A 54,404-nucleotide genomic window follows, 5' to 3' on the forward strand; every position below is an offset into this window, starting at 1 on the left:
AAACCAGATGGGATGGCGTATCGCTGTGGTAGCCATGCTGGTTAAGTGTGCCTTGAATACTAAATAAATCACTGACAGTGTCACCAGCAAAGCGCCATCACACCTCCATGCTTCACGGTGGGAATCACATATGCAGATATCATCCGTTCACCTACTCGGCGTCTCACAAAGACACGGCTTTGGGACCCAAAAATTATATTTTGGACTCATCAGACCAAAGGACAGATTTCCACTTGTCAATTGTCTATTGCTTGTTTCTTGGCCCAAGCAAGTCTCTTCTTATTTGTGTCCTTTAGTGGTGGGTTCTTTGCAGCAATTCGACCATGACGGCCTGATTCACGCAGTCTCCTCTAAACAGTTGATCAAATCAAATTATATTGGTCACATACACATGGTTAGCAGATGTTATTGCGAGTGTAGCGAAATGCTAAAGTTTGTTGAGATTTGTCTGTTTCTTGAACTCTGTGAAGCATTTATTTGGGCTGCAATCTGAGGGGCAGTTAACTCTAATGAACTTATCCTCTGCAGGAGAGGTAACTCTGTCTTCCTTTCCTGTGGCGGTCCTCATGAGAGCCAGTTTCCTCATAGCGCTTGATGGTTTTTGCAACTGCACTTGAAGAAACTTTCAAAGTTCTTGACATTTTCTGGATTGACTGACCTTCATGTCTTTTAAAGTAATGGTGGACTGTCATTTCTCTTAGCTTATTTGAGTTGTTCTTGCCAGAATATGGACTTGGTATTCTACCAAATAGGGCTATCTTCTGTATACCACCCCTACCTTATCACAACACAACTGATTGTCTCAAACGCATAATTAATAGGTGTGCCTTTTAACAAGGCACACCTATTAATTGAAATGTATTCCAGGTGACTACCTCATGAAGCTGGTTGAGAGAATGCCAGAGTGTGTAAAGCTGTCAAAGGAGTTGGCCCGTAAAGCTGTCATAAAGCAGAGTGTGTAAAGCTGTCATCAAGGCAAATTGCCAGTTGGCCTGGACCCCTTTAACTGCCGATACGGAGCCCCACCGATCATCACGACTGGACTACCGACGTAATTTGCCCGAGGGGGTTTTTCAACAGGCTCCTCCGTCACGACGTCCCCTGAATGCCCGCCTGCTAGCCGTGGCTCGCTAGCTGTCTAGAGCATATCGGACTGTTAGCTTAAGATGCCCATCAGCCAATTTCTTTGGCCACTATACCTATTTTGCCAATTGGCCTGGACCCCTTTTACTACACGGAGCCCTGCTGATCCATCACGACTGGTCTGCCGACATAACTGCACAAGGGGGCTACAACAGATTTCTTCCGTTGCGACGTCCCTCTAAGGCCCCTCTGCTAGCTTGCTTGCCCCGGCCCGCTAGCTGTCTGAATCGCCGTGTCTCCAGCCCGACTATCTACTAACTGGACCCCTATGATCACTCGGCTACGCATGCCTCTCCCTAATGTCAATATGCCTTGTCCATTGCTGTTTTGGTTAGTGATTATTGTCTTATTTCACTGTAGAGCCTCTAGCCCTGCTCATTATGCCTTAGCTAACCCTTCAGTTCCACCTCCCACACATGCGGTGACCTCACCTGGTTTAAATGATGTTTCTAGAGACAATATCTCTCTCATCGTCACTCAATGCTTAGGTTTACCTCCACTGTATTCACATCCTACCATACCTTTGTCTGTACATTATGCCTTGAATCTATTCTACCGTTCCCAGAAACCTGCTCCTTTTACTCTCTGTTCCGAACGTACTAGACGACCAGTTCTTATAGCCTTTAGCCGTACCCTTATCCTACTCCTCCTCTGTTCTTCTGGTGATGTAGAGGTTAATCCAGGTCCTGCAGTGCCTAGCTCCACTCCCATTCCCCAGGCGCTCTCATTTGTTGACTTCTGTAACCGTAAAAGCCTTGGTTTCATGCATGTTAACATTAGAAGCCTCCTCCCTAAGTTTGTCCAGGTCTGTGCTCAAACAATTTGAGCTTCTACTTTTAAAAATCCACCTTTCCAGAAACATGTCTCTCACCATTGCCGCTTGCTATAGACCACCTTCTGCCCCCAGCTGTGCCCTGGAAACTATATGTGAATTGATTGCCCCCCATCTATCTTCAGAGCTTGTGCTGTTAGGTGACCTAAACTGGGACATGCTTAACACCCCGCCCATCCTACAATCTAAGCTTGATGCCCTCAATCTCACACAAATGATCAATGAACCTACCAGGTACAACCCCAAATCCGTAAACACGGGCACCCTCATAGATATCATCCAAACCAACCTGCTCTCCAAATACACCTCTGCTGTCTGCAACCAGGATCTCAGCGATCACTGCCTCATTGCCTGCGTCCGTAATGGGTCTGCGGTCAAACGACCACCCCTCATCACTGTCAAACTCTCACTAAAACACTTCAGTGAGCAGGCCTTTCTAATTGACCTGGCCAAGGTATCCTGGAAGGATATTGACCTCATTCCATCAGCAGAGGATGCCTGGTTATTCTTTGAAAGTGCTTTCCTCACCCTCTTAAATAAGCATGCCACATTTAAAACATGTAGAACCAGGAACAGATATAGCTCTTGGTTCACTCCAGACCTGACTGCCCTTGACCAGCACAAAAACATCCTGTGGCGTACTGCATTAGCATCAAATACGCCCCGCGATATGTTTACATGTATTTTTCTGAGCAAACAGGGAACAAGGGAATAGTATAGGTTTCTTGTAACATAATTATTTAAATACATGTGTTTTAGTGGCCATCTAGTCAGAAGTTGGATCAATGATAACCTTGAAAGATGCTTATAAATTTTTCTTTTATCTACAATTATATTGAATTATAAATTGAACATACCAGTGTTAGAGGAGAGTGACTGCTATTTCTTCTCTCATGATGTTAACATCTTTGACCGTATTTGAAAAGGATCAGGGGAGAATCAATGTACCTTTAGCAAATCAAATATATTTGGAGTTATCAATTTGTACAGTATATGCTGAAACCATAAATACATGTTATGGTAGATGTCATATTACATTATGAAATCTACCATGTTCTAAAATGTAACATATACAGTAAATTATATGCAATATGTAGAAAACTGCTACCTAACCTGTTCACTGCTAGAGTAAAAGCACAACAAACATATGTTTTTATTATAAACATAGAGCAACAGGTAGAAGTGTATTCCAAGGTCAAAAGTAAATCAGAATCAAAGTGGTTAGGTGGTTATTGAATCAGCATTTACAAACAGCAAGGGACTTTGCAGTTATGATGCCTGCAGCTCAACTCATTCAACCAATTAGGCAACAGTACACAGTGAAGTCTTGGTGATTGTCCACTGAATCCTTAAAGAGAAGACAACTTCAAGAATGACACAATTGTAGATCACAGAAAAAGAAAAACAGTACATCACTTTATCCAGACCAAGAGGTATTAAGGAGCTGGTCATTTTCTGGCCCTGTAGGCTAGAATTAGAATCCTGAACATATTGTGAGCTGCAATAGGGAGGCCATCCAGGGTACAAATCAGTGGAGGGGAATCAGAGAATGCAGGGATTCCAGCAGGGTGTGAGTTGAAGTAGTGTTAGGAATTTTGTTAATAATAATTAAAAAAAATTCTAGATTTAGATAAAACTATAACTAATTGAACTCTGCACGCCTAGTGAAAAGAGATTTGTGCTGTGGGTTATAAAGTAAGCAGAAAGGGTCGTTAAACTATGGTTGAACTGACCCAACTTAGCCCTGAGATGTTTAGATAAGGTAGTGAGTAACTTTTTAGGTCTTCCATTATCTTGAGTTGTCTGCTAAAGTGGTAATAAATGATAGTGAGCCTTCAGGAGAATAGATTATATTGTGTGTCATGTGTGTGCGCTGGGAAGTTGGAATGAACTTTTGAAGCTGTTTTATATTGGTCAGGACGAGGAGATTTAGTCTGTAACCTATGACGTCATATCTTGTATATAAACTGTTGTTTATGGTCAAATGGTAGCGTGCTCCGAGAATAAATACTATTATCTAATTTTAATAAGACTGTATCCTGTCTATTTTATGTTAATAAGTATCTTACAAATTCTTATAAATAGACAGATTGATTTTAATTAATGAGTACATTAGAGGAATTATTTAATTCCCTCAACAAGTAGTCAAATCTGGAGCTGACAAGGCTCTGACTTAGCATCTTGGGGGCATCGCTGGATGGTGTGGAAGAAGAAGCAGAACGTTCATGTTAGGTCTGAAATGTAAATGACGTGATCATCTCGGATTATCTAACATCTGAGAATGGGCAGGCATTCCCTCGTATGAAGAGCATCTTGCTGATTATGTGATGTCATCCAGGTGGAAATGTCACCTGCATATCTGATGTAGGAAAAGAGATAAGTTGAGTGTCCTGTGGATATGTATATGTACTGTACATCTGTGTATGTGTATATATATCTTGGTATATGTTTTTTATTTTTTTATTTCAATTATTATTATCATTATTGTGTTTTGTGGTTGAGAGGTGGGGGAGGTTGATGGGGATAGTGGATGTGCTGGGGATGTCCTATTGAGGGCGAAGGGACCTATTGGGGAGGGGATTCTTCTTGGAGGCACATTCAGTCATAGTTTTGTTTATTATATTATTATATAATATAATATTTTTAATGTTCTATTATTATAACAGTTTACTGTGATTATGGATATGCGGTCATGTTGACTTATATATTTGAACTTTATTTTTTTGTCCAGAGTACAAATGTTTGATTTATTATTATTATTATTACTACTGTACCTACATTCTTAAAAACGAAAATAGAAAAAGTGTAAAAAAATGTAGGAAAAGCCTTTAGAGGGAAAATCATGATGGGATGGGGGATTGAGGAATGGGTAGAGAGAACAGTAGAGGGCTCTGAAAACTATTATTGCTGAAATAACCACTTCCTTTTGTGACTAGAGTCTAATACTTCCTGTGGCACACATCAGAGGGCATGATAGGTCACCAAATGATTATGAAGTGTGCCAGGCCTTGCAGTCCCAAGATAGAGGGGGGGGGGGGGGGGGGGGGGGTTCAGCAGACAAGAAAGCTGCCTTACCAAAATCCTCCTGCCCTTCTAATTTCCTTAATTTTGTGGCTAAAGTCAAATACTTCCTGTGGCACACACTACTGGTCAACATGAGCTACCAAAAGGATTCTGAAGTGTGCCAGGCCTTGCAGTCCCAAGATAGAAGGGGGGGGAGAATTTAGGCCGGCAAGAAAATGGCCTTGCCAAAATCCCCCCCTTCTAATTCCCTTAATTTTGTGGCTAGTCAAATACTTTCTGTGGCACACATCAGAGTAAAATACTTTCTATAGAATAAACTTCACAGTAGGGTAGTCAACTGAAATTAATAGTTGATGTATGTGTGTTATATTAAACATAGATGGAGTAAAATGTAGGCAAGCAATAAACATTTCAGAACAACTACTAGTCGAATAAGACATGTGAGAGATGACGAATTTTAGCAGATTTATTTAGACTAATACACTTGAAACATATAGCCAAACCGAAAACTGCGAGATAAATAGAGATAAATAATTACATGAAACGCAGCCTAACGTGTTCAGAAATCTCAACGAGCAACAAGTCGCAGCAATGAAGAATTAAGTGCGTGCGCATTCACGCGAAAGGGGGAGGTTCTGGCAGGGGGAGTTTATCGGCACAACCCGGCCATCGACAATTGCCAATATATCCTCCAAACACCTGCTTTTCCGGCATTATCGCTTAAATACATTTGAAGCTACTGGCTGGAAGTCATTTTACAACATTTATGAATCTATTAATCTTGTCATATTCGGTGGTACTGGTACATGATAGCGTGGCCGAGCGGTCTAAGGCGCTGGATTAAGGCTCCAGTCTCTTCGGGGGCGTGGGTTCGAATCCCACCGCTGTCAGGAAGATTTTTCGGATCGCGGGCTATCTACTTCGGCAGTCCAGTGAGTTGGAAATCGCGACATGGTCATAAATCCTTATGGATTATATAAAAACATTTTAACACAATCTCATGTTAAACGCCTTTGCGACATATGTAGGCTAAAAACGTAAACCTTTATCGCTTTGCATTGTGGGAATACAAATAGCAGCTCCTCCCCACGTGTCTCTGTGGAGCCAAGCAACGACATGGCAGCGCTCAGATAGCCACAGCTACTCACTTCTTTAAAGCTCGATCACATGAAGTATTTCAACATAGCAAACCCATTAACATACGTCAATGAAATAAACTGAGGGGAACGGTGAAGTTTGCAGGTGAGATCTAGCTCTTAACTATTATTGAAATACCGGGAAAGCTCACAAAATCGAGGCCTGGCAAATGACTTCCAATTATATTTGATAGCTTGCAAGCTAGAGTTTCGAGCAAACGTTAGCCAACACAACCGGGTAAATTGCTAGCCAGTACTTAAGTAAACAGCCATATCTAAAGATTTAGCTGGTTAGCCATAAGTACTTAACGTTATAGATTTTTTTACGTGTTACCCTGGTTATTTTACGGATTAGTTTTGTTTTTAGCGTTGGTTTGGCTCAAACGGTTTGATCGAATAAGTAGCTCACCAACACAGCCGCTATGCTAAGTAGTTACCTATTAGTCGCCTCTAGCAGATGACTTGTCATGTTGTCAATGTAAATTAGCTAACTAATGTACGGTAGTTAGTTAATTTAGCGACCTTAAACTTACAATGAACTGCGAGCACTACTCACGATGATAAAATGTATTACTTGGTGCTGGGCTGTTAGATGAATGGTAACGTTAAGACGATCGATCTGAGGGAGGTGTTGTTTTTATAATTTATTTATTAAACATTTTGTGCATATGTATTTCTTATAAACATATCCGTTTGTTGGCAATGTCAATTCATACACATTTTTTCAAAATACTTACTTTTATGTAAGCTAGCTGGACAGGCAAATGCCGCAGAGTACTAAACTGTAAAACCGAGCAACTCGTAATATCATGTACGTTACTATCACAGATAGACCAGAGACAGATTTCACCGGATGTATAATTGTGAAGCATCCGCTTGGCGTTTCCATTCGCTTCCAAATATGGGAGAAGATGGAACAACATGGGGTTTGACCGATGAAACATCTGATCTCTACAGTTTTCTGTTCCCAAAACTATAATATGTTACGAACAGAGTGGACTTTACCCTTTGCCAAAGTTTTTAAAATTGTTTAGGAGTACCAAGGTGAATTTAGTTATTGCACACGCTCACTTCAGAGTGGGCGTTCCTTAACATACATATGCAAATAGTGGTAGAACGCGCAAATAGGATCTTGCTAGCTCGTGCTTGGCTCTGCCCACCTTGCTTGGTCTGCCAACTATGACTCAAATGACCCATTTGAAACAACAGGCTGGGGTCTCTTGGCTTCGGTATAACAAATCTTTGGTAGTAGCTCTGCTGATCACATCTGCCAATCACGTTATACGTATTTAAGGCAGTAGACAGAGATCTGCTTCAGACTAACTGTTATCAGTTAGTCTTTTTCTTGTTGTAATCTAACTATTTAGTTATAGAAAGGTGATTATATATATAATTTTTTCCCACCTTTATTTAACCAGGTAGGCCAGTTGAGAGCAAGTTTTACATCTGCGACCTGGCCAAGATAAAGCAAAGAAGTGTGACAAAAACAAGAGTTACACATGGGATAAACAAACGTACAGTCAATAACACAATTGAAAAATCTGTATACAGTGTGTGCAAATGAGGTAAGGCAATAAATAGGCCAATAGTGGCGAAGTAATAACAATTTAGCAATTAACACTGGCGTGATAGATGTGCAGATTAGGATGTGCAAGTAGAAATACTGGTGTGCAAAAGAGCAGAAAAACGAATATGGGGATGGGGTAGGTAGTTGGTTGGATGGGCTATTTACAGATGGGCTGTGTACAGCTGCAGCGATCGGTAAACTGCTCAGATAGCTGATGCTTAAAGTTAGTGAGGGAGATATAAGTCTCCAACTTCAGTGTTTTTTGCAATTCGTTCCAGTTATTGGCAGCAGAGAACTGGAAGGAAAGGTGGCCAAAGGAAGTGTTGGCTTTGGGGATAACCAGTGAAATATACCTGCTGGAGCTCCTGCTATGGGTGGGTGTTGCTATGGTGACCAGTGAGCTGAGATAAGGCGGAGCTTTACCTAGCAAAGACTTACAGATGACCTGGAGCCAGTGGGTTTGGCGACGAATATGAAGCGAGGGCCAGCCAACGAGAGCATACAGGTCACGATGGTGGGTAGTATATGGGGCTTTGGTGACAAAACGGATGGCACTGTGATGGACTGCATCCAATTTGCTGAGTAGAGTGTTGGACATTGCCGAAGTCAAGGATCGGTAGGATAGTTAGTTTTACATGTCTGCAAACATTATTTTATTCATTCTTGTCTCGCACTTTTGTCTCATATGATCTATTCAGCTTCCCTGTGTGCTGCTCCCAGAGATCAAACAAGTGCTGTTCACCAAGCTTGGGCTGGTTCACTCGCATGTGAGAACCATCCTGCTGCAGTTTGAACTAGCCTTTCCGTCACTATATAGACATTGAGACCATGTATGCATTTCCCTGTTGTGTTTTGTTTGTGGGTTTAGTTTTAGACAGTCTAATGCATTTTAGAGTTGAAGAACTCCAACTACAGATACACATGCTTGTTTGAGCATCTCAGACTAAATTCATTATTGAATCAGTTTAGCGGGTGACATATTATTTTACTATTGTAACATGCAGTGTGGAGAATTCTATTGTTCCTGTCAGGAGCCCAGGCTTTTGAAATAGATCAGGAGTGTAAAACTCATTCCATGGAGTGCCTAGTATCTGCGTGTTTTTGTTTTCAATTAAGACCTAGACAACCAGGTGAGGGGAGTTCTTTACTAATTACTGACCTTAATTCATCAAGGGAGGAGCGAAAACCCACAGACACTCAGCCCTCTGTGGAATGAGTTTGACATGTGCCATAGATGAGAGTTCTCGTCTCTGGACCACACATGGCTTAGATTTCATTCTGCTAAGGAACTTGTCACTCTCTACATCGGTCAGTTACATTGGTGACCAGGGGGATTCTTTCGATACGCCTATGGGGCCTGGGCACACACATGCTCCTGGAGAGAAAGGGTAATACTGCATGAGTTGATGACAGTTCGATGGTCTCCATCAGAAGTCCAGGCTTTTGGCGTATATTGTAAAGTGCTCATTTCTGGACTGCAGTATTGTAAGATTGTGCGCCCCACGGCACTTGATATACACTGAGTGTACAAACATGAACACCTGCTCTTTCCATGACATAGACTGACCAGGTGAATCCAGTTGAAAGCTTATTGATGTCACTTGTTAAATCCACTTCAATCGGTGTAGATGAAGGGGAGGAGACAGTTTAAAGAAGGATTTTAAAGCCTTGAGACAATTGAGACATGGATTGTGTATGTGTGCCATTGAGGGTGAATGGGCAAGACAACAGATTTAAGTGCCTTTGAATGGGATATTGTAGTAGGTGACAAGCGCACCGGTTTGTGTGTCAAGAACTGCAACACTGCTGGGTTATCATGCTCAACAGTTTACTGTGTGTATCAAGAATGTTCCACCACCTAAACGACATCCAGCCAACTTGACAAAACTGTGGGAAGCGTTGGAGTCAACATGGGCCAGCTTTCGTCACCTTGTAGAGTCCACGCCCCAACAAATTGAGGCTATTCTGAGGGCAAAAGGGGTGCAACTCAATATTTGGTTCACTATATTTAGATATTTCAAATACTGCCTGAGACACCTTTGCTATTTGTCTTCGTACTCAAAAAATAGTGAAACACTTTCTGATGGTTATTAGTTTGAATTCATATGCATGAAACGTACATTATGGAAAACCTGTCTCGCACTGTCATGTTTATTAGAATAATGAATGGATTGGCAAGACTTTGGCACTGACAACTTTTAGGTTAGTAGGAAAGTTAAGAATTTAAACACTTAAATATACTCACATTTAACATTTAGTATTTCACGTTCATTTCTCAACTGGTTTTTCTATAATCTATATTCCCCCGTACTTTATATCCCAGTGCATCCAACGTTATGCATGTCCACCATGGTATTGGAGAACTCATCTGGTTTAGAAAACTCATCTTATTACAGAGCACTTTGTACAACTGTTTTTAGAGAAGATTATATTGCAAGGTATGCTATATGTGTAGGCTATGCCATCTGTATTGGCTAATATGCACATGACACACATCCCTTTCTATCTACATGCATTTATTTGGGTTTCTATGCAAAGTACAGTGTCTTCAGAAAGTAATCAGGCCCCTTGACCTTTTTCCACATTTTGTTACGTTTACAGCCTTATTCTAAAATGGATTAAATAAATACAAATCCTCAGCAATCTACACACAATACCCCATAATCATAAAGGCAAAAGCTTATTTATTTATTGCAAATGTATTAAAAATTAACATACCTTATTTACATAAGTATTCAGATCCTTTGCTATGAAAATTGAGCTCAGGTGGATCCTGTTTCCATTGATCATCCTTGATGTTTCTATAACTTGATTGGAGTCCATGTGTGGTAAATTCAATTGATTGGACATGATTTGGAAAGGCACACACCTGTCTATATAAGGTCTCACAGTTGACAGTGCAGGTCAGAGTAAAAACAAGCCATGAGGTCGAATGATTTGTCCGTAGAGCAGCGAGACATGATTGTGTCGAGGCACAGATCTGGGGAAGGGTAGCAAAACATTTTTGCAGCATTGAAGGTCCACAAGAACACATTGCCTCCATCATTCTTAAATGGAAGAAGATTGGAACCACCATGACTCTTCCTAGAGCTGGTTGTTAGGCCAAACTGAGCAATCAGGGGAGAATGGCCTTGGTCAAGGAGGTGACCAAGAACCTGATGGTTACTTTGACAGAGCTCCAGAGTTCCTCTGGAGATGGGATAACCTTCTAGGAGAACAACCGTCTCTGCAGCACTCTACCAGATCAGGCCTTTATGGTAGAGTGGCCAGATGGAAGCCACTCCTCGGTAAAAGACACATGACAGCTCGCATGGAGTTTGCCAAAAGGCACCTAAAGACTCTGACCATGAGAAACAAGATTGAACCCTTTGGCCTGAATGCCAAGCGTCATGTCTGGAGGAAACCTGGCACCATCCCTACGGTGAAGCATGTTGGTGGCAGCATCATGCTGTGGAGATGTTTTTCAGCGGCAGGGACTGGGAGATTAGTCAGGATCGAGGCAAAGAAGAACCAAGCAAAGTACAGAGAGATCCTTGATGAAAACATGCTCCACACGTTCAGGACCGCAGACTGGGGTGAAGGTTCACCTTCCAACAGGACAACGACCGTAAGCATACAGCCAAGACAATGCAGGAGTGGCTTCAGGACAAGTCCATGCATGTCCTTGAGTGGCCCAGCCAGAGCCTGGACTTAAACCTAATCAAACATATCTGGAGAGACTTGAAAATAGCTGTGCAGCAATGCTCCTCATCCAACCTGATAGTGCTTGAGAGGATCTGCAGAGAAGAATGGGAGAAACTCCCCAAATACAGGTGTGCCAAGCTTGTAGCACAATACCCAAGAGGACTCTGATGCTGTAATTGCTGCAAAAGGTGCTTCAACAAAGTACTGAGTAAAGGCTCTGAATACCTATGTAAATGTGATGTTTCTGTTTTTTATTTTAAATAAATTTGGTAGAATTTATAAAAACCTGTTTTTGCTTTGTCATTACGAGGTAGTGTGTGTGTGTGGATTGATGGGGTGAAACAATTGAATACATTTTAGATTGAGGCTGTAACGTAACAAAATGTGGAAGAAGTCAAGGGGTCTGAATACTTTCTGAAGGAACTGTATATGATTGAATGTTTCTGTTTAGCCTGCCGGTACAGTGCATTCGGAAAGTATTCAGACCCCTTTTTCCAAATTCTGTTCTAAATGGATTAAATTGGTTTTTTTCTTAGTCAATCTACACACTACCCTATAATGACAAAGCAAAAACAGTTTTTTTACATAAGTATTCATAGGCCTGATTGGTTGAGTGCTGCTGAAGTTTCTAGAAGGTTTTCCAATGTCCACAGAGGAACTCGGGAGCTCTGTCAGTGCACCAGCCTGACCAAGATCCTTCTCCCCCGATTGCTCTAGGAATCTTGGTGGTTCCATACTGCTTCGATATAAGAATGATGGAGGCCACTGTGTTCTTCAGGGCCTTCAATGCTATAGACATTTTTTTGGTACCCTTCCCCAGATCTTTGCCTCAACACAACCATGATTCAAAAATGTAATTTACTGACAGAGATGGCTAATGAAACACATTGACTAGCCTAGCCGGCTACTGTAAATGTCAAACAGACTTTTTGCTAGCTTTCAATAAATTGGCTAAGTGGTCAAGACAATTTGTATTGAATGCTGCATATTTCAACTGCACTCAAACAGATATTTATCTTATTTCAGTCTATGAGCTAGCTATATCTGTTCCTCTTCATCAGACAGCAGCTTGCGTTTTCAGAAGAAGCTGTTTGCGTTTTAGATTGAAGTAGGCCGTTGGCTGCCTTCATCCCGGGGTGTATGTACAGGATTTCTGATTGGTTCCAAGTTTAGCTGTTCGGCAAATTTGCCTGAGCAGACAGTGTTAGAAATATACTTTTTATGTGCAAGAATTTAAGGTGCCAACAAATTGTATAGTCATCATAAGAATGTTTTACTGTCATATACCAAAAAATGTGCTCCGCCCTTGACGGGGTTCGATCAACTTCAAGTTTTTCAGCTTCGGCCAACCACTTATACACGTTACATCATTGCACAAGTGTTAGCTAGCAAGCTAGATGGCTAAAATAGCCATGTTGCTGATGTGATGTGTCTGTCTAACGAGCTCGATGGTACTAGAATGTCGGCGTTTTGAATGATGTATTGACTGCTAGCTAGATAGCCAGTGTCACTGTTTCTGGCTCACGTAACGTTAGCTATTAACAATTCCTTTAACGTTAGATTTACTTACTGTCCTATTACGTCACCATATTTTAGCAGCATCACTCGGTCACTCACTCACATCAGACAATAGTCACAAGCAGAGTTATAAAAATGAGCTGTGTGTGTGGTCAAAAGACCAAATGGAGAATAATTGCTCAGAATTGGCCAACCTGGCTCAACACAGCCATAGTAATGAGTAGTGACACTGTATTACGTTGCTACTTAGTTTGTCAGTCACTCAGCATCACTGTTATCCTAGGTTGGCTCTCCGGAGGTCTCCTGCTGCTCTTCTGTGACATCTCCCCCAGCCCCCTCCCCTCACCATGGCCAGCGGGGAGGACGATGACCCCATCATACAAGAGGTGAGTGACCAGTTTCCCCAGCACTCCTGTTTACCAGTCTGTTTCTTCCCAAACCTAGGTTTTATTGTCTTGGTGAGAAAGAGAAAAGTGATGGAAAGAATATGAACCTAAGATTCCTCTCTCTTTCTGTGTCTTTTAGATTGATGTATACCTGGCCAAAAGCCTTGCGGACAAGCTCTATCTGTTCCAGGTAAGTTCTGCATCTACTCTGCAACAAGCTGTATGGATTTGATATGTTCCTGGTTAAGATTTTGTACAGCTATCTAATCTTCATTTCGCTTGTTTTTTTTCTCCTTCATAGTATCCAGTACGCCCTTCCTCTATGACCTATGATGATATCACTCATCTGTCTGCCAAGATCAAGCCCAAGCAGCAGAAGGTGTGACGGGGCTCCCTTGTTTAAGAGATATCCATCTCATTTGGACACACCTACTCATTCCAGTTGTTTTTCTTAATTTTTTTACTATTTTCTACATTGTAGAATAATAGTGAAGACATCAACATTATAAAATAACACATGGAGTCATGTAGTTACCAAAAAAGTGTTAAACAAATCTAAATGTATTTTCTATTTTAGATTCTTCAAAGTAGCCACCCTTCTTCATGAGGTAGTCATTTCAATTAAAAGGTGTGCCTTGTTAAAAGTTCATTTTCAATGCGTCTGAGCGAATCAGTTGTTGGTCCATATTATGGCAAGAACAGTTCAAATTATTATAAATTCTTATTTTTTTTATTTAACCTTTTTATTTAACTAGGCAAGTCAGTTAAGAACAAATTCTTATTTACAATGACAGCCTACCGGGGAACAGTGGGACTTGTTCAGGGCCAGAACGACAGATTTTTACCTTGTCAGCTCGGGGATTCGATCCAGCAACCTTTCGGTTACTCCCAACGATCTAACCACTAGGCTACCCGCCGCCCCAAATAAGCAAAGAGTAACGACAGTCCATCATTACTTTAAGACATGAAGGTCAGTCAATGCGGAAAATTTTAAGAACTTTGAACGTTTCTTGAAGTTCAGTCGCAAAAACCATCAAGCGCTATGATGAAACTGGCTCTCTTGGGGACCGCCACAGGAAAGGAAGACCCAGAGTTACCTCTGCTGCAGAGGATAAGTTCATTAGAGTTACCAGCCTCATAAATTGCAGCCCAAATAAATGCTTCAGAGTTCAAGTAACAGACACATCTCAAGGAGGAGACTGTGGGAATTAGGCCTTCATGGTCAAATTGCTGCAAAGAAACCACAACTAAAGGACACCAATAAGAAGACTTGCTTGGGCCATAAAACACGAGCAATGGACATCAGACCGGTGAAAATCTTTCCTTTGGTCTGATGAGTCCAAATGTGAGATTTTTTTGTTCCAACCACCGTGTCTTTGTGAGAAGCAGAGTAGGTGAACGTATGATTTCCGCATGTGTGGTTCCCACCGTGAAGCATGGTGGAGGTGGTGTGATGGTGCTTTGCTGGTGACATTGTCAGTGATTTATTTAGAATTCAAGGCACACTTAACCAGCATGGCTACCACAGCATTCTTCAGCGATACGCTATCCCATCTGGTTTGTGCTTTGTGGGCCTATCATTTGTTTTTCAACAGGACAATGACCCAACACACCTCCAGGCTGTGTAAGGCTATTTGACCAAGAATGAGAGTGATGGAGTGCTGCATCAGATGACCTGGCCTCCACAATCACCTGACCTCAACCCAATTGAAATGGTTTGGGATGTGTTAGACCGCAGAGTGAAGGAAAAGCAGCCAACAATTGCTCAGCATATGTGGGAACTCCTTCAAGGCTGTTGGAAAAGCATTCCTCGTGAAGCTGGTTGAGAGAATGCCAAGAGTGTGCAAAGCTGTCATCAAGGCAAATGGTGGCTACTTACAAGAATCTAAAATCAAAATATATTTTGATTTGTTTAACACTTTTTTTTGGTTACTATATGATTCCATGTGTTGTTTCATAGTTTTTGATGTCTTCACTATTATTGTACAATGTAGAAAATAGTACAAAATAAAGAAAAACCCTTGAATTAGTAGGTGTGTCCAAACTTTTGACTGGTACTGTATGAAGGCCAAACCATATTATCCATCTTCCCTAGCCTGTCCTATTATTAAACAATATTCTCAGTTTATCATTTGTGTCTTTGTGTAGGTGGAGTTGGATATAGCCATCAACACTCTGAGTCCTAACTACTGTCGAAGTAAAGGCGAGCAGATCGCCCTCAATGTGGACGGAACTACCTCAGAGGACTCCAACACCTACTCTGTGTGAGTGCACTACATACAGTGGTTGCTCCACTGAAAGTTTTGCGATTTATGCTGTGGTACTTAAGGGGTAATTTGTGGTTTAGTACGGTACCCTGCGTCACCACTTCATTGCTCCAGACCAGCACAAGGGGGAGTTAGAGCACTGATTATGCTTTGGGGTCCTACTGTGTCTCTAACTGACAATGAATGGGCGGCATAAACCTACATAGAAACTGATAATTGTGCACAACTTCAGTATTACTTACTAAAACTGTTGTTACACTAAGGTTTTTATTTTATTTTGTTAGGATTATTTTGCTCTTACTGTAGTACTGTAGACCACTCCTGTCCGGTCACGTTATACAGCACCTGAGTGGTGCAACGGTCTAAGACACTGCATAGCAGTGCAAGCTGTGTTGCTACAGATGCTGGTTCAATACCTGTGCCGGCCTCGACTGGGAGACCCATGAGATGACTGTAGGTTTTTGGTTTCTCTCCCTCTAAAAACAGAAATGAATCATTCTAAATAACAAACTGTCTTTCTTAACAAATTAGTAGCAATGTCTCACCCCATGTTCAATAATGGCCTTTTTCTCCCTCATTTTACGTTATTTGAAAACAAAATCATCTCCAAAATATATTTTTTTAAACAAAGCAATTCATTTATTATTAATTTATAATTATATAAAAGCATTAGAGGGCTTTTATATAATACTATAATACTAGAAATACTATAATTATATAAAAGCCCCTTGGATATTCTCACAGATATATTATTAACCCTGTTATTAGCAGGACAATATATATTGGTCATGGCTCCCGAGTGGCGCATAAATGGGATTGCCTTGCAGTTCTCCAGCTGTATCCACGGAAAGTGCGCGAGGTTCAAGGGATGAGGGCAGGGGGCACGGGATGAGCCGCAGAGTTGCGCACAGAAGACAGACTTAGCCCATGGGGAACGGAGGAGGAGAGGTGGACCCCCGCCACACTGGGTAGCACAGAGCAACACTATAAGGGGCGTTGCACTAATAATAGTGCTGACTAGAGAAACGTTCCTGCTGTTCTAGCAGGTAGCTGGACAATAGACTTGCCAAGATGGAGGGTAGGAGGATAATTCTATTGTCAAATGTTTTTCTAAGTTAGGTTCTATGTAGTAGTAATAATAATAATATGTATCACATCCGACCGTGATTGGGAGTCCCATAGAGCGGTACATAATTGGCCCAGTGTTTCTCGCCCTCTAAAAACAGAAAAAAATGTTTTGGCCTTTATTCAGATTACTATCGCTCACTTGCGTTTTTTTGAAAACGAAGCAACCTCAAAAATATTTGGATCAAAATAAATAAGTCCCAACATTCTTTCTGATAGTCTTTAATAAATGCATGTTTTGGTTATCCTGACCTGGACACCATGTACAGTATTATAATAGCCTGTTATCGGCTAGTAGCAGGACAATGTACCTTTACCAACACCTCTCTGTATTTTGATACTTTGTGGATGGGGCCTCTCTTGCTACAGATACCCTTGCCGGCCGCCACTGGGAGACCCATGAGGCGGCTTTTGGTTTTAATTTAGAATCCTTCAATCCTCTATATGTAATTATGGTCGGAGAGTCACCGTATATTTTTCAATATACTGTAGGCCTACTGTAGGCGACATGAGTCTCGCTAGTGTTGTGTAATGTGGTGTAGGTCTTATTTATTTAAAGAGCATATTGAAGTTAGAAGCAATAGCCTACAACTATTTTCTCACCGTTTCGCGCTGCTCTGAGACAAGCATGGGGACGGGTCTTGATAAATCAATGAGATTTGGGTCAGTTTGGGTATTGGTTAGACTACAATTAGGGTGTGGAAATGTTATGCTCTTAGTGTAACCTTTTATTTAACTAGGCAAGTCAGTTAAGAACAAATTCTTATTTACAAGGACAGCCTACTCCTTCCCTACCGCCAGGGAATTGAACCCCGGTCTCCCGTGTGCCCGCATGACACAGGGATCATTTAGCTCAATAGCCCAGCATTGTAGCCTACTCCCGACCGTCACGTTGTACAGCACCATGTTTTACGTTCCATCCTAACGGAAACCCAGAGGGTTTTTCTTGGAGTAGAAACACCATAATATTAATCAAATGAATTAAGCAAAATTTCTTAATCAGTCCCATATACTATGTATGTAAATCTCCCGCGGGCCAGATTGAATTGGCTCATATGCTGCCCACCCATGACTTTGTACACGTTGTGTTGGTTCATTTCTTAGTACTCGGTGTTAGTCTCATTTGTGTATGTCATCTGTCATATGCTGTGTCTGTGACATGCTGGTCATTGATCAATCTCCTTGCAGGAAGATGATGGACAAGCAGACGTTCACATCCATCCAGTCCACGACCAACACCTCCAGATACGCTGCTGCCATCTTCAGGAAAGGTAGCTGTGTTTCTGTACATTCATATCCATCAGCACTGTCATTGCTCTCCTGCGTGTGTTCATGTTAGTCTTGATATCTAAATGTTTGTCTCTGACTCGGTGTGATGTCACTGACGGGTGTTGATGATGTCATCAGGTGAGCTCCACATCACGCCGCTGCAGGGCATCCTCCAGATGCGACCCAGCTTCTCCTATCTGGACAAGGCTGACTGCAAACACAGAGAGCGGGAGGCTGCTAACGAGGGGGGAGACTCCTCTCAGGATGAGGCAGAGGAAGATGTCAAGGCCGTCACTGTAAGGAAACACACACACAATAACAGTTCACACAATGGCTCTCTTAAATCAATTGTTGAGCTCTGTTTTCTTTGTCAGTATTGGGATGGTCAAATTAAACCTGTCTCGGCCTCCCGGGTGGCGCAGTGGTCTAGAGCACTGCATCGCAGTGCTAACTGCGCCACCAGAGTCTCTGGGTTCGCCCCCAGGCTCTGTCGCAGCCGGCCGCGACCGGGAGGTCCGTGGGGCGACGCACAATTGGGCTAGCGTCGTCCGGGTAAGGGAGGGTTTGGCCGGTAGGGATATCCTTGTCTCATCGCGCTCCAGCGACTCCTGTGGCGGGCTGGGCGCAGTGCGTGCTAACCAAGGGGGCCAGGTGCACGGTGTTTCCTCCGACACATTGGTGCGGCTGGCTTCCGGGTTGGAGGCGCGCTGTGTTAAAGAAGCAGTGCGGCTTGGTTGGGTTGTGCTTCGGAGGACGCATGACTTTCGACCTTCGTCTCTCCCGAGCCCGTACGGGAGTTGTAGCGATGAGACAAGATAGTAATTACTAGCGATTGGATACCACGAAAATTGGGGAGAAAAGGGGATAAAATGTAAAATAAAAAATAAAATAAAATAAAAAATTAAACCTGTCTCTTTCCTTTAGGTGAGGTTTTCCCGTCCTGAGTCGGAGCAGGCTCGTCAGAGGCGTATCCAGTCATACGACTTCCTTCAGAAGAAACAGGCAGAGGAATCTTGGGTCCACCTGCACTACCACGGCCTCAATGTAAGGAGGCGCTATCACACACTGTTTTATGTGACCTCTGTACAGCCAATCTCAACTCAACACCTACTTTGTGTGTGTGTGTTTAGGACGGGCGTTCGGACCACGAGAGGCAATACCTGTACTGCCAGGCTATGGGAGGTTCCGAGAACACAGAACTGGTGAAAACTCCAAAGTGAGTACTAACACGTAGTGTCCCTATTTGAAAGTGGCTTCTTTTGTTTAATTTTTGTGCCGTTTTGGTTTTTTGAACTGTCAAGTTGCTTTTGTGAGTCATTCCTTCTCTCTTCCCTCCTGCTCCCTTTATTCATCCCTCTCTTTTCTCCTGCTCCCTCTATTCATCCCTCTCTTTTCTCCTGCTCCCTCTATTCATCCCTCTCTTTTCTCCTGCTCCCTTTATTCATCCCTCTCTTTTCTCCTGCTCCCTTTATTCAACCCTCTCTTTTCTCCTGCTCCCTTTATTCAACCCTCTCTTTTCTCCTGCTCCCTTTATTCAACCCTCTCTCTTCTCCTGCTCCCTTTATTCAACCCTCTCTCTTCTCCTGCTCCCTTTATTCAACCCTCTCTCTTTTCCTGCTCCCTTTATTCAACCCTCTCTCTTCTCCTGCTCCCTTTATTCAACCCTCTCTCTTTTCTCCCTCAGGGAGTACCTGGCAATGCTCATGCCTCCTGTCGCAGAGGAGAAGATGTAAGTCAAACTTGCATGGTGTGTAATGTATTAAGCCATGTAACATTTCAGGTATGAAACTGATGAGTCCTTGGTGTGTGTCTGTCAGTGTGAGGCCCGTAGGTCCCAGTAACATGCTGTCCATGGCCCAGCTCCGGACGCTGCCGCTTGGTGACCAGATCAAGACCCTGATGAAGAACGGTACACTAACCTTACTTTTGCTCCAATAAATCTTTCTTTTCCCCAAGGGAAATGTTTTCAAATCAAATTTATTTGTCACATGTGCCGAATACAACTGGTGTAGACTTAACTGTGAAATTGTTGCTTACGAGCCCATGTTCTCCATATTATTCTTTCCATCATTTCTCTCTTCCCCTCTAGTTAAGGTGATGCCATTTGCCAACCTGATGGGTTTGCTGACCCCTGGGACAGACTCCACTGCAGTGCTGCGCTGCATCCAGCAGGTGGCGCTACTGGTGCAGGGCAACTGGGTGGTCAAAAGGTGAGACAAGCAGAGCAGGATTGTGGCGGACCAGGTTCACAGATCCAAATTAAATAGATCCAAAAAAGTCTTCCTTCTTCTGGTTTAATTATTCAAGATCTAAATGTGTGATTTCACGAACAAAGATTATGCTTGGATACTTAAAAAAAAAAAAAAGAACTATTGTCCCAGAAATATTTCAGGTCATGTCCCTGAAAGCAGTTGAACACTCTTTTGTTCCTTCAGTGACGTGCTGTATCCTAAGAACAGCTGTAGTCCCCACAGTGGTGTGCCTGCTGAGGTGCTGTGTCGAGGAAGAGACTTTGTGGTGAGTCACACTTTTTATACCCCTACCATATCGCCGAGCAGATCTTCCTGCACAGGTCCACAGTACAATTGTGCATGTTCATTGACAAGAGGTTCAAATTTCAAGACTTCATGGTGAAATTTAAACGGGAATAGAAACATGTTTTGTGTATATATGTGTGTGTTTTATGTTCTTGTTTCTCTTCTCAGATGTGGAGATTCACTCAGGATCGCGCGGTGATGAGGAAGGAGATTGCAGCCATCATCAAGGTAATCATCAACATCAACTGTTTAAACAGTTCACTGCACCAGGAGGTGCTACTGAAGCCACCTGCAGTGTCTCACACCTGGCCAAAGATGCCCAATTCAAATACCACTTTATTTAAAGTATATGGTATAACACACTTCACAAGTGTTCATATAAGTCAATCAATCAAATTATTTATAAAGCCCTTACATCAGCTGATGTTTCAAAGTGCTGTACAGAAACCCAGCCTAAAACCCCAAACAGCAAGCAATGCAGGTGTAGAAGCACGGTGGCTAGGAAAAACTCCCTAGAAAGGCCAGAACCTAGGAAGAAACCTAGAGAGGAACCAGGCTATGAGGGGTGGCCGGTCCTCTTCTGGCTGTGCCAGGTGGAGATTATAACAGACCATGGCCAAGATGTTCATAGATGACCAGCAGGGTCAAATAATAATAATCACAGTGGTTGTCAAGGGTGCAACAGGTCAGCACCTCAGGACTAAATGTCAGTTGGCTTTTCATAGCTGATCATTCAGAGTATCTCTACTGCTCCTGCTATATCGAGAGAGTTGAAAACAGCAGGTCTGGGACAGGTAGCACGTCCGGTGAACAGGTCAGGGTTCCATAGACACAGGCAGAACAGTTGAAACTGGAGCAGCAGCATGGCCAGGTGGACTGGGGACAGCAAGGAGTCATTAGGCCAGGTAGTCCTGAGGCATGGTCCTAGGGCTCAGGTCCTCCGAGAGAAAGAATCGAGAGAGAGAAAGAATTAGAGAGCATACTTAAATTCACACAGGACACCGGATAAGACGGGAGAAATACTCCAGATATAACAGACTGACACTAGCCCCCCGAGACATAACCTACTGCAGCATAAATACTGGAGGGTGAGACAGGAGGGGTCGGGAGACACTGTGGCCCCACACCACTAGTGGGATATCTTCAACCACCAACTTACCATCCTGAGACAAGGCCGAGTATAGCCCACAAAGATCTCCGCCACGGCACAACCCAAGGGGGGTGCCAACCCGGACAGGAAGATCATGTCAGTGACTCAACCCACTCAAGTTTAAGTTTGTTCCTCCCCTCTGTAACAGTTACCCCCAGAGGGTGTTACTAAACATCTGTCCCCCCCAATAAGTTACCTCCAGAGCAGTTGAAGCTGGTGGGAGGAGCTATAGGCGGATGGGCTCATTGTAATGGCTGGAATGGAATTATGGAACGGTATCAAACAAATGGAAACCACATGTTTGACTTTGTTCCATTTATTCCACTCCACCGTTACAATGAGACTGTCCTCCTATAGCTCCTCACACCAGCCTCCTCTGCTCCAGAGGGTGTTGCTAACTATTTGTCCTCCGTTATTTCCAGCTCCCCCCGGAGGACGTGAAGGACTTCCTGGAACATATGGCGGTGCCTCGTATCAACCGTGGCTGGGAGTTCCTGTTGCCAAGCGACGGCGCCTTTATCAAGAAGCACCCTGACGTGGCCCAGCGGCAGCACATGCTGTGGATGGGGATACAGAGCAAGTAAGACATGACATACGCAAACACACACATTATCACTCACTGTTTCCCCTGGTAAGGTAACATGGACAGAGATTGTTGATTTTATGTTTCATGTTTTGTTTGCAGATTGGAGAAGGTCTTCAACTTTTCTAAGGATGACCTGGTATCCAAAAAGGACCTAGAAACAGGTGTGTGTGCTTATAGCAGCGTCTTTCTGGCATAATGTGTTTTATAATTGTCTCTAGCTGAAAACTGTTTCTCTGTCCGTTACAGAAACTGTGCACGTGAGTGGCGAGCAGCGGCTGAAGGCTGCCCATGAACGAGCACGGCATAACCAGCCCTCTCTTGAGAAGGACCTGAGCGCTCGTCGACAGGGTGGCGCCGGGGGGAGTGGCGGAACTGGGGTTCGGGTCAAAGAAGAACCCGTCAGTGAAGACGAACCCATGGACTCGTGCTCATCCGTGCACCCTAATGGTTTGGGTAACGGTTACCCCTCATCCTCCGCCACCTGCCCCGCCTCGAACCCTCGTAACGGGCACGGCGGGACCCCCACTCCCTCACCGTCCCCTGAGCTGAGGGACTTTGTGTGGAACACGTTCAGGAAGCAGCACGTGCTGACGCTGAGCGAAGTCAAGAGGCTGTTCAACCTCCACCTGGCCTCCCTGCCTCCCGGACACAGCCTGTTCCACTCCATCTCAGACCGCCTGCTACAGGATACTATACTGATGAGCCAATGCAAACAGATACTGGTGCCTGTGAGTATTAGACCCTATCCCTGCTGCATGACTACCACCCCACCAGGGCTACCTCGGGTTTTGGGTTTTGAAACTGGCATTAGATGGGGATGGGGGTTGGGGTCAGTTCCCCTGGAAAACAGACAACCCCCTGTGGTACTGGAGAATTTCAGTTAAAGATCGGCCCATTCTTCCACCCGGTGAGTAAGTCTGGATATCCAGAGATAAAGATCCTCTCCTTGGACTAAAGAGATCAGCTTTTGGCTCCCGGCCAGATTAAACTCAGCCTGCCCGGGTTCTCTTCTCCGCTGCAATGATGGTCTCTTGCTTGCCTCAGGAGTGCAGCTATCACATGTCCTACACAGAACAACAAACTAACGGTGGTTTTGGTGTGTGATCTATCCCTGTAGCAGCACACCGGCTTTACTCCTGAGGGTAGGAAGTAGAGTGGGAGCAGTGAGGCGATGGAGGGTTGGCCTTCTCAGGTTCAGCTCTCTGAATAGAGCCTGATGGCTGTGTGATTGTAGAATCTAACTGTTCAATTTTATTACACCCCACCAGCCTACACTGTACCTTAGGGGAAGCCTACATTTTCCTAATGAGGTGTGGTTCTTTAAACGTTGCTCTCATGGTTGTCTTAATGCCATAGTACGCATCAGAGAAGTAGTTGAATTTACATTGTTAGCATTAATACCCATGACACTGCTACCTATTGTATTCGGGTCTGAGACACTGCTACCTATTGTATTCGGGTCTGAGACACTGCTACCTATTGTATTCGGGTCTGAGACACTGCTACCTATTGTATTCGGGTCTGAGACACTGCTACCTATTGTATTCGGGTCTGAGACACTGCTACCTATTGTATTCGGGTCTGAGACACTGCTACCTATTGTATTCGGGTCTGAGACACTGCTACCTATTGTATTCGGGTCTGAGACACTGCTACCTATTGTATTCGGGTCTGAGACACTGCTACCTATTGTATTCGGGTCTGAGACACTGCTACCTATTGTATTCGGGTCTGAGACACTGCTACCTATTGTATTCGGGTCTGAGACACTGCTACCTATTGTATTCGGGTCTGAGACACTGCTACCTATTGTATTCGGGTCTGAGACACTGCTACCTATTGTATTCGGGTCTGAGACACTGCTACCTATTGTATTCGGGTCTGAGACACTGCTACCTATTGTATTCGGGTCTGAGACACTGCTACCTATTGTATTCGGGTCTGAGACACTGCTACCTATTGTGTGGATAAGGAGCTAGTCTCCTCCCTTTGAGTATCAAATCCCCCTTTTTAACCTGGCTTAGGTTCTTATCCCCCTTGCGCTCCTCGGGAGGTTGTAGGATTTAGATCCTGGAATGAGGTAGGGAGGTATGGGGAGGGGTTGGACGGAGGAAACTGTCCACTGTTAAATAGCTTCTATTATTGGCTGAGAGCACAAAGCCTATTACCGTTCCAGGAGGAGTTAACCATTAAGCCCTGTGTATAATTTGCCTGTACACACACATCTAGGATCAGATCCCACTCCCCAAATACTGACTAAACAATAGTCAGATGAACGCAAAACTGACTTTGGATCAGCTTCGAGGGGCAACTTTATCCTATCCCAGCAGAGGTTAATGCTTTCTGGGAGTGGAGAGGGTTGAATCAGCGATTTGCTTAATGGTCTTGGGATGGATTAGAGATCCTGTTACATTTACATGTTGGTCATGTAGCAGATGCTCTTATCAATAGTGACTTAGTCATCTTCTTAACACAGCATGCCTGTTTTGTTGATTGGGAATAACTTAATCCAAAGTGTAGTTTCTTGTAATATAAGGTATCCCGTGTCTGTAAAGCCCAGTGCTATAAGACTCGGGTCACTGCAGTGGTTTCACTCCTGTCCCCTCTCCTGCAGTTTCATCAGTTGTCTTTCTCCATGCATTTTCATCGGTTTGGTCTCTCTTTTTCCCTGTAGTTTCCAGCCCAGAGCACGGCAGCTGCGGATGAGCAGAAGGTGTTTGTTGTGTGGGAGACAGGAGAGACCTTCGACAAGGTAACAACACCTGGGGTCATGGTTCTTCTTCTAGTCAAGTCTGTAATAATTTTGTTTTCCTTTTCACTCATCATTCCACATGCCCACTGCACCCACTGGATCACTTGGAGTGTGTATGTAACCTGTGTTTTGAAATCATGCAGAAATACTCTGATAACAAGTCTGCATGTCTTGGCCTGTACAGTGGCTTGTGAAAGTATTCACCCCCCTTGGCATTTTTCCTATTTTGTTGCCTTACAACCTGGAATAAAAATTAATTTTGGGGGGGGTTTGTATCATTTCATTTACACAACATGCCTACCACTTTGAAGATGCAAAATCTTTTTTTATTGTGAAACAAACAAGAAATAAGACCAAAAAACTGACCTTCGCATAACTATTCACCCCCCAAGTCAATACTTTGTAGAGCCACCTTCTGCAGCAGTTACAGCTGTAAGTCTCTTGGGGTATATCTCTATAAGCTTGGCACATCTAGCCATTGGGATTTTTGCCCATTCTTCAAAGCAAAACTGCTCCAGCTCCTTCAAGTTGGATGGGTTCCGCTGGTATACAGCAATCTTTAAGTCATACCACAGATTCTCAACTGGATTGAGGTCTGGGCTTTGACTAGGCCATTCCAAGACATTTAAATGTTTCCCCTTAAACCACACAAGTGTTGCTTTAGCAGTATGCTTAGGGTCATTGTACTGCTGGAAGGTGAACCTCTGTCCTAGTCTCAAATCTCTGGAAGACTGAAACAGGTTTCCCTCAAGAATATCCCTGTATTTAGCGCCATCCATCATTCCTTCAATTCTGAACAGTTTCCCGATGGAAAAACAGCCCCACAGCATGATGCTGCCACTACCATGCTTCATTGTGGAGATGATGTTCACTGGGTGACGAGAGGTGTTGGGTTTGCGCCAGACATAGCATTTTCCTTGATGGCCAAAAAACTAAATTGTTGTCTCATCTGACCAGAGTACCTTCTTCCATATGTTTGGGGAGTCTCCCACATGCCTTTTGGCGAACACCATACGTGTTTGCTTTTTTTTTTTAAGCAATGGCTTTTTTCTGGACACTCTTCCGTAAAGCCCAGCTCTGTGGAGTGTACGGCTTCGTGGTTCAATGGACAGATACTCCAATCTCCGCTTTGGAGCTTTGCAACTCCTTCAGGGTTGTCTTTGGTCTCTTTAAAAAAAAAAATTGTTGCATTTTCCAATTAAGAACATTCAAAACAAAAATGAAAAGATATTAGTGACAGTAACAGATGAGCATAATATATATTTTTTAAATTATATATACAAAAAAACAAAAGTCCTCTTTAAAAAAATATATATATTAAACAAATAATGAGACATTGGATCATAATATCTTTGTTCTCTTTGTTGTCTCTCTGATTAATGCCCTCCTTGCCTTGTCTGTGAGTTTTGGTGGGCAGCCCTCTCTTGGCAGGTTTGCTGTGGTGCCATATTCTTTCCATTTTTTTATAATGGATTTAACGGTGCTCCGTGGGATGTTTAAAATGTTCTGATATTTTTTTTAGAACCCAACCCTGATCTGTACTCTCTACAACTTTGTCCCTGACCTGTTTGGAGAGCTCCTTGGTCTTCATGGTGTCGCTTGCTTAGTTGTGTTGTAGACTCTGGGGGCTTTCAGAACAGGTGTGTATATTTAGAGATCATGTGACACTTAGATTGCACACAGGTGGACTTTATTTAACTAATTATGTGATTTCTGAAGGTAATTGGTTGCACCAGATCTTATTTAGGGGATTCATAGCAAAGGGGGTGAATACATATGCACACACCACTTTACGTTTTTAATTATGACTCTTTTTTTGGGGGGAAACAAGTAATTATTTTCATTTCACTTAATCAATTTGGACTATTTTGTGTATGTCCGTTACATGAAATCCAAATAAAAATCAATTTAAATTACAGGTTGTAATGCAACAAAATGGGCTCCCGAGTGGCACAGTGGTCTAAGACACTGCATCCCAGTGCAAGAGGCATCACTGCAGTACCTGATTCGAATCCAGGCTGTATCACATCCGGCCGTGATTGGGAGTCCCATAGGGTGGCGCACAATTGGCCCAGCGTCATCGGGGTTTGGCCGGGGTAGGCGGTCATTGTAAATACGAATTTGCTCTTAACTGACTTGCCTAGTTAAATAAAGGTTAATATTTATTTTTGTACATTTTTTTAAATATAAAAATAAATAGGAAAAACGCCAAGGGGATGAAAACTTTTGCAAGGCACTGTATGCCCTCCCTTAGTTTCAGAAATGTGGATGTGTTTGAGCTCCCTTTTCGTTTTTCTGCCTCTACATTTTAAAAGATCTTCATTATTGTTGTGTCATCCCCCCCCAGCACCGTCAGGTCCTGTATGAGATCTTCATGAAGAACTACCGGGTAAGGAGGAACGTGATCCAGACCAGGCTGACGCAGGAGCTGGGAGACCAGACTACCAAGGCCGACATGGACCGCCTGCTCAAGGTACGACTGGCCTCAGAACAAAGTGTAGAACAGACTGCTGAACAGTATCTAGAACTGGCTTTAGAATGGGCTGTTAACCTCTCTAGGTAACATCCCACCTCATCAACAGCCAGTGATACTGCAGGGTGCCATATTCAAAACAGAAATCCCATAATTTAAATTCCTCAAACATACAAGTATTTTACACCATTTTAAAGCTACACTTTTTGTAAATCCAGCCAAAGTGTCCGATTTCAAAAAGGTTTTACGACGAAAGAACACCAAACGATTATGTAAGGTATGAGCCAAGTCACAGAAAAAGACAGCCATGTTTCCAGCTAAAGAGAGCATTTACAAAAAGCAGAAATAGAGATAAAATGAATCACTAACCTTTGATAATCTTCATCAGATGACACTCATAGGACTTCATGTTACACAATACATGTATTTTATGTTCGGTAAAGTTCATATTTATATCCAAAAATCTGAGTTTAGGCAAGACGCTACTGTATCAATTGGCAAAAAGCCTGAGAAAATGCATAGCGCCACATTAAAATGAATGACTATGAAAATGACTAATCAAACTTTCATTAAATCACACATGAAAGATATCAAATTAAAGCTACACTGGTTGTGAATCCAGCCAACATGTCAGAATTCAAATAGGCTTTTCAGCGAAAGCATACGATGCTATTATCTGAGCATAGCACCATTGTAAACAAAAGAGAGAAAACATTTCAACCCTGCAGGAGCGACACAAAACGCAGAATAAAAATATAATTCATGCCTTACCTTTGACGAGCTTCTGTTGTTGGCACTCCAATATGTCCCATAAACATCACAAATGGTCCTTTTGTTAGATTAATTCCGTCGATATATGTCCAAAATGTCCATTTATTTGACGCGTTTGATCCAGAAAAACACCGGTTCCAACTTGCTCAAAGATGACGACAAAATATATCAAAGGTTACCTTTAAACTTTGCAAAAAAAATGTCTAACTACTTATGTAATACAACGTTTGGTATTTTTTAACGTTAATAATTGATACAATTGAAGACGGGATGATATGTGGTCAATACAGGATTAAAACGATATGTAGCATGCCTTCTGTTTGATTGAAACGCATGTCTAGGACACCAGGAGTGCCTCGACTTTAAGATGGCCGTATTTCTTCATTACACAAAGGAATAACCTCAACCTATTTCTCACAACTGTTGACATCCAGTGGAAGCCGTAGGAACTGCAAGCAAGTTGCTTAGAAATCTGGTGTCCCATTGAAAATTCATTGAAAAGACAGTGACCTCAAAAAAAGAAATCTGAATAGTTTGTCCTCGGGGTTTCGCCTGCTACATAAGTTCTGTTATAGTCACAGACATGATTCAAACAGTTTTAGAAACATCTGAGTGTTTTCTATCCAAATCTACTAATAATATGCATATCTTATCTCCTGGCGATGAGTAACTGGCAGTTGAATTTGGGTATGTTTTTCATCCAAACGTGAAAATGCTGCCCCCTACCCTAGAGAAGTTAACCAACTTTAGAATAGGTTCTGGAACCATCTTCAGAACCGGTTCTGGAATCTGCTCTAGAGCTGGCATTGAGTAGCTGAGTGGGCTGTAGGAACATCATTTAGAACTGTCTGAAGAATCAGATGTGGTAATGTTAAACTGTCTGTTTGGTCCTGTCTATTTAGGAGTGCTGTGTGAGCTTAGGTGGGATGTGGTACCTCAAGGGTACCCAACAGTCCTGACAACATTGAGGACACGCCCCTGTGGCCGCCACTACCCAACCAAACCCCACTCCCCCAGAGCCTAGTGGGAGAGCTCTGTACGGGGAGGCAGGGCAGTCAGACACACGAACCAATCGCAACCCTCCTGCCCGCAGCTCTCAGGACCTGGATTGGAGGACTGAGACGTCCATCTGCTCCTGTCAGAACATAATGCTTGTTATTGCAGCTGAATAAGACACTTGAGCATGGTCCAAATGGAGGCGGCCTGGTGGACAGAAGACCTTCCATATTCACAAGGGCTGGAGCAGGAGCACAGATGTCTGTGTATTCGAGTGAGACAATACTGAAAAACTAGATTTACAATGCTATTATTTCCCAATCTGTACTTTAGTAGCCCAAGAACAGCTCATTGTGCTCTAGCCCAGAACAGGTCAACTTGATTCAAATAATGTGGGTGGGCTGGTTAAGGTCTGAGCACAAATGTGCAGTCCTGGAGGTACTCGAAGAATGGATTAGGGAACACTACTATGCCATTGAGAACTAGACTATATTTTGAATTCATAAAGTGACGCTTTATTTTGTTTTTGAATTAACTTTATTTTACCAGACTGAGGGTAGTCTAAGGAGTTCAGTTCAGTCCTGTAGTTTTATCCTGACGGTGGCCTTTGGGGAAAAAATAAACATTTGAGTCCTTTTACCATTCAGTTTAAGGCCTTAACTAGGGTAGCACATTGCTAGTTTGAGTTTAGTTTTTTCTATTCTTGATCCTCTTTTCTTGACTTTCATTCAGGGAGAAGGGAGGAATGATAACTTAGGTTTGATATTCACTCCACGCACTGTCACTGATAAAGGCCATACAGAGCGATCAGCACAGCGATCAATCAATAGCTGGATCAACCTATATAGCAACAGGCACTTTAAACTACTGTTGTGAGTGAACTAAAAGCAGGAGTTTGCTTACAGGAGTGAATTGATGTTGAAGTGATCGCAATCATTTAAAACAAAACTGTTTTGACCTGAGTTTTTTTGTGCAAATCCTTGAAACTTTTACCATAAGGTGGAGGTGAATTTTACTTTCACACATTCATTTTATATTTGATACAGTTGAAAACTAGACAGTCAGGGCGGGTAAGGCCTGTTTCGAGTTGCAGAGAAGCACATGGAAGTGGAACTCATGGAAAATGTGAATTAAAAACTATTGAGAATGATTGGTTTGCGGTTATTGAATGTCTGGGAGACGAATTAATTTTACGTTTTGTTGAATTCAAAGGATGCTAATACAACAAAAGTTCAAATATTGTTGGACATAGTTTTAGGCTGTGGAATGTTGTCCCACTCTTCAATGGCTGTGCGAAGTTGCTGGATATTCCAGGAATTGTGTACAGATCCTTGCGACATGGGGCCGTACATTATCATGCTGAAACATGAGGTGATGGTGGCGGATGAATGGCACGACAATGGTTCTCAGGATCTCGTCACGGTATCTCTGAATTAAAATTGTGTTCATTGTCCGTAGCTTATGCCTGCCCATACCATAACCCCACCGCTACCATGGGGTACTCTGTTCACAATATTGACATCAGCTAACTGCTCGCCCACATGAAGCCATCTGCCCAGTATAGTTAAAACCGGGATTCATCAGTGAAGAGCACACTTCTCCAGCGTGCCATCGAAGGTGAGTATATGCCCACTGGAGTAAGTTATGACACCGAACTGCAGTCAGGTCAAGCCCCTGTTGAGGATGACAAGCACTCAGATGAGCTTCCCTGATGTTTTTTGACAGTTTCTGCAGAAATGTTTTGGTTGTGCAAACCCACAGTTTCATAATTTGTCCGGGTGGTTGGTCTCAGACGATCTCGCAGGTGAAGAAGCCGGATCTGGAGGTCCTGGGCTGGCGTGGTTACACGTTGTGAGGCCGGTTGTACGTACTGCCAAATTCTCTACAACGAAATTGGAAGCGGCTTATGGTAAAGAAATTAACATTAAATTCTATGGCAACAGCTCTGGCAGACATTCCTACAGTCAGCATGCCAATTGCACACTTCTTACATCTGTGGCGTGTGACAAAACTGCACATTTTAGTGTGACCTTTCATTGTCCCTAGCGCAAGGTTCACCTGTGTAATGATCATGCTGTTTAATCCGCTTCTTGACATCACACACCTGTCCGGTGGATGGATTATCTTGGCAAAGGAGAAATGCTCACTAACAGGAATGCATACAAATGTGTGCACAAAATTAGAAAAATATGGAATCTTATTTCAGCTCATGAAACATGGGACCAACAATTTACATGTTCCGTTTATATTTTTGTTCAGTGTAGTATAATAAAAAGTAGGAGCTGGCACATACATAGTCAGCACCTCCACACAAAATAATTTTCTCTTAACGGTGAATAAACTAAGCTACAAAAACAGTCGCACACTCCACATATAACCTCCCAGTAATTGATTGGGTAAAATAATGAGAGCAGTTCAGTCTCCAGGACTTGGCATTGCATCCTTGCCAGTTGTCATCAAACTTGTCTTTTCTATTGATTCCTTTGTATGCCACTCCTATACGACCCAGTCTGCCTCCCAGTAGCATCTCCCAAACAAACCCTCTCTACACAGCACTTGTTTTGAGTGGTCAAATCTTTCAGGATGGTTAGGATATGGCTTCTCCTCCCTCACCCTTGTCACCTTTCTGTTCCCTTCAGACAGCAAGAGCAGTCTGTGTGCTGTATTCGGCTCCAGTGTGAGCTCACAGTGATCTGATTGAAAATATGAAACTGGTTTAGGAAAAAAAACACCATTCACAGAACGTCTATCAGTTTTTTCCACTCAACCCTGCACTGAATGTTAACTCGAATATGTATCGTTTTCCACAGGAGAAAAAAATAGCCTTGTAAAATATGTTAGTTTTCTGATATTTAACCAAATTGGTTCTCAGTTTGTACTCTTGTTTTGCTGACTTCACAGCCATATTGTCCACATCATGACTTACATTTCCTAAGCCTGAAGTTGAGCCTGCTCTCTTCAGCAATGTCCATTCTGTTGAAAAACAGACAATGATTTATTGGCACATGCAACCGGTAGGGGAAATATATTATGTTACAAAATTGAATTCATTCACCCAACCACATATTCATTTTTACTTTCGATTTTTCAGTTTACAGCGTGGATCAGCCAGTAAAGCTTAGAACAGATTCACTCCTGAGTCTCCTGGGTAATTGAAGCTCAGGTCCAGCTCTCTTAGTTGCGAAGGGTTTGAACTGAGAGCTGAAGCCAGAAAAGTACAGCCTTCTGTAACAATATGTCAACCTGCAAGAGGTAAAACAATCTGTAAAACTAATATTCCCTAAAGGCAAGACCTCAGAGTGTATCTTACATCCCATGTGTACTGACCTCTGAGTCTTCAGTTGACAGTGTAGATTGTCCAGTCCAACACAAAGCAGCTTAACTACTGAATCCAGCAGGTTATTGTGACTCAGGTCCAGCTCTCTCAGGTGTGAGGAGTTTGAGCTGAGAGCTGAGGCCAACGCTTCACAGCATTTCTCTGTGATGTAGCATCGATTCAGCCTAAAATACAAAATAGTTGATGGAATGTTTTTCACTGTTAAAATGACCAAGATATTGTCAAAATAATGATCTATCCCAGAACTGAATGAATATTGACTGTGGTATCTGTAGTTTACAGTGTGGATTCCCCAGTCCAACACAAAGCAGCTTCACTCCTGAATCCAGCAGGTTATTGTGACTCAGGTCCAGCTCTCTCAGGTGTGAGGAGTTTGAGCTGAGGGCAACTCTTCACAGCATCTCTCTGTAAGGTTTACACTGATTCAGCCTGAAATACAAAATAGTGTTGAACAACAAACACATTGGGTTACTCAATCTGAGCAAGTAATTAAAACACCAGTATCATTTCATATTCTGTGATTTTGATCTGGTACTTACAGAGCTGTTCTGGATGCTTTGACTACTGGCGGCAGCCATAGAAAACCCTCTGTGGAGTATTTCCTCAGGTCAAACACATCTAGCTCCCTTTCTGAAGACAGCAACACAAACAACAGAGCCGACCACTGTGCAGGTGAGAGTTTGCCTTCTGAGAGACTTCCTGATCTCAGGTAGCATTGGATCTCTTCCTCTAGAGAATAGTCATTAAGCTCATTTAGACAGTGGAACAGATTGATGCACCTATCTGGAGAGAAATTCTTTCTGATCTTTTTTATGTACTTGACTGTTCTCTCCATGCTGGTTGAGCTGCTTCCTGATTCTGTCAGTAGACCGCGTAGGATAGTCTGATCAGACTCCAGCGAGAGGCCAAAAAGGAAGCGGAGGAATAGGTCCATATCTCCATTCTCACTCTGTAAGGCCTGATCAACTGCACTCCTGTGTAAGTCGGTCAAAGTTTTGTGTCCAAATGATGATTTTCTAAGCTTACTGGATAAGGATCTCTGTTGGACCAGTGGACTTTTGTCGCCATTCTTGAAAGTGAGAAACACATACAAAGCAGCAAGCAACTCCTGGATGCTCAAATACACAAAGCAGTACACCTTCCCCTGGTACAGTCCAGACTCCTCTCTGAAGATCTGTGTGCACAATCCTGAGTAGATTGATGCTTCTCTGATATCAATTCCACACTCGTTTAGATCTTCCTCATAGAATATTAGATTGCCTTTCTCTAGTTGCTGGAATGCCAGTTTTCCCAGTGACAGGATGCTCTCTCTCATCCACAGAGGATCTCCACTTCGCTCTCCAACGTACTTCTGATTCCACTGGTTGGTCTGAAAAAATCAGGAAGTGCGTGCACATTTGAGTCAGAGTTTTGGGGATGTCGGCACTCACTGCTTCATCCAAAATTCTCTCTAGAACTGTGGCAGAGATCCAACATAGCACTGGTATGTGGCACATGATAAAGAGGCTCCTTGATGACTTCATGTGTGTGATGACTCTTTTGGCCAGGTTCTCATCATTGATTCTCTTCCGGAAGTACTCCTCCTTCTGAGGGTTGTTGAATCCTCATACCTCTGTCAGCAGGTCAATATACTGAGAATGGATCTGATTGGCTGATACAGGTCGGGAGGTTATCCAGATAAGAGCAAAAGGAAGCAGATTCTCCTTGATGAGGTTTGTAAGCAGCACGTCTATCGAAGTGGACTCTGTGACGTCACAACAGCTCTTATTGTTCTGGAAGTCTCGAGGAAGTCTGCACTCATCCAGACCATCAAAGACAAACAAAACTTTGCACTTGTCATAGTCAGAGGAATCAATGTTTTTCATCATGATAAAATGACCAAGAAGCTCAATCAAACTGTGCTTGTTTCCTTTCATCAAACTCAGCTCCCGAAAAGGGAACGGGAATATGAACTGGATGTCTTGATTTGCTTTTCCTTCAGCCCAGTCCAGAATGAACTTCTGCACAGAGACTGTTTTTCCAATGCCAGTTACTCCCTTGGTCATCACACTTCTGATTGGTGTGTCTTGTCCGGGTAACGATTTAAAGATGTTGTTGTATTTGATTGGTGTCTCTTGTGTTGCTTGTCTCCTGGATGTTGTCTCGATCTGTCTCACTTCATGTTCACTGTTGACCTCTCCACTTTCACCTCTGATGTAGAGGTCTGTGTAGATCTGGTTGAGACATCTTGTTGGATTTCCTTGATCCCCCGATTCCCTCAAATACATGTTCAAACTTCTTCTTCAAGGTAGATTTGAGTTTCTCGCCAGACCATAGCAAGCTCATCTAAAAACCAAACAAGTCATAAAACATTTAGGCTACATGTCAAAAGATATTTTATATGGTGGTTATGACTGCTCCAATCACAGATGTATAGCGACTGTTAGTAACTCTTCTCATCTGTGGAACCACATGGACAAGGTCAGAGGTTCCCAAACTGGTTTGCACCAGGGACCCCTTTTGTGATAGCAAATTCATCAGGGACCCCCTCATATCAGAACACAACTCCTACTTTAGAGTGAGATAAAAAGCAGTTTTACTATGACTTCTGTGGTGCACGTCCGGACATATCAAGTCTCGGGCCCTGGTAAAGAACATTTTTGCTAATTTATTAAAAATGAAAAACACTAATATTTTATATAAATACTCAGACCCTTTGCTATGAGACTCGAAATTGACCTCAGGTGCATCCTGTTTCCATTGATCATCCTTGAGATGTTTCTACAACTTGATTGGAGTCCACCTGTGGTAAATTCAATTGATTGGATATGATTTAGAAAGGCACACTCCTGTCTATATAAGGTCCCACAGTTGACAGTGCATGTCAGACCAAAAACCAAGCCATGAGGTCGAAGGAATTGTCCGTATAGCTCCGAGACAAAAATCTGGGGAAGGGTAGCAAAACATGTCTGCACCATTGAAGGTCCCCAAGAACACAGTGGCCTCCATCATTGTTAAATGGAAGAAGTTTAGAACCCCCAAGACTCTTCCTAGAGCTCGCCGCCCGGCTAAACTGAGCAATCGGGGGAGATGGGCCTTGGTCAGGGAGATAACCAAGAACCTGATGGTCACTCTGACAGAGCTCCAGAGTTCCTCTGTTGAGATGGTAGAACCTTCCAGAAGGACAACCATCTCTGCAGCACTCCACCAATCAGGCATTTATGGTAGAGTGGCCAGACGGAAGCCACTCCTCAGTAAAAGACACATGACAGCAGCTTGGAGTTTGCCAAAAGGCACCTAAAGGACTCTCAGACCATGAGAAACAAGATTCTCTGGTCTGATGGAACCAAGATTGAACTCTTTGGCCTGAATGCCAAGCGTCACATCTGGAAGAAACCTGGCACCATCCCTACAGTGAAGCATGGTGGTGGCAGCATCATGCTGTGGGGATGTTTTTCAGTGGCAGGGACTGGGAGACTAGTCAAGATCGAGGGAAAGATGAACAGAGCAAAGTGCAGAGAGATCCTTTATGAAAACCTGCTCCAGAGTGCTCAGGACCTCAGACTGGGGAGAAGGTTCACCTTCCAACAAGACAACAACCCTAAGCAAACAGCCAAGACAACGCAGGAGTGGCTTCGGGACAAGTCTCTGCATGTCCTTGAGTGGCCCAGCCAGAGCCTGGACTTGAACTCGATCTAACATCTCTGGAGAGACCTGAAAATAGCTGTGCAGCAATGCTTGCCATCAGACCTGACAGAGCTTGAGAGGATCTGCAGAGAAGAATGGGAGAATCTCCCCAAATACAGGTGTGCCAAGCTTGTAACGTCATACCCAATAAGACTCAAGGCTGTAATCGCTGCCAAAGGTGCTTCAACAAAGTACTGAGTAAAGGGTCTGAATACTTATGGAAATATGATTTTAGTTTATGTGTAATACATTTGCAAACATTTCTTAAAACCTGTTTTTGCTTTGTCATTATGGGGTATTGTGTGTAGATTGAGGGGGGAAAATAATGTAATTAATTTTAGAATAAGGCTGTAACGTAACAAAATGTGGAAAAGGTCAACGGGTCTGAATACTTTCCGAATGCACTCTAAGCCCTTTTGTTGGCCCGCAGAACAATGTCCCAAAAACATTTAAAAATTATAGTTGGGGGTGGCTCATTCATCACTAAACCCACTGATGCCAACTACTTTAATGATTGGCAAGGTTAGCTCACTTAGGCATAACATGCCTACAACACATTCTGAACCCACACAACCATGCATAACTGACCAAATTATGAAAGACAAGTATTGTAATTTGGAATTCAGGGAAGTGAGTGTGGAAGAGGTGAAACATTTATTGTTGTCTATCAACAATAACAAGCCACCTGGGTTTGACAACTTGGATGGAAAATGACTGAGGATGATAGCGGATGATATTGCCACTCCTATTTGCCATCTCTTTAACAAGGCAGGTTCTAAAGGCCTTAGTTTGGTCGCACCTGGACTACTGTCCAGTCGTGTGGTCAGATGCCATAAAGAGGGATTTAGGAAAATACCAGTTGGCCCAGAACAGGGCAGCACGGCTGGCCCTAAAATGTACAGGGAGAGCTAACATTATCAATCTCTCCTGGCTCATAGTGGAGGAGAGATTGACTTCATCACTACTTGTATTTGTGAGAGGTTTTGACATGTTGAATGCATCGAGCTGTCTGTTTAAACTACTAGCACACAGCTCAGACACCCAGGCATACCCCACAAGACATGCCACCAGAGGTCTCTTCACTGTCCAAGTCCAGAACAGACGATGGGAGGCGCACAGTGCTACATAGAGCCATGACTACACGGAACTCTATTCCACATTAAGTAACTAATGCAAGCAGTAAAATCATACAACAACAAAAAAAAACAATTATGGAGAAGCGGGACTGTGAAAAAACACAAACATAGGCACAGACACATGCATATACACACATGAAAACATATACACTATACACACGTACACATGGATTTTGTGTTGTAAATATGTGGTAGTAGAGTAACGTTAGTGGCCCGAGGGAACACACTTAATGTGTTGTGAAATCTGTTGTCAATGTATTGTAATGTTTTTAAAATTGTGTAACTGCCTCAATTTTGTTGGACCCCAGGAAGAGTAGCTGCTGCCTTGGCAGCAGCTAATGGGAATCCATAATGAATACAAATACAACCCCTCTGAATCAGAGGTGCGGGGGCTGCCTTAATCTACGTTCACGTCATCGGCGCCAGAGGAGCAGTTGTTGTTGGAGGTTAACTGCCTTGCTCAAGGGAAGAACTGCAGATGCATCAGATTTTTTGCTGTAGGTAAAGAGGATCTAGCCTCCGACCAACAAAGACTTGAATTCTTCGTTTCTCCAGCGAGTCAGCCAGCTCCTTCTGGTTCCTGTTCCTCAGAACGTGCAGTGTGATCTTCAGAGCCCCTTCTCTGGTACTGCTCTCCTGCTTCTCATTCTCAGTATGTTTATCTGTGTAATCATTACAAAGAATCCTCTGGAACCTCTTCAATTCATTCTTCACAAAAGTGATGACATTGCATTCAAGCAATTGCAACAAACACTTCAAAATGACATAGAGAACTAAGTCACAACAGTCATGGAGGTAAGAATCGAGGTTTCAAAGCCATTTTCCAGCACGAGCAAATTAAGACAGCCCACCTTAAATATGGAGAAAAGGTCCATTTCATGACTTGGGGCAGACTGACCATTTGGAATTTCTGACTGCCTTCTCATATTGGTCTCTGGGAACTCTGTGTAGGAACAAGGCAAGTACCGTTGCTTAGCTTTTTTTTTCTCTGGAAATCGCACTGATTTCTTAAAATGACAACACAATACTTTTTACTCTTGTTTTGGAGGAAAGTCTCCACTCTGGAATTCTACAGGCTCTCTCTTTGACTTAAAAACAAGAAAATACAGGGTATTAAAATGTTTCCAAACCAAACTACTTACCCATTTTTAGGAGAGAATGGTCCCTGTCTAAATTCTATAGGTTCTCTCTATAGGTTCACTCTTCATGGACACACATCTGGGTACAGGTGAGTCTGGTCTCTCTAGTTGGATTTTGCTTTGATACAATAAAGAAACACTATTGATCACAAATGTATTTCCCATGATGATAAATAGTGAATGATAGGGTACTTGGGGATGTTATCAATACATAGAAAACATGCTATAAACTCAATTGAATCCAGCACAATCAAAAACACTCCTCTCACCCCATGGGTTCATCAGAGTTGTTCTCCTCAGAAATACTCATTTTGGAGGCAGGGTTTCTCTCCTCTCCTCCCCCAGAGAGACTCCTGCTATTACCAGCCTACAGTAAGCACATGAGTACAAACATGAAGACTTAAAAGTGAATGAATGGTTTACCAGAAAGTTAACCTGCAGTCATATTTCACTCCTTAAGCAAAAAGTGACACTGAAGTTCACCATTTGTTTATTTGCACCATATTTGCTTATCAAATATGGTTCAAATGGGGTGGCAGGTAGCCTAGTGGTTTGAGCGTTGGGCCAGTAACCAAAAGGCAAGATCGAATCACTGAGCTGACAAGGTAAAAATCTGTCGTTCTGCACCTGAACAAGGCAGTTTACCCACTGTTCCTAGGCTGGCGTTGTAAATAAGAATTTGTTCTTAATGGACTTGCCTAGTTAAATAAAGGAAAAAATATATTTATTTTTTTCAAGCAGTTGATTTCTTAGTGAGAAACCATATCTTGTTCACCAACAAGTTTGTCAACATTCCATTCAGTGCCATCATTAGTAAGCATAAAAAAATGACCCCATGAGGAAATGCCTTTGTATTACTCTAGTTTCCTTGAATTTACCTTAAACCACTTCTCAAGAAGACAGATTTCTACCAGTACATAAATATGGTAATATAAGTGCAAATTCAATTCTTAATAGCATTTTTAGACAGAGGATGATTGCTTTGTGTGGTTGTTTGTAAGGCCTATGCCATCAAACAATGATAAGTACTAAATCTCCAGATTCTTGTCTTACTTTGCATTTACATTAAGACTAGCCTGACCTTTAACCCTTGTATAAGGTGCCTAACCTGTGAATCAGTCACTAATATGTAGACAAAAACACTATCTCCCACCCTGCTGTGCTCTCCATTATGTCCCTGTCGCAAAGTGAGAATTGTGTCCCGGTCTTGTGATGATGATGCTCCGCCCTGTATGAACCGCGTTGTTCAGATTACATAGATAATAATAGCTACCACCTTGACAAACCACGGGACTTTGCAGTTATAATAATGGACCAATAGTGACACAGAATCCTCTGAGTTTGCATTTATCAAAGATTATACATGTACTGTATGTATTTACAGTACCACTCAAAAGGTTGGACACCTACTCATTCAAGTGTTTCTTTATTTTTACTATTTTCTACATTGTAGACTAATAGCGCAGACATCAAAACTATGAAAGAACATATATGGAATCATATAGTAACCAAAAAGTGTTCAATTAATCTAAATATATTTCAGATTTTTCAAAGTAGCCACCTTTTGCCTTGATGACAGCTTTACACACTCTTGGCATTCTCTCAACCAGCTTCACGAGGAATGCTTTTCCAACAGGGAGTTCCCACATGCTGAGCACTTGCTGGCTGCTTTTCCTTCACTCTGCGGTCCAACTCATCACAAACCATCTCAATTGGGTTGAGGTTGGGTGATTGTGGAGGCCAGATCATCTGATGCAGCACTCCATCACTCTCCTTCTTGGTCAAATAGCCTTACACAGCCTGGAGGTGTGTTGGGTCATTGTCCAGTTGAAAAACAAATGATAGGCTCACAAAGCACAAACCAGATGGGATAGTGTATCACAGCAGAATGCTGTGTTGGCCATGCTGGTTAAGTGTGCCTTGAATTCTAAATAAATCACTGACAGTGTCACCAGGAAAGCACCCCCACAACATCACACCTCCTCCTCTTCCATGCTTCATGGTGCGAACCACACATGCAGAGATCAGCCTTTCACTTTCTGTACTCTGCATCTCACAAAGACACGTAGGTTGGAACCAAAAATCTCAAATTTGGCCTCATCAGACCAAAGGACAGATTTACACTGGTCTAATGTCCATTGCTTGTTTTTCTTGGCCCAGGCAAGAAAAAGTATCTTCTTCTTATTGGTGTCCTTTAGTTGTTTATTTGCAGCAATTTGACCATGGCCTGATTCACACAGTCTCCTCTGAACAGTTCATGTTGAGATGTGTCTGTTACTTGAATTCGGTAAAGCATTTATTTGGGCTGCAATCAGAGGTGCAGTTAGCTCTAATGAATTTATCCTCTGGGTCTTCCTTTGCTGCGGCGGTCCTCATGAGAGCCAGTTTCATCATAGCGCTCAATGGTTTTTGCGACTGCACTTGAACTTTTAAGTTCTTGATGTTTTACGCATTGACTGACCTTCATGTCTTACGTAATGATGGACTGTCATTTCTCTTTGCTTATTTGAATTGTTATAATATGGACTTGATCTTTTACCAAATAGGGCTATCTTCTGTATACCACCCCTACCTTATCACAACATAACTGATTGTCTCAAACGCATTAAGGAAAGAAATTCCACAAATGAACAAGGCATACCTGTTAATTGAAACGCATTCCAGGTGACTACCTCATGAAGCTGGGTGAGAGAATGCCAAGTGTGCAAAGCTGTCATCAAGGCAAAGGGTGGCTACTTTGAAGAATCTCAAATATAAACTATATTTAGATTTGTCGCTTTTTTGGTGACTACATGATTCCATGTGTGTTATTTCATAGTTTTGATGTCTTCACTATTATTCTACACTGTAAAAAAAAATTTTTACAAATAAAGAAAAAACATCTACTCATTCAAGGGTTTAACTTTTGAGTGGTACTGTATCTAATACATTGAACAGGAATTATTAACAGCACTTCTTATACAGTACAGTGGCTAGCTACATAAAGTGTCAGAAAATAACATCCCTGTGCAAGTCTAAAGTGCATCTCATTACAATGTGATTTTACAGTGATGTCAACTAAGGGGGTGTTTATCATGATACATTAGGATAGCATGAGTTAGGCAGCAAAAACAATTAACCGGACCGTTTGACAAACCATTGGAAAAAGACTTAGTTTATGAAATGTCAACATTGTATTTGGAAAGCACACTAATATCATAGCACATAGCTGAGTTCTGGTATAGCCTCATTAGATTATATTGCTAATTACTACATCAATCATGTACATACAACTCAGTCTTCATACCAAATACTTTAGTTTTTACATTTTAGGATCATGCTAACTTTTTTGAAGACATACAGTACAAATCTGAGATGTAAATTCACATAATTTGTCTTTACTCATCACCAAGAGTAAGAAACAGTGGCGTTTTTGAGGCACAAAGATGATACAAAGTTACCGTTTTGACCATCAGGCTCAGACATTGTCACTTTAAAAGGATATTTAGCTTTTGATTGAACAGTGCATAGAGGTACCATGGAAAAGCACTAGTCCACAGAAAGTTTCCAGAGGTTCTTGGTTCCTGAGAGTAGAAGAACATTGCCCCTAGACGCTAATCTAAGGGCAACATGGCTCGGGTAGGGCTGGTTGATTGAGGCAGAATGATGTAGACTGAATGTTGGGCACAGTTCGTGCCATGCAAAAGAGCTGGTGTATCAGCTGATGTTTGTTGCCTTTCTCTGGCTGCTCCAGCATCCATAGATAGAGATGAGCCCTTAGAGATGGTAATCGATTCAGCTGCAGTTCCACCAGATACAGACACAGTACATCAGTTACCAGGCCTTACAAACAATTTGTAAGGCGCTTGCTTAATAGCTCACCTCCAACAAGAAACTGCATGTCCAGCGCAAAAGCAGAGCAATTTTTGCGTGTTTACTACGAAAGCCATACTACGCCAACTGCCAGGGCTTTCCTCTGTTCTCACTCAGGTCCTCTTTTGTTTTCTGGATGCAGGTAAATATCTGCTTGAACAGGGCCTTGTACTCAGGCTGGTGAAGTTCATCCTCCTGGCCATTCGTGTCTGTGCCTGCAGCCTTGCGAAGGGAGGCTGGGACTGGGCTTTGTGGGCAGTCGAACGGGGCTACGCTGGGTGTCTGGAGCTCCGTGTGGTTGTTCTGCTGGTTTGGGTACGGCTCCCCCTGATGGCAGAGCCGCAGCAGCGCATCATATTTTACCTGCAGGGCGCTGTACTGAGCGTCAACCTCGTTGAGGAGGGAGATCCCACGCTGCTTCACCACCTCTGAATGGCGGACGCACGAACGCTCATGGTCATGACTCTCGTCTACCTCTGACCCATCACCCCGTGGTGACCTCAGCTGCTTCTCGCTGTTGCATCTCTTCAAGACGTCACAACCTTTCGGGTTGGAAAGGTAGCTGACGTCCAACACGTCTTCCTCGCTCTCTCCATCCTCCCCCATCCCCCTCCCCTGGTTCAGGGGGAAGAAGAGGGTATTGGGCAGCATTGTCAGGCTGACCCTTGACCTCCAAGCTTTGGTGGCATGGTTGGCTCTCCACAGCTGACGAAGCTCCTCAGCCTCACACTCCAGCTCCGCTAGTCTGGCCTAGACAGAGAGGATTCAGTAATGTAACTCGTAACTACCATTTCACTACATACAGTAGGAGCAAACAGATTGCATTGGCTTAAAATTATGCTCTGTGTGAGTTGCTTCTCTTCCTCACCTGGCACCCCGCCATCATTCCCAAGCGCTGCTCCAGCACCACATTCTCATTGGCTAGCAGGTCTGCATCTCGCTCCGCCCCCTCCCTCCGAGCACGTTCATTGGCCAGCTGGGTCTGTAGAGAGCGGAGCGATTGCCGTAGCGACTCCTGCTCCTCCTCTAGCCACGAGAGGTCAGAGGGAGACCAGCGGTCATCAGATTGGTCGCCAGAGTTGTAACTCGAGTACCTGAGAGGGGTCAGAGGAAAATCTAACTTTATGTTTTTTAAGTATTGGGAATCAACTTTTGTTTCAGTCCAGACCAGCAGTTACACACCTAATTAGTCTTATTAAGTTACTGATAAATTGCCAACAAGTTATTCAAGCATGCGTTTGATGAATTGGTAGCAACATATCCTGTATCAAACAGACTAATCAGAAGTGATCTTTCGTGTAGGGCAGAGATTAGTGTCCTTACGAGTGGACTATGACCTTTGGGTGACAACTGTGACCACGTTTCAGTGAAGTCAGTAGGGAGAGAGTACTATAGTCTGCTTGGCATGTGTTTTGATCAGTGACCTACGAGCTTTGGCCTGGATTGAAGGAGGGGCCCAACCCTAACTGGATTACACAGTCTGAACTGCTATGGCCTCAGAGGGCAGGAAGAGGGCTAGAGTACTAGCAGTAGTACTAGTCTCCTTAACCAGTGTGAACGGCAAGAGAGGTAACACACAGAGACAGAGCCAAATCACACCACTAGAGCAGGGCCAAGAGGGACTTTTGGAAGTCAAAGTGGAATTGAATGAATGCCATCTAGAGTAGGGTTTAGGGCCTTAGGCCATCTAGAACAGAACTAATGGCAACTTCAGGTGGGCTAGTCTTTTCTACGCATTTTCAACAAAACGTTTTTTACCTACAGCTTAAAAACAATGAATAATGCACAAGCTATTGAGTTCTAAATGCATAAAATGTTAATCAATTTAGCATAATTTTCCATTTGATGAATCTGACCTTATTGTGCCATGTCTATTTAACCCCATGCAGACCTGACTGATCTATATAGCTTTATATTACGTCAGAAGATTAGGTGAAGGAGAGGGTATAGAGGAGAGTTCAGACAGGAAGTAACAGAGTAGCCAGACACCAGCTCCAGTAAGAGGAGAGCACAGATTCTATCTTCGACAGACCAGTGCTGGCCTACTTGTTAAAGTATGTGTCTATTCCAGCTCAAGGAACAGTACATTGTCCAGATCTAAAAATCAGTGTGTTGAGTGGGTTATGTTTGTATTTCATGAGTGCAGTGATCTCACCTCTGTGTGGGTTGCAGGTCATTCAGGCAGTACACACTCTGCGCTCCGTAGGGCCGACATGCCTCTGTAAGGGGTTTCCTATTGGGATTGGCAGGGGTGGTCTTCAGATCCTCTACCTGACATTGAAGATCCTCCATCTGGGTCTGTAGAGCTTCGATCATCTCGGTCAGCCTGAAGAGAGAGAAAATAATCCTCACATTTAGCTCTCCTCTCACCAACACATGTTGTTTTCCATTCCATCTCTAATTATCTGGAGAAAGACTGCGTCCCGATTCTCCAAACCGCAATGGATTTAGATGAATAGGATTAGCATAAGCATTGGCTGGAGGGAGTTTCCACCATTGTTAGATCCATGTGAGAAAAGTGTGCGAGAAGGGTGAAGAACTGGAACACAGCCTCAGGCTTTAAACCCAACAACAGCCTTACCCCTGGATCTTGTGCTGAGCGGCCCTGTTGTCCTGTACCAGGCGGGTGTTGCTCTGCTCCAGCTCTCTGGAAGACTGGTCAAGCTGCTCGTAGACCTTAGCATGCTGGTCATTCACATGCCTCAGGAGGTCCATCTGCTTAGTCAGGTACTGGAGAAGGAAGATGGAGTAGAAAACCAGGACTCAATATCATCACATAACCCACCTTCAACTTCACAATTTTACATTGAATCAAGATTACACCATTGTACTTGTTCAAGTCAATACGATTGGTTTTAAGCCAAGGCATACACATAATTTATTTGGTTGCTTATCAAACCATGAACGAGATCAAACTTGCAACAATCAATGACAACTACCTCCTGTCTGGGCGACTATTATTGCTTTGATAGCAACATGTCTGTACTAGCCTCTGCTGGGCCAAATTAGTATTTGTAAGAGCGCAACACCTCTGATGAGGAATATAGAACGGCACCAACACACAGTAAAGGTCAGGCTCTTTTTATTAAGACAAGTTGATTCATACTGAGGTGCTAAAGACACGAGCACAGTGGTGCTGGTATAACATAACTATCATTCTCCCTATACTCTTCTTTCCATCTATCCTGCTCTTCTCTGGCTCAACCTATTCTCAATGGAAAAGGGCAATCTTATCAGGGTAAAACAGGGAGAATGCCATAGACAATATAACAGTTCTATCTATGGAGTACGCTGTGAACCTTAAGCTCATTAAGATCCTGATCAGTCACAGAAAGCTAAACTTAAAACACCAATACTACTACACTAAATGGGAGCTGTACATTATCTTGCAATGCTACTCAGTTACAGAACAACATATTCTTTGGAATTCTGCATGTTAATCATACAATTATAAAAAAGTGGAAATTATCTTTAGTGTTTTTCCTAGAGTGAGAGAGGTCAATGTTCTAAAGGCAAGATAACGTTATAATTTACAGCATCAGGCTGTTTCTACATGCAGTCAGGTCATGAAATGGATGGCGACGTTAGAGAGATTCATTCTGTCAGTCAGCAGTTTCAAAGATGAGGGGAAGGATTTAGGAGTTGACCCTACTCAAGGAAATTAAATCCAGAGCTCATATGGAAGTGAATGGCTGCTGCTGACCATACAGGATGGTTTCACTGGTGATATAAGAGAGAAACCACAAAGACTGTGAATGTGATATTTAAATACAACATAACTGGTTAAATATTTAGATTCTCTAGCATTGAGAGGCTATTTAATCTCTAGTTGCTATAAATCACAACAATTCAATGGTGACTATGTGAGTGTGTCAAAGGTTCAAAGGTATATCCCTCCCCCCCAAAAAAGAGGACAACTGATATGGGCCATCTTTATCTTTACTGGTCCTCTGAAAGTTCACTGGACAAGGTGAAAAGCAATGAAGTATGTTGTTTTCAAAGGAGTGAGAGCCCCACTGTTCCTCTACTGTTTGATAATGGTGGTGTTGTAATCCTGTACATGGAAACACAAAAGACTTATTCCCTGGGGCTTTACAGTATCAAAAGACAAGGATTCGTATAGGGATTTTGCAGTCTTGACAAAACCATTTCAGTCAAAACGTCTGCATTATACATTTCACATTCTATTCCATGACCTTTGTGCTTCTAGGGTCATACCCTACATGGACCCATGGTAAGCAACAGGTCCAGCAGAGAGATTAAGTAATTAATCAGGATCCGACCCACTAATCTCTTCTTCAAAGGAAGTTAATGGGGTGGCAGGTAGCCTAGTGGTTAGAGCGTTGGACTAGTAACTGAAAGGTTGCAAGGTTGAATCCCTGAGCTGACATGGTAAAAATCTGTCGTTCTGCCCCTGAACAAGGCAGTTAACCCACTGTTCCTAGGCCGTCATTGAAAATAAGAATTTGTTCTTAACAGACTTGCCTAGTTCAATAAAGGTAAAATAAAATAAAAAAAATGGAAGCCTGCCTTTTGTAAATCTGGAACACTTGATTTTATTTAGGAGTTAAAGGAGCAGAAATCTGAGGTGAGTTTCTATTGTTTTCAACACGCAAGGAACACACTGATGCCTAACGGAAAGGCCTCAGGTTTGCCAACTAGTGCTTGATTACCTGAATACTGTGTGCTACTGCTGGGCTGGAACAAAAGCCTGCAAACACTACAATAGCTCTCCGAAAGTGCCTTTAGCTGCAGTTAGGGACTGTGTCCACATACTTCTGATTGGTCAAACCGAGTTATCGTTACCCTGGTAGTTACAGCTTGACTGGGTAAAACCATTACCTCTATCTCCTGTAGCTGTTCCTGATTGGTGGAGTACATCTGCTGATGACCCTGCTCCAGCTCTCTGTTCCTGTCCAGCAGGGTCTTCCCCAGCTCAGCAGCCAGGTGGAGGTCTGCATGGGAGGAAAGAGAGATCACAGAAGAGGCTCTATAAATAACTTATCAAATGAAAGGTTGGGCAAAGATGAAGCCATTAGTGTGACAAGACCTGGCAGAGACATCTAGTGCATCTATGGCTGTGTCTGTGCATGTGCCTCAATTCTCAATGGCATGTGGGTAAATCGATCTTGCAGACATCCTACCTGCATTTGTGTGTCAAATACATGTTACTTGTGCTGCCCTTGATTTACAGTAGTTTGCTTACAATGGAACATGATCCCAAAAGGGATAAATCAAGCGCACCTCAAATATATTTGAGATATGTAAGCTATTTGACCCAAGTCAGGACATTTACAATCAGAAAGGTACAAAATAAATCTACCTTAATCACTGTGGCCTAATTCATGCGTTGTGAAATGGTCTCTCATTTACAGGATGTGTGCCGGGGAGTTTCTCTCTAAGCATGAAATATAAACTGAATATCTTCTAATCTAGAGAGCACCACTATATATTTCCCGATTTCCTTTCCTTAGATTTATATTCCAGAATTAATTTAAAAAATGGTCAATAAAAGATCTTGAACTAGGAAAATTAGTGGAACAAAACCTTATTATATGCAGAGTAATCTCTGCAGCATGCGTAAAAAAGAGACTGCCCACATCTGCGTTTCAGCGGGAAGGGAAAGCTACTATAGGTTGAATCTAGCTGCCTTGAAAACCGGATGCATCAGGTTGCTTGCAACTCCGCTAAGGGTGTGTTAACCATAGATGATAGAGGACTCATCTTTGGATCTGTGCCATTATAGTGCCTGTGACAGCGCCATTGAGGCAATCTTCATTTTGAAGTAGTCAATTTACTTCACGATTGGCTGATCCCTCCTGATGACCCAGTGGTCCATCTCCAACAGGGTCACCAGGAGGGATCTGTCAATGAAGTTGGAAGTCCCAACCAGTTGACTACATTAAAATGGTGGAAGCCCTCAATGGTGCTGCCCATTCAAATATGGCATTTTGGCCACTAGATACCTTTATCATTCTCTATCGCGGTAACCTAGAAGTAAAATCTCGCATAATTTGGTCAACTGCGCAATTAACTCCCTTGGTATACGGTCAGTGCTATACGGAATCATTGGGATGTCCCTACCCTAAACCATTTAACATTTCAACTGCAATAGGGTAGGGACGTCCCAAGGGTCCGCGATAGCACGTACCCTTGGTCTACATGCAGAATCTGCCCACGGGAGATTACATGCAGAGAAGACCATTGAAAAATCTGTAGAAAATTTAAGACAAAGGATGCATTGTTTAAAATGGTTGGTTACATCCGTGGCAGTGGAATGGTAGCCTCGGGTGTTCCAATTCTGCTTGAGATAACCTTGAAATATTTGGTTGAAGTCCGACCGTGTTTTCTGTCGCAGTACAGTAGGCTAGAGTTAAACCTACCAATGTGTCCTGTAAAATGCATTCGTTAGTGACACCTGCACCTGCCCTATGAAAAAAGGGGTGCACCAGGCGCTCATTGATTCCACACCTGCTAGAAAATAATTTATTAGCCTAACGCTGCCGGAGTGTCAAATTGTGGTCACTGCCAGGTTGTAGCTGTCATTTGATACGCACAGCACAAGTGAGCCCGCGCTTTCACAGTCTCGGTCATCATGGATAGAATAATAATATTTACCATGCTCAAGGTCCTGGTTGTCATACCAAGGTTCTTCCTCCTTTATTTCGAATTCTTCAACCTCAATCATATCTTTAAGCATCTTCGGTCACAATGACTCACCGACATCAATAGCTTTCACTGGAATAGGGGGCTATTTTCGCGGAAAATGCATTAATCTGCCTTTGAGGTGTTCAATTTGCAACAAAGAATACACCAAGTGCGTTTCCCCTCATCAGCTGGCGCTGTCCAAAGCCGATGTCTACTCACCGGCTACAACTACAATATTATGAAACTGCTTAACCATCCCACAGCACATATTACCACCCGGTGTGGTGAAAGGTGAAACATCTCTCTTTTGGAACATGACGATACGAGCGTTTGTTTCAAAGAAAGCTCCGTAAACCACGCCTTAGTGGGCAGAGCTAGGCATGTTAAACTGGGACACGTTTAAATAGGGAGAAAAGCCTCTCATTTTAAAATGTGTCCACGGTGGTTCTGTATTGCCTAGTTATGCTAATATATTTGAGACCAGTGTATTACAGTTAATTTTCGTCTTTGACTCAATAAGTAAAATATATTTGATTAGTAAACAGGGAAAAAACAACGAGTCCCAGACAGTTCGCAATATATTGTTATTATATATATTGTTATTATACATATAGATAGATATATAGACATTTTTAAGGTTCTTAAGGCAAAAGTTTTCTGGAGGCACCTTTAGGGGTTCTGCCGGTGTTGCAATCTGAGGAACCCCTAAAGGTGCCTTCAGGAACGTTTCCCTTTTAGAGTGTAGACGATTCTGTGCTTCCAACTTTGTGGCAACAGTTTGGGGAAGGGCCTTTCCTGTTTCAGCATGACAAGACCCCGTGCACAAAGCGAGATCCATACAGAAATGGTTTGTTCCATGTGGAAGAAATTGACTGGCCTGCACAGAGCCTTGACCTCAACCCCATCGAACACCTTTGGGATGAATTGGAACGCCGACTGCGAGCCAGGCCGAATCGCCCAATATCAGTGCTCGACCTCACTAATGCTCTTGTGGATTAATGGAAGCAAGTCATCGCAGCAATGTTCCAACATCTAGAGGAAAGCCTTCCCAGAAGAGTGGAGGGTGTTATAACAGTCAAGGGGGGACCAACTCCATGTTAATGCCCATGATTTTGGAAGGAGATGTTCAACGAGCAGGTGTCCACATACTTTTGGTTATGTTGTGTAGCTACTCTGTCTAGCTTGACTTCCTCCACCCACTGCAAGGCCGTTAGTATGGCCATCAGCTCCACCTATATATACAGCCAGGTGATCTGTAATTAGTTTGTTTTGGCCCATCTGTGTAAATGGCCACAAAATCCTGATATACAGTATCCAAACGTCTATTAAACTGCATGGAGGCAGGAGTAGCTATGGACAGACATAGTAAAATGAAACATTTAATATTAAAAAAATCACCCATTTTTCACCCCAATTTTGATATCCAATTGGTAGTTACAGTGTTGTCCCATCGCTGCAACTCCCGTACGGACTCGGTAAAGGTGAAGGTCGAGAGCCATGCTTCCTCCGGCTTTATTTGTATTAAAACGTGTTCCAGTGCAACATGCCTAGCTCTGCCCACTGGGGCGTGGCTTATTGAGCGCTCTTTGAAATAAGCGTTCGTATCGTCGTATTCCATCAGATCGAGTTATGCCACATTCACGTGCTAGTCGGAACTAGGAAACTTAGAAATGTTCGACTTGCTATCTGGTTGAACGTGGCACGTGTGTAACTACAACTAGTTAGCAAGTATCAAATTTCCATGTTCCAACTAGCACTTTAACGCAGCATTAGCTCACCAAATCAAATCAAATCAAATTTGATTGGTCACATACACATTTTTAGCAGATGTTATTGCGGGTGTAGCAAAATGCTTGTGTTTCTAGCTCCAACAGTGCAGTAATAATCTAACAAGTAATATCTAACAATTTCACAACAATACACACAAATCTTAAGTAATGGCATGGAATTAAGAATATATAAATATTTGGACAAGCAATTTTGGAGCGGCATAGACTAAAATACATTTGAATAGAATATAGTATATATATATGAGATGAGGAATGTTGTAAACATCATTATGGAATAATGTAAACATTATTAAAGTGACTAGTGTTCCAATTATTAAAGTGGCCAGTGATTTCAAGTCTATGTATATAGTGCAGCAGCCTCTTAGGTCCCAGTGATAGCTATTCAACAGTCTGATGGCCTTGAGATGCCATACAACTCTCCTTCCGTGGCCTCCAACTGCTCTTAAATGCAAGTAAAACTAAATGCATGCTCTTCAACCGATCATTGCCCGCCCGTCCAGCATCACTACTCTGGACGGTTCTGACTTAGAATATGTGGACAACTACAAATACCTAGGTGTCTGGCTAGACTGTAAACTCTCCTTCCAGACTCACATTAAGCATCTCCAATCCAAAATTAAATCTAGAATCGGCTTCCTATTCCGCAACAAAGCATCCTTCACTCATACTGCCAAACATACCATCGTTAAACTAACCATCCTACCGATCCTCGACTTCGGCGATGTAATTTACAAAATAGCCTCCAACACTCTACTCAACAAATTGGATGCAGTCTATCACAGTGCCATCCGTTTTGGCACCAAAGCCCCATATATTACCCACCACTGCGACCTGTACGCTCTCGTTGGCTGGCCCTCGCTTCATACTCGTCGCCAAACCCACTGGCTCCAGATCATCTACAAGTCTCTGCTAGGTAAAGCCCCGCCTTATCTCAGCTCACTGGTCACCATAGCAGCACCCACCCGTAGCATGCGCTCCAGCAGGTATATCTCACTGGTCACCCCCAAAGCCAATTCCTCCTTTGGCCGCCTTTCCTTCCAGTTCTCTGCTGCCAATGACTGGAACGAACTGCAAAAATCACTCAAGCTGGAGACTCTTATCTCCCTCACTAGCTTTAAGCACCAGCTGTCAGAGCAGCTCACAGATCACTGCACCTGTACATAGCCCATCTGTAAACAGCCCATCCAACTACCTCTTCCCCATACTGCATTTATTTATTTATCTTGCTCCTTTGCACCCCAGTATCTCTACTTGCACATTCATCTCCTGCACATCTACCATTCCAGTGTTTAATTGCTATATTGTGATTACTTCACCACCATAGCCTATTTATTGCCTTACCTCCCTTATCTTACATAATTTGCACTCACTGTATATAGACTTTTTTCCCACTACTCTATTATTGACTGTATGTTTGTTTATTCCAACTGCCAGGTCGCAGTTGTAAATGAGAACTTGTTCTCAACTAGCCTACCTGGATAAATAAAGGTGAAATAAATAAAAAAATTATAGAAGCTGTTCTTCAGTCTCTCGGTCCCAGCTTTGATGCACCTGTACTGGCCTCGCCTTCTAGATGATAGCGTGGGTGAAAAGGCAGTGACTCGGGTGATTGTTGTCCTTGATGATCTTTTTGACCTTCCTGTGCATCGGGTGCTGCAGGTGTCCTGGAGGGCTGGTAGTTTTCTCCCAGTGATGCGTTGGGCAGACTGCACCCCCCTCTGGAGATCCCTGTGGTTGCGGGCGGTGCAGTGGCCGTACCAAGCGGTGATACAGCCCAACAGGATGCTCTTTATTGTGCAGCTGTAAAAATTTGTGAGGGTTTTAGATGTCAAGACAAATTTCTTCAGCCTCCTGAGGTTGAAGAAGCGCTGTTGCTCCTTCTTCACCACACTGTCTGTGTGGGTGGACCATTTCAGTTTGTCAGTGATGTGTACGCCGAGGAACTTGAAGCTTTCCATATTCTCCACTGCGGTCCCTTCGATGTGGATAGGGGGGTGCTCCCTCTGCTGGTTCCTGAAGTCCACGATCAGCTCCTTTGTTTTGTTGATGTTGAGTGAGAGGTTATTTTCCTGGGACCACACTCCCAGGGCCCTCACCTCCTCCCTCTAGGCTGTCTCATCATTGTTGGTAATCAGGACTACTACTGTTGTGTCATCTGCAAACTTGATGATTGAGTTGGAGGGTCAGCGAAGTGGAGGTGTTGTTTCCTACCTTCACCACCTGGGGGCGGCCCGTCAGGAAGTCCAGGACCCAGTTGCACAGGGCGGGGTTCAGACCCAGGGCCCCTGAGCTTGATGATGAGTTTGGAGGGTACTATGGTGTTGAATGCTGAGCTATAGTCAATGAACAGCATTCTTACATAGGTATTCCTCTTGTCCAGATGGGATAGGGCGGTGTGCAGTGCGATGGCGATTGCATTGTCAGTGGACCTATTGGGGCGGTATGCAAATTGAAGTGGGTCTATGGTGTCAGGTAAGGTAGATGTGATATGATCCTTGACTAATCTCTCAGAGCACTTGATGATGACAGAAGTGAGTGCTACGGGGCGATAGTCATTTAGTTAAGTTACCTTTCCTTTCTTGGGTACTTGAACAATGGTGGATATCTTGAAGCATGTGGTGTCAGCAGAATGGATAGGGAGAGATTGAATATGTCCGTGAACACTGGTCTGGTCTGTGCATGCTCTAAGGACATGGCTATGGATGCTGTCTGGGCTGGCAGCCTTGCGAGGGTTAACACGCTTAAATGTCTTACTTACGTCGGCCACGGAGAAGGAGAGCCAACAGTCCTTGATAGCTGGCCGCGTCGGTGGCACTGTGCTACCACACCTGCACCGTCAGTGTACTCACACTGCACACTCCCTTTTACACTGGCTAATCATTTGATGTGGCATAGGTCGCCAATATAAATACCTTTTAGCTATTGGATGATTTATAAGTCGATTATCGAGTATGAATAGTTGTGTCATCCTTGCAGACTACTGGACTATGTACATGTTGTAGGGTCTGTGAAAACAAGTGCACATGATTATTTAAATGATGTCTACTCCAGCCAACCTTTATGGCCTATCCTCTGAATATAGCCTACCTATTAAAGACAGTTATCACAGACCTTATACATAAACTAAATAGACAAATTAACTACTGTAAGCATTATTATTGTTAAAGACATTTAATTCACTCTCATTCAATCATTTTTATTTACATTTGAAACAAGTAGACCATATGCATGAGAACAGGCTCTCATAGGGACCAATTAAAGCACAAAATGTCTTGGGTGTGACTGGCGGAAAAACCCATTCCATTGTAGAATATACTACACTACAGCATACCTATACTAGTCTAGTATCTATCTGACAGTAGCCTATATATAATACAGTGCTAGAGCCTTATCTTAGAAACCCCTGAACATATTGAACTTTGAACGCCACATTTGTGATGTGATGCTGCTGACAATCACTGTTCAATAACAGACGCTGCCCTCATTTTCTCTCCAATTATCTAACATACAAAACCCAAAAAATAAATAAAAGAAAATATCGTTTACCATACGTTTCAGAATGCACAATTTATTCTGACTGACAATAACAAGGTACAGTATGTTCCAAAATCATGTTCCCA

General features: G+C 43.0%; 2 protein-coding genes, 1 non-coding gene and 1 pseudogene across 5 annotated transcripts; 2 read left to right on the forward strand and 2 right to left on the reverse strand.

Moving 5' to 3' along the window:
* The first annotated feature begins 5,648 nt into the window (after positions 1-5,648).
* Positions 5,649-30,366, forward strand: LOC129862524 (DNA-directed RNA polymerase III subunit RPC5-like). 3 transcript variants are annotated; one of them, XM_055934297.1, is made up of 20 exons: positions 5,649-5,931; positions 13,188-13,290; positions 13,430-13,480; positions 13,592-13,669; positions 15,439-15,554; positions 17,871-17,953; positions 18,090-18,247; positions 18,876-18,995; positions 19,082-19,167; positions 19,636-19,680; positions 19,769-19,860; positions 20,041-20,161; positions 20,387-20,468; positions 20,657-20,716; positions 22,061-22,218; positions 22,324-22,385; positions 22,471-22,952; positions 24,899-24,976; positions 27,324-27,449; positions 29,123-30,366. In XM_055934297.1, the coding sequence occupies exons 2-20, from the start codon at positions 13,252-13,254 to the stop codon at positions 29,177-29,179; spliced, it is 2,094 nt and encodes a 697-aa protein (XP_055790272.1). In that variant the 5' UTR covers positions 5,649-5,931; positions 13,188-13,251; the 3' UTR covers positions 29,180-30,366. The 3 variants fall into 3 exon arrangements, 2 of the variants coding, with proteins under 2 accessions (XP_055790272.1, XP_055790263.1); XR_008760777.1 differs by lacking the exons at positions 5,649-5,931; positions 29,123-30,366 and adding exons at positions 6,003-6,241; positions 26,896-27,072 and having other exon boundaries at positions 27,324-27,409; XM_055934288.1 differs by lacking the exon at positions 5,649-5,931 and adding an exon at positions 6,005-6,241.
* On the forward strand, positions 5,808-5,889 carry trnal-aag (transfer RNA leucine (anticodon AAG)). The gene has a single exon. It is a non-coding gene; the product is annotated as a tRNA-Leu (tRNA).
* A 1,968-nt stretch (positions 30,367-32,334) lies between the features above and the next one.
* LOC129860463 (protein NLRC3-like) lies at positions 32,335-34,820 on the reverse strand (annotated as a pseudogene).
* Positions 34,821-39,196: 4,376 nt separating this feature from the next.
* Positions 39,197-49,363, reverse strand: LOC129862540 (cerebellar degeneration-related protein 2-like). The gene is made up of 6 exons (XM_055934311.1): positions 48,965-49,363; positions 47,189-47,301; positions 44,928-45,076; positions 44,502-44,672; positions 43,215-43,440; positions 39,197-43,096 (listed from the first exon to the last, which is right to left on the reverse strand). The coding sequence occupies exons 1-6, from the start codon at positions 49,044-49,046 to the stop codon at positions 42,425-42,427; spliced, it is 1,413 nt and encodes a 470-aa protein (XP_055790286.1). The 5' UTR covers positions 49,047-49,363; the 3' UTR covers positions 39,197-42,424.
* Positions 49,364-54,404: the final 5,041 nt, after the last annotated feature.

The sequence above is a fragment of the Salvelinus fontinalis genome, chromosome 1 (assembly GCF_029448725.1).
Source record: "Salvelinus fontinalis isolate EN_2023a chromosome 1, ASM2944872v1, whole genome shotgun sequence".
Lineage (NCBI taxonomy): Eukaryota > Metazoa > Chordata > Actinopteri > Salmoniformes > Salmonidae > Salvelinus > Salvelinus fontinalis.

Excerpts from the sequence above, each read along its gene's own strand:
- LOC129862540 (XM_055934311.1), bottom strand. The coding sequence starts at position 49,046 with ATGCTTAAAGATATGATTGAGGTTGAAGAATTCGAAATAAAGGAGGAA. Across the intron at positions 45,077-47,188 it reads AACAGCTACAGGAGATAGAG|TACCTGACTAAGCAGATGGA; the intron begins GTAATGGTTTTA and ends TTCCTTCTCCAG. Across the intron at positions 43,097-43,214 it reads GAATGATGGCGGGGTGCCAG|GCCAGACTAGCGGAGCTGGA; the intron begins GTGAGGAAGAGA and ends CTCTCTGTCTAG.
- LOC129862524 (XM_055934297.1), top strand. The coding sequence starts at position 13,252 with ATGGCCAGCGGGGAGGACGATGACCCCATCATACAAGAG. Across the intron at positions 19,861-20,040 it reads CAAGACCCTGATGAAGAACG|TTAAGGTGATGCCATTTGCC; the intron begins GTACACTAACCT and ends CTTCCCCTCTAG. Across the intron at positions 20,469-20,656 it reads GTCGAGGAAGAGACTTTGTG|ATGTGGAGATTCACTCAGGA; the intron begins GTGAGTCACACT and ends TTCTCTTCTCAG.